Here is a 72,089-nt window from a genome sequence, read left to right on the forward strand (position 1 = left end):
TTCATGGTCGCGGCCCACCCGTAAGAGTGTGGGAAGTGGCCGAAGTATTACCCAGTACTGCACACCCAAGGACACATCTGCGTTACCACACTTTGAAAGTGATTACTATTTTCACAGTCCTGACATTAAATTTTTGATGTACGTATTTCATTTTTGTACCAATGTGTTCGCAATAGAATGTTCTAAAAGAACATTGGTATAAAAGATCAACAAAGCGTAAGTTAGAGCGGCACCAAATATAAAAATACGCTGGTCCATAGCCGTGAGCGTCAAACACCAACGAAATGTTTCTACTGTTGTCATGTTTGTCAAGTCTATACTTGTTGTACACCGTTTTTATTTGTAGGACAGTGATCACAATAAAATTCCCTACACAGACATATGCATATAAAATAAAAATACTGGGGAAGCCCAAAGTCACCCTACTGTAACCCGTTTGGGACACTCGTAGCCACACCCGCAACACCCAAAAAAAAAAATTCATGAAGTTTTTCGTCTACATACGCAAGTTTATGTGATACAGTGTTCATTCTGGTACCAAATTAGTCGCAATAAATTTGACAATAAGACTACAAAATCTTATATAAATTATGCGTACTTTCCAAGGGAAAGATGATTGTAGAACATTAAGTTGAGCATTTTTTATCCACGCCACCTCCTTTAGGTCAACATTCCTGAAGTTGCTCAACAGATGTTTCGTAGGTGGAGTGAAGCTGTTGCGGGCAGTTACTTGTCCACCCAATACACCCTTTTCTGGTTGTATTTGTTCTAGCAAGGTATAACACAGAGTCCAACTTCACATGTCTTGCATCCTATGCTGTCTCCCTCCTTATACCGGATCTGTAGCACACGTGACACCTACGACGTTTTTGGAATTTGATAATTTCATGTGTTAGCTTGTAGTTCAGACGATTTTCTGAATCAATAATACGTCTCTTTCTTTTCGAAGGAAGAGGAAGACTTATGTCTGAGTCATTTCTCACACTCGTCTCGTTTAATGGTTGTGTACCAGACATCTCATGTTCTGATTCAGTTGAGGACGCATGGGCTTGAGGTGTTGAAGTAAACAAAGGCCGCCTCACACCAGATGGCACGGGTGTTGACACGGCGGAAGCATAGGCAGGCCCTGTGTCATCATTTATGTCGGGAGCATGTATCAAGGGTGTACCTGTTGTTGCTGTTTGAGGCCATTCTTCCGTGTTCCACTTTAATAGTGACCAAATTGCCACCTCGTGAACCTGTAGCAATGTTAGCTTCCTGCGATCACTTGTGTTGCTTTTGTTTTCACCCACATACAGAACATACCCAAAAAAGTCTGAAAAACGGTCGGTAAAATTTCTGAAATCAGACATTATCTTCCCCACTCTGCGCTCCTCCCATTATACTATGCATTAATCTATCCCTATTTGCTTAATTTACATATATATATATATATATATATATATATATATATATATATATATATATATATATATATATATATATATATATATATATATATATGTCGTACCTAGTAGCCAGAACGCACTTCTCGGCCTACTATGCAAGGCCCTATTTGCCTAATAAGCCAAATTTTCATGAAATAATTGTTTTTCGACTACCTAACCTACCTAACCTAACCTAACCTAACTTTTTCGGCTACCTAACCAAACCTAACCTATAAAGATAGGTTAGGTAGGGTTGGTTAGGTTCGGTCATATATCTACGTTAATTTTAACTCCAATAAAAAAAAATTGACCTCATACATAATGAAATGGGTAGCTTTATCATTTCATAAGAAAAACATTAGAAAAATATAATTCAGGAAAACTTGGCTTATTAGGCAAATCGGGCCTTGCATAGTAGGCCAAAAAAGTGCGTTCTGGCTACTAGGTACGACATATATATATATATATATATATATATATATATATATATATATATATATATATATATATATATATATATATATATATATATATATATATATATATATATATATATATTTATATATATATGACAATGTCAGACCACGGACGAAGAAGGAATCCTTCTGAAGATGTATTTAATATACGAAAGTACTTAAGGAAATTCCTGTTTCATTTTCCTCCGTGGTCTGACATTGTCACATTCTTAATCACGTGTTTATTTTCGTGATATACACACACACACACACACATATATATATATTATATATATATATATATATATATATATATATATATATATATATATATACATATATATATATATATGCACAGACTACCCTATTCCAGTAGCTGAAGTTTATAACTTTTTAGACACTCATCCCACCAGGGGACTCGAACACTGGCCAACAAGGTGGCAGTTCCATGCTGTATCCACTACACAGCAGTGGATACAGAGTGTAGTGGATACAACATGCAACTGCCACCTTGTTGGCCAGTGTTCGAGTCCCCTGGTGGGATGAGTGTCTAAAAAGTTATAAACTTCAGCTACTGGAATAGGGTAGTCTGTGCATATATATATATATATATATATATATATATATATATATATATATATATATATATATATATATATATATACACGGCGGCAGGTATGTTCATGACATTTTTACACAGGTACCTGATGCCAGATGTCTGCAGCAGCTGATGGAGGCATTTGAGCGGAATTCTGTGTTGAGTTTCACGTATCAGATGGAGAATAAGGGGAAGCAGCCCTTTCTGGATGTAACAGACACGGAAAACAGCGGTGGCTTCCACACTGCAGTCTACACCAAGGAAACAAACATAGGAATGTGCCTCAAATGTCAATAATGACTGCCCAGACAGGTACAAGAGGAGTGTTGTCAACGCTTACATCAACCGTGCTCTCAGGCACAGCTCAGGACAGAGGGAAGTTGATGAAGAACTCTATAGGGTAAGGCAGGTCCTTCTCAACAACGGCTTCTCTAACGGTTTTGTTGATAACATCATAAAAAGAAAAGTGAAACGCCATGCAACCTTTGAAGAGTCAACCAACTATTTTACAGGAACTTCTTTTCGACGACTCATAAAAAGAAGGAAAGGGTCCTGAAAGATATTGTTGATAGGAACGTCATCCCTACAGACAAAAATCAGAAAATACAATTGATAATTGATTATCAAACAAAAAAAATGGCCAATCTTCTCATGAAATACTCCCCAGACACAGAGCAGAACGCTTTGAAGGACACCAACGCCGTCTATTCCTTTAAATGCCAACTTGGGAACTGTAAGCCCCAAAGAACTCAGTATATAGGCAAAACAACAACGTCTCTTTCCAGGCGGCTAACAATGCATGAGCAAAAGGGCGCTATCAAGGAACATATAATCTCTTCTCAAAACCAGACCATCACCAGAGAAATCCTAACAAACAACACTGAAAACATCGATAGGTACAGCGATAGCAGGCGGCTCAACATCAGCGAGGCACTACACATCAAAAGGTCAACACCAGCAATCAACAGCCAATTGATGCAGAACTATATTCTACCCACTTCAAGGCATCGTATGGGCTAATAGGCCCTCTGCAGTTACTTCCATTCTCATGTACCCACCTCACCCAAACCAATATAAAGCTATAAAGCGAGGGGATATGTCATATATATATATATATATATATATATATATATATATATATATATATATATATATATATATATATATATATATATATATATATATATATATATATATATATATATATTTATATATATATATATATATATACATATATATATATACATATACATATATATATACATATATATATACATATACATATATATATACATATATATATATACATATCCCAGAAGTGACTCGAACCCATACTCCCAGAAGCAACACAACTGGTAACTACAGGGCGCCTTAATCCGCTTGACCATCACGGCCGTCAAAAGGAAGTGATAGCCGAGGCTATTTGAGCCACTTCCCCGACGGCAACTCGGATGGTAATCTTGGGCATAGCATTTCACCAAATCACCTCATTCTTTGGGGCACACGTGAGGAACACAAATGCGAACAAGCCTGAATGGTCCCCAGGACTATATGCGAATGAAAACTCACACCCCAGAAGTGACTCGAACCCATACTCCCAGAAGCAACACAACTGGTAACTACAGGGCGCCTTAATCCGCTTGACCATCACGGCCGTTTTCGAGTCACTTCTGGGGTGTGAGTTTTCATTCGCATATAGTCCTGGGGACCATTCAGGCTTGTTCGCATTTGTGTTCCTCACGTGTGCCCCAAAGAATGAGGTGATTTGGTGAAATGCTATGCCCAAGATTACCATCCGAGTTGCCGTCGGGGAAGTGGCTCAAATAGCCTCGGCTATCACTTCCTTTTGACGGCCGTGATGGTCAAGCGGATTAAGGCGCCCTGTAGTTACCAGTTGTGTTGCTTCTGGGAGTATGGGTTCGAGTCACTTCTGGGGTGTGAGTTTTCTTTCGCATATAGTCCTGGGGACCATTCAGGCTTGTTCGCATATATACATATATATATACATATATATATACATATATATATATATATATATATATATATATATATATATACATATATATATACATATATATATATGTATATATATATATATATGTATATATTTATATGTATATATATATGTATGTCGTACCTAGTAGCCAGAACTCACTTCTCAGCCTACTATGCAAGGCCCGATTTGCCTAATAAGCCAAGTTTTCCTGAATTAATATTTTTTCTATAATTATTTTCTTATGAAATGATAAAGCTGCCCTTTTCATTATGTATGAGGTCAATTTTTTTTTATTGGAGTTAAAATTAACGTAGATATATGACCGAACCTAACCAACCCTACCTAACCTAACCTAACCTATCTTTATAGGTAAGGTTAGGTTAGGTAGCCAAAAAAAGCTAGGTTAGGTTAGGTTAGGTTAGGTAGGTTAGGTAGACGAAAAAACATTAATTCATGAAAACTTGGCTTATTAGGCAAATCGGGCCTTGCATAGTTGGCTGAAAAGTGAGTTCTGGCTACTAGGTACGACATGTATATATATATGTATATATATATGTATATATATATGTATATATATATATATATATATATATATATATATATATATATATATATATATATATATATACATATATATATATAAAAAACGAAAAAGTAAGATTAATAATTCTAACACGAATTTTCTCAATCTTTCGTACATTTCTTTTCACTGTTGGTGGTAATTCAAAAATCAATTCTCCAAAATGCATTTTTATTTCTAGTCTGACGCGACACTTGAGCGCGTTTCGTAAAAGTTATTACATTTTCAAAGACTTTATTTTACACATACACAACTGAATAGAACTTACACATCTCCGATTTGTTTATATCTACATTTGAGTGAGGTGGATGGGGTGAGGTGGTATTAATAGGGTATTAAATTCATCAACACAAGACAGAACACGAAACAATGGGTATTGAATGGAAGTGATTGTAGAAAGCCTATTGGTCCATATTTCTTGATGCTTCTATATTGGAAGCTTCTATAAAGCTAAGAAGCGTTCTGCTCTATAAAGCAGAACGCTTTAAAAGAGACCAACGTCGTCTATGCCTTCAAATGCCCTCTTGGGGACTGTAAGCTCCAAAAAAAACAGTATATAGGCAAGACAACAACATCTCTTTCTAGGCGTTTAACGATGCATAAGCAACAGGGCTCCATTAAGGAACATATAATCTCTTCCCACAACCAAACCATCGCCAGAGAAATCCTAGTAAACAACACAGAAATCATCGATAGATACATCGATAGCAGGCGGCTTGACGTTTGAGAGGCACTACACATTAAGAAGTCAACACCAGCAATCAACAGCCAATTAACGCACAACTATATTCTACCCACCTCAAGACTCCGCTCCAATATAGAAGCGAATTAGCCGAAAACGCGTTAAGCATTTTCTATTTTTCACATGTGGTTATTCTGCATATATATATATATATATATATATATATATATATATATATATATATATATATATATATACACACAAGAGTTCTTGTACAGTCACTAGCATGCATAGCATTTGGGGCAAGTCCTTAATCCTAATTTTCCCACACACATACATCCCTAGGAAGCAGTCTGTAGCTGCTAGGGCTAGGCTAGCCTTGGGCTAAGCTAGGATATGCTAGGCTGAGTTAGGCTGGGCTTGGCAGGCTAGGCTAAGCTGGGTTGGGTTGGGCTGGTGGCTTTATATCAAAGATATAAAGATCGACAGGACGGAAAGTTATTCATTATCGACTAACTAAGCAAAAAACATAAGTAACTTTAATTGAAGAACATATCAGAGCATAGTTAGTGAGTTACAGATTAATAATAGTTTGGTATTTATATGGTATAATGAGAGTTAGCCCCTGGAAGCCGTGTATTGAGAACATCCGTAATTCTAAAAAAAATAATGTCCCTTTTCGGCCATACGGAAAACCGGCCGAATCCAGTCATTATTTTTAAGCGGACAGGTTGCCATCCTAGTGGGCTTGCTTGTGGTCTTTTGGGGCTTGTAGTCGGGGTAGAGGGTGTGCAATGGTGTCTAGCTGCTTCGATGAACTTTTGATGAGTTTCCGCTTTCTCTCTCATACGCTCTGGTAGGATCTGCCCTACCAATTCGTTGGCTGCTGTACATGAGGATAAGAATGCTGGAAGTGCTACCTCAGTTGCCTTTCGTATGCCTATCCCCCTAATCTCACTGGTAGTGTTGCTTGGTCCCACTGACTGTCATCTAAATCTAGGTTGAGCGCCCTCCTGAATCTCAGGTTGAGCTCCTGAGGAGCTCATCCTATTGACTTAAAGGTGGGTTGCCAAAAGTGGGAGCACACCCTGAAAAGTATGTTTGCTTTACTTGGGCAAGGTAAACTTTGTGAAGGTTCTCACTTTGTGAGAAGGTAGAGAGTCCAAGTCCCTTATTCTCTCTCTTCCATCCTGTTTAGGTCGTTAATTAAACTTTTCGTCAGGGACTGCAGCAATGACATTGTGGCCCTGAAGAGCTCCAAGTAGTGTGCTGTCGGTGGGTTTAATGGCTGAGGCTAAACCTGAGGTAAAACTGATTTCACTGCTCTAATTATTACCTCACTGGATGCAACAATTTCGTACTTCAAGGGGTTAAGAAGAAGACCCAGGGTCTCGTTATTAACCCTTGTGACTTCACCAGCTGCAGGTCCCAGCTAGCTGGAAGTCTTGTGTCCCTGCCAGAGTGCCATTATCCAGAATCCTAGGTCAGCACACACGCACATCGCACTCGGATTGCTAAAGTCAGCAGTCACATCCCACCCAGGCAGTTAAGCCAAGGTCAGCAGTCACATCCCACCCAGGCAGTTAAGCCAAGGTCAGCACACACGCACATCGCACACAAACTTTAAGGTCAAGGTCAGCAGTACCTCTGGCACTTGACAAGGTCAGCAGTCACATCCCACCCAGGCAGTTAAGCCAAGGTCAGCAGTCACATCCCACCCAGACAGTTAAGCCAAGGTCAGCAGTCACATCCCCCCCAGACAGTTAAGCCAAGGTCAGCAGTCACATCCCACCCAGACAGTTAAGCCAAGGTCAGCAGTCACATCCCACCCAGACAGTTAAGTCAAGGTCAGCAGTCACATCCCACCCAGACAGTTAAGCCAAGGTTAGCAGTCACATCCCACCCAGGCAGTTAAGCCAAGGTTAGCAGTCACATCCCACCCAGACAGTTAAGCCAAGGTCAGCAGTCACATCCCACCCAGGCAGTTAAGCCAAGGTCAGCAGTCAGATCCCACCCAGGCAGTTAAGCCAAGGTCAGCAGTCACATCCCACCCAGACAGTTAAGCCAAGGTCAACAACAAGGCCATCCCACTGGGACTGTCTGGGGCGAAGTTTGACCCGGCCGCCTCAGAGCCTGACTGACAACTAAGACAATCAAGCCACCGAGGAACGGCCAGTTGTTTTAGATTTGGAAGTTATATTTATATTACACATGCTATAAATTTTGTATAATAGCTTTTTCCGTGTTAGCTTTGTTTTTAAATATATATATATATGCAATTGACGATCACAAAATACTGATCAGTTTATGCGGAAAATCCACAGAGAAATATGAAATGAGGTGAACGTTCACCTCACTTCATATTTCTCTGTGGATTTTCCGCATATATATATATATTTATTTATGATCGATGTTCCCTTCGGGAATCTTAATTTTAAGATGAATAGGAAAACCAGGGATATACTGAACATCTTGTATCAGAATCTTTACTTTAAAAAACATAACGTTTCGAATACTTCTCGTATTCATCATCAGATCTAAAAGAAAAAACAGGAATCACAATCAAATAGCTGGTAAACAAAGAACTCATACTGAATATAATTGCCGATCAAAGAAAGGAAAATGCTTAAAAAACAAAACACTTAAGCGCACTTAAAGTGATCAATACTAATAAAACTTATTAACTGTCACATATATTAATACTAATTTAAAATCCATTAAACTACAAGATGAAATTTATAACTACTGAAACAAACCATTCTATTAAACTTACGTGAAGTGATCAGAAGTGAAACTTGATACCTAACACATAGATACTAAACACTATAACAAATATTATATAATGACTACAAATCTACAAAAAATGTATGTAAAATACAAACAGAATAAACGACAATTATAAAGTACTAACCAAAATCTTATAAAAAGCTCAAATATTAAATAAAATTAAATACCAAAAAATGTATTATATATCCTAAACAAAAGATTATATTAATGTACAATGTTAAGACTTGAAATAAGTAAGAAAGGGCAAAGACATGGTAAACTAAACAAAATTAAACTACTAAAATAAACTAAAAATCAAATTACAGGGCCTACAGTAATTTCTCTAATATTTGTTATAGTGTTTAGTATCTATGTGTTAGGTATCAAATTTCACTTCTGATCACTTCACGTAAGTTTAATAGAATGGTTTTTTTTAGTAGTTATAAATTTCATCTTGTAGTTTAATGGATTTTAAATTAGTATTAATATATGTGACTGTTAATAAGTTTTATTTGTATTGATCACTTTAAGTGCGCTTAAGTGTTTTGTTTTTTTAAGCATTTTCCTTTCTTTGATAGGCAATTATATTCAGTATGAGTTCTTTGTTTACCAGCTATTTGATTGTAATTTCTGTTTTTTCTTTTAGATCTGATGATGAATACGAGAAGTATTCGAAACGTTATGTTTTTTAAAGTAAAGATTCTGATACAAGATGTTCAGTATATCCCTGGTTTTCCTATTCATCTTAAAATATATATATATATATATATATATATATATATATATATATATATATATATATATATATATATATATATATATATATATATATATATATATATATATATTAGTATATTTTGGTAGCAGTCTTTCCTGTAGACATATATTATTAAATATGACCGAAAAAGTAAGATTAATAATTCTAACACGAATTTTCTCAATCTTTCGTACATTACGCTTCACTGTTGGAGGTAAATCAAAAATCACTTCTCCAAAATTCATTTTTATTTCTAGTCTGACGCGACACGGGCGCGTTTCGTAAAACTTATTACATTTTCAAAGACTTTACAAATACACAACTGATTAGAACTTACGTCTCTCTGATATTATATCTACATTTGAGTGAGGTGGGAAGGATGATGTGGCATTAACACAAGACAGAACAGGGGATATTAATAGGGTATTAAAAGTATCAACACAAGACAGAACAGAAACAATGGGTATTGAATAGAAGTGTTTGTAGAAAGCCTATTGGTCCATATTTCTTGATGCTTCTATATTGGAGCGGAGTCTTGAGGTGGGTAGAATATAGTTGTGCAATAATTGGCTGTTGATTGCTGGTGTTGACTTCTTGATGTGTAGTGCCTCGCAAACGTCAAGCCGCCTGCTATCGCTGTATCTATCGATGATTTCTGTGTTGTTTACTAGGATTTCTCTGGCGATGGTTTGGTTATGGGAAGAGATTATATGTTGCTTAATGGAGCCCTGTTGCTTATGCATCGTTAAACGCCTAGAAAGAGATGTTGTTGTCTTGCCTATATACTGGGTTTTTTGGAGCTTACAGTCCCCAAGTGGGCATTTGAAGGCATAGACGACGTTAGTCTCTTTTAAAGCGTTCTGTTTTGTGTCTGGAGAGTTTCTCATGAGTAGGCTGGCCGTTTTTCTGGTTTTATAGTAAATCGTCAGTTGTATCCTCTGATTTTTGTCTGTAGGGATAACGTTTCTATTAACAATATCTTTCAGGACCCTTTCCTCCGTTTTATGAGCTGTGGAAAAGAAGTTCCTGTAAAATAGTCTAATAGGGGGTATAGGTGTTGTGTTAGTTGTCTCTTCAGAGGTTGCATGGCTTTTCACTTTCCTTCTTATGATGTCTTCGATGAAACCATTGGAGAAGCCGTTATTGACTAGAACCTGCCTTACCCTACAGAGTTCTTCGTCGACTTGCTTCCATTCTGAGCTGTGGCTGAGAGCACGGTCGACGTATGCGTTAACAACACTCCTCTTGTATCATAAGAAGGAAAGTGAAAAGCCATGCAACCTCTGAAGAGACAACTAACACAACACCTATACCCCCTATTAGACTATTTTACAGGAACTTCTTTTCCACAGCTCATAAAACGGAGGAAAGGGTCCTGAAAGATATTGTTAATAGAAACGTTATCCCTACAGACAAAAATCAGAGGATACAACTGACGATTTACTATAAAACCAGAAAAACGGCCAGCCTACTCATGAGAAACTCTCCAGACACAAAACAGAACGCTTTAAAAGAGACTAACGTCGTCTATGCCTTCAAATGCCCACTTGGGGACTGTAAGCTCCAAAAAAACCAGTATATAGGCAAGACAACAACATCTCTTTCTAGGCGTTTAACGATGCATAAGCAACAGGGCTCCATTAAGGAACATATAATCTCTTCCCATAACCAAACCATCGCCAGAGAAATCCTAGTAAACAACACAGAAATCATCGATAGATACAGCGATAGCAGGCGGCTTGACGTTTGCGAGGCACTACACATCAAGAAGTCAACACCAGCAATCAACAGCCAATTATTGCACAACTATATTCTACCCACCTCAAGACTCCGCTCCAATATAGAAGCATCAAGAAATATGGACCAATAGGCTTTCTACAAACACTTCTATTCAATACCCATTGTTTCTGTTCTGTCTTGTGTTGATACTTTTAATACCCTATTAATATCCCCTGTTCTGTCTTGTGTTAATGCCACATCATCATTCCCACCTCACTCAAATGTAGATATAATATCAGAGAGACGTAAGTTCTAATCAGTTGTGTATTTGTAAAGTTTTTGAAAATGTAATAAGTTTTACGAAACGCGCCCGTGTCGCGTCAGACTACAAATAAAAATGAATTTTGGAGAAGTGATTTTTGATTTACCTCCAACAGTGAAGCGTAATGTACGAAAGATTGAGAAAATTCGTGTTAGAATTATTAATCTTACTTTTTCGGTCATATTTAATAATATATATATATATATATATATATATATATATATATATATATATATATATATATATATATATATATATATATATGTCGTACCTAGTAGCCAGAACGCACTTCTATGCCTGCTATGCAAGGCCCAATTTGCCTAATAAGCCAAGTTTTCATGAATTAGTTGTTTTTCGACTACCTAACCTACCTAACCTAACCTAACCTAACTTTTTCGGCTACCTAACCTAACCTAACCTATAAAGATAGGTTAGGTTAGGTTAGGTAGGGTTGGTTAGGTTCGGTCATATATCTACGTTAATTTTAACTCCAATAAAAAAAAATTGACCTCATACGTAATGAAATGGGTAGCTTTATCATTTGATAAAAAAAAAATTAGAGAAAATATATTAATTCAGGAAATCTTGGCTTATTAGGCAAATTGGGCCTTGAATAGTAGGCTGAGAAGTGCGTTCTGGCTACTAGGTACGACATATATATATATATATATATATATATATATATATATATATATATATATATATGTCGTACCTAATAGCCAGAACGCACTTCTCAGCCTACTATTCAAGGCCCGATTTGCCTAATAAGCCAAGTTTTCATGAATTAATGTTTTTTCGTCTACCTAACCTACCTAACCTAACCTAACCTAGCTTTTTTTGGCTACCTAACCTAACCTTACCTATAAATATAGGTTAGGTTAGGTTAGGTAGGGTTGGTTAGGTTCGGTCATATATCTACGTTAATTTTAACTTCAATAAAAAAAAATTGACCTCATACATAGAGAAAAGGGTTGCTTTATCATTTCATAAGAAAAAAATTATAGTAAATATATTAATTCAGGAAAACTTGGCTTATTAGGCAAATCGGGCCTTGAATAGTAGGCTGAAAAGTGAGTTCTGGCTATTAGGTACGACATATATATATATATATATATATATATATATTTATGTCGTACCTAGTAGCCAGAACGCATATATATTTACATATACATATATATATATATATATATATATATATATATATATATATATATATATATATATATATATATATATATATATATATATATATATATATGTCGTACCTAGTAGCCAGAACTCACTTCTCAGCCTACTATCCAAGGCCCGATTTGCATAATAAGCCAAGTTTTCCTGAATTAATATATTTACTATAATTTTTTTCTTATGAAATGATAAAGCAACCCTTTTCTCTATGTATGAGGTCAATTTTTTTTATTGGAGTTAAAATTAACGTAGATATATGACCGAACCTAACCAACCCTACCTAACCTAACCTAACCTATATTTATAGGTAAGGTTAGGTTAGGTAGCCAAAAGAAGCTAGGTTAGGTTAGGTTAGGTAGGTTAGGTAGACGAAAAAACATTAATTCATGAAAACTTGGCTTATTAGGCAAATCGGGCCTTGAATAGTAGGCTGAGAAGTGCGTTCTGGCTATTAGGTACGACATATATATATATATATATATATATATATATATATATATATATATATATATATATATATATATATATATATATATATATATATTATATATATATATATATATGTCGTACCTAGTAGCCAGAACGCACTTCTCAGCCTACTATGCAAGGCCCGATTTGCCTAATAAGCCAAGTTTTCCTGAATTAATATATTTTCTCAAATTTTTTTCTTATGAAATGATAAAGCTACCCATTTCATTATGCATGAGGTCAATTTTTTTTATTGGAGTTAAAATTAATGTAGATATATGACCGAACCTAACCAACCCTACCTAACCTAACCTAACCTATATTTATAGGTTAGGTTTGGTTAGGTAGCCGAAAAAGTTAGGTTAGGTTAGGTTAGGTAGGTTAGGTAGTCGTAAAAACATTAATTCATGAAAACTTGGCTTATTAGGCAAATCGGGCCTTGCATAGTAGGCTGAGAAGTGCGTTCTGGCTACTAGGTACGACATATATATATGTACATATATATATGTCGTACCTAGTAGCCAGAACTCACTTCTCAGCCTACTATGCAAGGCCCGATTTGCCTAATAAGCCAAGTTTTCATGAATTAATGTTTTTTCGTCTGCCTAACCTACCTAACCTAACCTAACCTAGCTTTTTTTGGCTACCTAACCTAACCTTACCTATATATATAGGTTAGGTTAGGTAGGGTTGGTTAGGTTCGGTCATATATCTACGTTAATTTTAACTCCAATAAAAAAAAATTGACCTCATACATAGTGAAAAGGGTAGCTTTATCATTTCATAAGAAAAAAATTATAGTAAATATATTAATTCAGGAAAACTAGGCTTATTAGGCAAATCGGGCCTTGAATAGTAGGCTGAGAAGTGAGTTCTGGCTACTAGGTACGACATATATATATATATATATATATATATATATATATATATATATATATATATATATATATATATATATATATATATATATATATATATATATATATATATATATATATATATATATATATATATATATTGGTTATACATTCTATTGGTTCTATATATACATTCTATTGGTTGACCCTGTACTGTGAGTTGGATGTTGGGCTTCGCTATTTTTATGGGCATGGCCTTTGACTTTGAGGGGTTGAGTTTGATCCCAATCTGTTTTGCCTCTTTACTGATGCAGTCTAAGCATTTGGGTGCAAGGCGCGCCGCATCCCTTCCTTTTATGATGATGACAAAGTCGTCCGCGTAATTTAGCAGCCTGCAGTGATGTGGGAGTTTCAACCTCATTATTCTTTCCATTAAACAGTTGAAGAGAAGAGGGCTAAGAATACCTCCTTGCGGTGTACCATTTTCATGTCTTTTGTACTCAGAGACTGTGCCATGAAGTTTTACTCTTGCTTCTCTGTTTATGAGACAGTTTTTGGTCCAGGAGAACAGGTTGCCTCTGACCTCTTTGTCAATGAGGCAGCAGAGAATAGCTGGGGCGCTAGCCAGTTCAAAGGCTTTTTCGAGGTCCAGGAATATCAGCATTCCTGGTCTGTCATTCAAGTGGGCTAACAGAGTTGTAATACATTCCACTGTGCCAACCCCTCTTCTATAGGCATACATATCATGGTGCAGTTTAGGCATTTTCCACTCCAGTCTGTTGAGTGCCATTCTGTCAGCCGTCTTGGCTGCACAGCTTTGGAGAGAGATGGGCCTGGGATTAGCTGGATCTTTGGGTTTTGGGATCGGCACTATGTCTGCTCTATTCCAAGCAGAAGGTCTAGTTTGAGAAGTCCAGGCTAAATTAATTAACCTTAGGTATGCAGCGTCTCCCTCTGGGCCGAGGTTTCTAATCATTTTATAGGTTATTTTGTCGGCTCCAGGGGATGTATCCTTGGAGTTTTTCTTTGCCCGATTGAGCTCATCCAGTGTGAAGGGGGCATTAGTGTCAGAGACTTCTTCACATGCTGTAAGGATTCTGTGCCACCTTTCTTCCTCTAGTCCGGTCTGTACTGCTAATACATCTGGTGGAAGTTGATTGCTGGCTGCTCTCTCTGCAAACCTGGTTGCCAGTACTTCGGCTTCCTGTTGAGGATCCTTGGGGTGTGGAGCTTTAGGTGTTTTATTCCCTTTGGCTCGGTGAATTTGCTGCCACATCTCCCCGAGAGAGGTGTGTTCATTTAGGTGTGAACACCATTCTAGCCACTTTGGTTCTTTTATTTGTCTGGTCTCTCGATGTACATGTTCCTTGACCTCACAAAGTAAGATCCTGTTGCGGTCACTTGGCTGCTTTTTGTATAGCTTTCTTGTTCTATTGAGTCTATGGTTGAGTTCTTTGACGCGTTCGCAATAGTACCAATGATCTTTATGGTGTCCGGTGGACTGTTTTTTCAGTGGGATTGAGTGGTTGGCTGCACTTTGAATCGCTTTGACAAATTCTTGTTCTGCCTGATTAATGTCTTCGGGAAGATCATAGTTTCTTTGCCACTCTGAAATGAGGTTTTGAAATCGGTCCCAGTTTGCTAAAGCAAAGTTCCAGGCTTCAGATGGAGTGCAAAGGTATGATGTATGGCGTTTTACTTAACAATTCTGTTCCTAATTGTCCAAGTCGATTTGTTCATGCGTTCAAAAATCTCAAAAAAGATAGTTCATTACATATTACCAAGGCTGATAAGTCAAATGCAGTAGTTATTATGAATAAAGATGACTATGTCCGAAAAATGGAGTTACTCTTGGAAGACAGGGATACTTATCTATTGGTTAACAGAGATCCTACTGAAAAAGTGATTGCACATTTTAACAAAACTCTTAAAACCGTGTGTAAAGGCGATAAAGAGTTGATATCTAGGCTAACAAGTCGATCCCCCTCTCTTCCTTACATGTATGGTCTTATAAAAACTCATAAGCCATATAATCCGGCAAGGCCGATTATTAGTTCAATTGGTTCGGCGGCTTATAAACTCTCTAAGTGGTTAGTCAAAGTTTTGTCCCCTATAGTTGGTACTATTTCCAACTCACACTTGACAAACAATGTGGACTTAGTTAATAAGCTATCCACACTGAATTTAAATTTTGATTTTAAACTTATAAGTTTCGATGTGACCTCTTTATTCACTAAAGTTCCTGTTGATGATCTGTTAGAATTTCTACGTGAGGAACTGCCTAAATATAATTTGAGCTTGCAGACCAATAAAGTATTGGAACTTATTAAATTGTGTATAAAAGACAATTATTTTAGTTTTAATGGAAAATTTTTCAAACAAACATTTGGTATGGCGATGGGCAATCCCCTGTCCCCAGTTTTAAGCAATTTGTATATGGAATTCTTTGAAACAAAAATCTTATCCAGGATTATCCCGGCTAATGTGGTTTGGTATAGGTATGTTGATGATATTTTGTGCTTATGGCCGTGTGACAAAGACCAGATAGTTTTTCTTAATGAACTCAATTCTTTGGTACCTTCAATAAAATTCACTTGTGAGACTGAGGAGAATGGTACTCTTCCGTTTTTGGACATTATGATTCATAGAGTCACTAGAAAGTTCAAATTTAATGTGTATAGGAAACCTACCAACGTGGGGTCGTATGTTCATTTTTATTCGAATCATCATAGTAAAGTTAAACAGGCAGTATTTTCAGGAATGTTTCTACGAGCTTTGAGGGTTTGCAGCCCTAGTTTTTTGATGAAGAGATTGCTAAAATATATGAAATTGGGAAGAGTTTACAATATCCTAAGAGGTTTTTGGATTTCTCGTTTGTACAAGCCAAGCGTACGTTTTATAATCACGTCCCTAAAGCGAAACCAAAAATTATTAACTCATTGGTGGTACCTTATGCGAGTGGACTTGAAAAATTGTCTCTGATTTTTAAGAAACTTAATATAAATTTGGTGTTCACTAATAGTACGATCAAATCCAATTTAATAAAAAACTCCCCTGATACAGCAGGTTGTGTGTATTCGATTCCCTGCAATGATTGTGATTCTGTGTACCTTGGACAAACAGGAAAGTCCTTACAATTGCGGTTGTCACAACATGCTTATAGTATTAGAACTGCCCAAACGTCTAATGCATTATATCTACATACGAGTTTATGCGATCACAATATTAACTGGAATGGGGCAAAAAGCATTACCAATTGTGGGGATTTCGTGGAACGGAATTTGATTGAGTCTGCTCTAATCAGTCAGTGTCCAAATCTTCTTAATGTTAGTACTGGAATGTACAAACTTGATCCATTTTTAAGTTATAATATTGCACAACAGTTTAAGAAACAACTCTGATAGAGAGGCTTACAATGTCTCATTATAATTGTATATTCATATATTGTGTGTTCATGAGGCTTTTCTTTAATCTTTCATCCTTATTCTCTGACCGCTTAATCCTCTTTGACCATTCTAAGCTAAGCTATACCTGTTTTTGGTTAATTACACCTGACCAACCCTTGGGATGGAGTGGTCAGGTGTCGGCCTATATATCTTCCCCCCTTCTCCCTTCTCCTTAGTCAGTCTGGTGTTGACAAAGGCTTTAACAAAGCCGAAACGTTCACCTCATTTCATATTTCTCTGTGGATTTCCGCATAAAATGATCAGTGTTTTGTGATCGTCAATTGCATATATATATATATATATATATATATATATATATATATATATATATATATATATATAAATATATATATATATATATATATATATATATATATATATATATATATATATATATATATATATATATATATATATATATATATATATATATATATATATATATATATATATGTGTATATCACGAAAATAAACACGTGATTAATTATGTGACAATGTCAGACCACGGAGGAAAAATGAAACAGGAATTTCCTTAAGTACATTCGTATATTAAATACATCTTCAGAAGGACCTTCTGAAGATGTATTTAATATACGAAAGTACTTAAGGAAATTCCTGTTTCATTTTTTCTCCGTGGTCTGACATTGTCATATATATATATATATATATATATATATATATATATATATATATATATATATATATATATATATATATATATATATATATATATATATATATATATATATATATATATATATATATATATATATATATATATTGGTGTATACTGGCAGCAGGTTTTCTTTCAAACATGTTTCATTGAATATGACCGCATATTCTGTATTTATTATAAGGAACAACGAGGAACATATTCATCTACAATCTTAACCCTACGACTCAAAGAAGCAGCGAAACAACTAAAAAATCTGAAAGACGTAACAATAAGAAAAGCCGACAAAACAGCAGCATATGTATTGATTCCTACCCATGAATACATGAACAAAATTGGCGACATCCTAAGTGACGACTCCAAATTTCAACGAATCACGAGGAACCCCGTAGAAGACCTTAAGCGGAAAGTAAACAAAACAATTACAGCAATCAACGCAAAGAAAGGTAGTGTGCATTTCAATAAACTTCAAGGCGACTATGGCTTAGGATATGCCTACGGCAATGTTAAGACGCATAAACCAGGTAACCCACTACGCCCTATAATCAGCCAAATACCAACCCCAACTTATCACCTGGCAAAGAAACTCAATGAACTCCTAACTCCATACACTCCAAGTAAGTTTAGTCTACAATCATCAGCAGATTTGCTAGAATTGATCAAATCTACCCAGCCCGATGGAATCATCGCTTCCCTGGACGTTGAATCCCTATTTACCAACGTCCCAGTCGACACAACCATAGGAATGATACTGGACAGAGTATACAGAGACGAGAGCACCCCCAAATTAGACATACCTGAGCCACACTTGAAAAGTCTTCTCGAAGCATGTACAAAGGAAGCCCCTTTCATCAGTCCACAAGGAGACATGTATTTACAAATAGACGGAGTAGCAATGGGCTCCCCCTTAGGAGTTTTATTTGCTAATTTTTATATGGGAACCATCGAAGATAGGGTCTTCAGTAGCAGACAAAAACCAACTGTATACTGCCGTTATGTAGATGACATATTCGTAATAGTAAAAGACTCAGATGAACTAATTGACCTATAAAGACACCTAGAGAGAGAGTCAGTACTCCGATTTACACATGAAAATAGTGAAAATAACAGTCTGCCATTCTTGGATGTACTAATAACAAAAACAGGAACCTCTTTAAGCACCAACGTATATACCAAGCCCACCAACATAGGATTATGCCTGAACGGTAGAAGTGAGTGCCCCCAAAGATACAAAGCCAGTGTTCTCAATGCTTATATTCGTCGAGCGCTTACCCACTGCTCTGAATGGAGCAACGTGAGTAGAGAGTTTGAAAGAGTAACTCAGGTATTGGTGAACAACGGATATAGCAACGCGGAAATAAACGCTGCTATAAGAAGACACTTGGACCGTTGGTATAATTCAGAATCTAAAACAGAAACCACAACACCCCCAATAAAATTATATTACAAATCAACCATGCACAGTGAACATATAAAAGAGGAAAGAATAATGAAAGAAATAATCCGTAAAGGAGTAAAAAGCACTAATCCTAACCAAAACATAAACCTGATAATATTCTACAAAACCAAGAAGACTTCCGAACTCCTTATCAAAAACAGCCCGAAGCCGACGGAGAACCCTCTACAGCAGTCAAGCGTTGTATACATGTACACTTGCCCCCACGAAGGATGTAACCTTCAATGTAAGTACATAGGTATGACGTCGACCAAGCTGACGAGGCGTTTGACATGCCATCTTCAATCTGGTGCCCCTAGGAATCACATGAGACAAGCCCATGACATTACTCTAACATGAGAAATGTTGAACAAGAATACTTGCATAATAGACAAAACCCAAGATTCAAGAAGATTACAAATTCTTGAGGCAATTCACATAAGAATAGAGCGACCTACCATGAACACCCAAATCACGGAACTATTTACTCTACCCACCATGAGAGTAAGGACAAGACAAGAACATATCGATGCCAACACAGAAGACAATGTCCAACATAACAGGCCAATTACACTGGATTAATCTTTGTGTTTAGATAGGAGATGCCTCGTATGGGCCAATAAGCCTTCTACAGCCTCTATGTTTCACCTCACATTTATCCCTTATGTATCCCCCCATGTTTTCACCTTCATTGTATTATCACCTGACCTAATGCGGGTATAAAATCAACTAGTATTGTAAGATCTGTTCACTTGAGAATGAACCATGGAGGTTCGAAACGTCGTGCAAATTATACAAATAAGTGTAATATATATATATATATATATATATATATATATATATATATATATATATATATATATATATATATATATATATATATTGGTACATTACGCTTCACTGTTGGAGGTAAATAAAAAATCACTTCTCCAAAATTCATTTTTATTTCTAGTCTGACGCGACACGGGCGCGTTTCGTAAAACTTATTACATTTTCAAAGACTTCACAAATACACAACTGATTAGAACTTACGTATCTCTGATTTTATATCTACATTTGAGTGAGGTGGGAGGGGTGATGTGGCATTAACACAAGACAGAACAAGAGGGGATATTAATAGGGTATTAAAAGTATCAACACAAGACAGAACAGAAACAATGGGTATTGAATAGAAGTGTTTGTAGAAAGCCTATTGGTCCATATTTCTTGATGCTTCTATATTGGAGCGGAGTCTTGAGGTGGGTAGAATATAGTTGTGCAATAATTGGCTGTTGATTGCTGGTGTTGACTTCTTGATGTGTAGTGCCTCGCAAACGTCAAGCCGCCTGCTATCGCTGTATCTATCGATGATTTCTGTGTTGTTTACTAGGATTTCTCTGGCGATGGTTTGGTTATGGGAAGAGATTATATGTTCCTTAATGGAGCCCTGTTGCTTATGCATCGTTAAACGCCTGGAAAGAGATGTTGTTGTCTTGCCTATATACTGTTTTTTTTTGGAGCTTACAGTCCCCAAGTGGGCATTTGAAGGCATAGACGACGTTAGTCTCTTTTAAAGCGTTCTGTTTTGTGTCTGGAGAGTTTCTCATGAGTAGGCTGGCCGTTTTTCTGGTTTTATAGTAAATCGTCAGTTGTATCCTCTGATTTTTGTCTGTAGGGATAACGTTTCTATTAACAATATCTTTCAGGACCCTTTCCTCCGTTTTATGAGCTGTGGAAAAGAAGTTCCTGTAAAATAGTCTAATAGGGGGTATAGGTGTTGTGTTAGTTGTCTCTTCAGAGGTTGCATGGCTTTTAACTTTCCTTCTTATGATGTCTTCGATGAAACCATTGGAGAAGCCGTTATTGACTAGGACCTGCCTTACCCTACAGAGTTCTTCGTCGACTTGCTTCCATTCTGAGCTGTGGCTGAGAGCACGGTCGACGTATGCGTTAACAACACTCCTCTTGTACCTGTCAGGGCAGTCGCTGTTGGCATTTAGGCACATTCCTATGTTTGTTTCCTTAGTGTAGACTGCAGTGTGGAAACCTCCGCCCTTTTCCATGACTGTTACATCTAGAAAAGGCAGCTTCCCATCCTTTTCCGTCTCGTAAGTGAAACGCAGCACGGAACTCTGCTCAAATGCCTCCTTCAGCTCCTGCAGATGTCTGACATCAGGTACCTGTGTAAAAATGTCGTCAACATACCTGCAGTATATGGCCGGTTTCAAGTTCATGTCGACTAAGACTTTTTGCTCGATGGTACCCATGTAGAAGTTTGCAAACAGGACACCTAGGGGAGAACCCATGGCGACCCCATCTACTTGCTTATACATGTGTCCATCCGGGCTCAAGAAGGGTGCCTCTTTAGTACAAGCTTGGAGTAGTTTCCTCAGAATACTTTCTGGCATGTCAAGAGGAGTACAGGCTGGATCACGATACACTCTGTCGGCTATCATTCCGATTGTCTCGTCCACAGGTACGTTGGTAAACAGCGATTCTACGTCCAACGAGGCTCTTATCCCTGTGGCCCGTGTGCCCCGCAGTAAGTCCACAAATTCCTTTGGAGACTTCAGGCTGAAAGCGCAAGGAACATAAGGAGTCAGCAGGCCGTTGAGTCGCTTCGCAAGTCTGTACGTGGGTGTGGGTATCTGGCTAATGATTGGCCGAAGTGGGTTTCCAGGCTTGTGCGTCTTGACATTTCCATACGCATATCCAGGTTTATATTCCCCAATGATCTTTGGCAGGTGGAGTCCGGATTTCTTGGCGTTCACAGTTTCGATCAATTTGTTGACCTTTGCTTTTAATTCGGCTGTAGTGTCCTTCGTTACCCTTTGGAACTTAGTTTGGTTAGAGAGTATGATGTTCATTTTCGCCAGATATTCGTCTTTTTTAAGAATGACATATATTGGCGACTTGTCACCTCTCCTGACAACTATCTCCTTGTTCTCACGAAGGCTTTTAGCTGCCGCTTTAAGCTCGGGGGACAGTATGGTGCTTCTGTAGTTGCCTCGATTCTTTCCTCCTTCTGCAATAAGTTCTGCTTGTAAGGTATCTTTGGTAGTGACCTTCTTTTGTGTCTCGAGGTCGAATATGTCGTCCAACAGAATTTCCAACTCTACTTTCCGGGCCATTTCACTCGGTGGACATAACATGACAGTTTATGCCCAGATTTAGGAGAGTGACTTGGTCCTCAGTGAGGTTAATTCCTGCAAGGTTCAGGAAGCCATCTCTTGGTTGTGGAATTGCCATAGGTCCTCCATATAATGTTGTTAGTTTCTTGATAATCCTTGTTTCAGTGCTGAGGTGATGTTGGTCTGTGAGGATGTCGAGGTGTTGTTCAATGCGGGTACGGATACTATGGTCGATGTTGCTATTTCTCCACTCGTTTGTAGCATGAAGTAGTTGCGTTTTGTTGTCTTTGATTTCATTCTCTGCCTTGTATATCTGATCACGAATCAGATCCTGGCGATATTTTATCGTGAAGGCTTGATTCCTTGCTGCTGGGTCGTGCACTTTAATATTAGTATATTTTGGTAGCAGTCTTTCCTGTAGACATATATTATTAAATATGACCGAAAAAGTAAGATTAATAATTCTAACACGAATTTTCTCAATCTTTCGTACATTACGCTTCACTGTTGGAGGTAAATCAAAAATCACTTCTCCAAAATTCATTTTTATTTCTAGTCTGACGCGACACGGGCGCGTTTCGTAAAACTTATTACATTTTCAAAGACTTCACAAATACACAACTGATTAGAACTTACGTATCTCTGATTTTATATCTACATTTGAGTGAGGTGGGAGGGGTGATGTGGCATTAATACAAGACAGAGCAAGAGGGGATATTAATAATGCCGAGCTTGCTTGAACGCTGAAGCTTCGGCGACTAATCTGAGTATCTAGTGGGCCATTTTTGGTAAGGAGAACTGGCGCTGTGGCATGAACCAAACGTCGAGTTAAGGGGCCTAAATGAATGCTCATTCAAATATTAGGGGGACTCCCGGTTTGCCTCCTGCCTTCTCATTCGGGGGCAGTGGCGAGCCTAACAACATTATATGGAGGACCTATGGCAATTCCACGACCAAGAGATGGCTTCCTGAACCTTGCAGGAATTAACCTCACTGAGGACCAAGTCACTCTCCTAAATCTGGGCATAAACTGTCATGTTATGTCCAGACCGAGTGAAATGGCCCGGAAAGTAGAGTTGGAAATTCTGTTGGACGACATATTCGACCTCGAGACACAAAAGAAGGTCACTACCAAAGATACCTTACAAGCAGAACTTATTGCAGAAGGAGGAAAGAATCGAGGCAACTACAGAAGCACCATACTGTCCCCCGAGCTTAAAGCGGCAGCTAAAAGCCTTCGTGAGAACAAGGAGATAGTTGTCAGGAGAGGTGACAAGTCGCCAATATATGTCATTCTTAAAAAAGACGAATATCTGGCGAAAATGAACATCATACTCTCTGACCAAACTAAGTTCCAAAGGGTAACGAAGGACACTACAGCCGAATTAAAAGCAAAGGTCAACAAATTGATCGAAACTGTGAACGCCAAGAAATCCGGACTCCACCTGCCAAAGATCATTGGGGAATATAAACCTGGATATGCGTATGGAAATGTCAAGACGCACAAGCCTGGAAACCCACTTCGGCCAATCATTAGCCAGATACCCACACCCACGTACAGACTGGCGAAGCGACTCAACGGCCTGCTGACTCCTTATGTTCCTTGCGCCTTCAGCCTGAAGTCTCCAAAGGAATTTGTGGACTTACTGCGGGGCACACGGGCCACAGGGATAAGAGCCTCGTTGGACGTAGAATCGCTGTTTACCAACGTACCTGTGGACGAGACAATCGGAATGATAGCCGACAGAGTGTATCGTGATCCAGCCTGTACTCCTCTTGACATGCCAGAAAGTATTCTGAGGAAACTACTCCAAGCTTGTACTAAAGAGGCACCCTTCTTGAGCCCGGATGGACACATGTATAAGCAAGTAGATGGGGTCGCCATGGGTTCTCCCCTAGGTGTCCTGTTTGCAAACTTCTACATGGGTACCATCGAGCAAAAAGTCTTAGTCGACATGAACTTGAAACCGGCCATATACTGCAGGTATGTTGACGACATTTTTACACAGGTACCTGATGTCAGACATCTGCAGGAGCTGAAGGAGGCATTTGAGCAGAGTTCCGTGCTGAGTTTCACTTACGAGACGGAAAAGGATGGGAAGCTGCCTTTTCTAGATGTAACAGTCATGGAAAAGGGCGGAGGTTTCCACACTGCAGTCTACACTAAGGAAACAAACATAGGAATGTGCCTAAATGCCAACAGCGACTGCCCTGACAGGTACAAGAGGAGTGTTGTTAACGCATACGTCGACCGTGCTCTCAGCCACAGCTCAGAATGGAAGCAAGTCGACGAAGAACTCTGTAGGGTAAGGCAGGTCCTAGTCAATAACGGCTTCTCCAATGGTTTCATCGAAGACATCATAAGAAGGAAAGTGAAAAGCCATGCAACCTCTGAAGAGACAACTAACACAACACCTATACCCCCTATTAGACTATTTTACAGGAACTTCTTTTCCACATCTCATAAAACGGAGGAAAGGGTCCTGAAAGATATTGTTAATAGAAACGTTATCCCTACAGACAAAAATCAGAGGATACAACTGACGATTTACTATACAACCAGAAAAACGGCCAGCCTACTCATGAGAAACTCTCCAGACACAAAACAGAACGCTTTAAAAGAGACTAACGTCGTCTATGCCTTCAAATGCCCACTTGGGGACTGTAAGCTCCAAAAAAACCAGTATATAGGCAAGACAACAACATCTCTTTCTAGGCGTTTAACGATGCATAAGCAACAGGGCTCCATTAAGGAACATATAATCTCTTCCCATAACCAAACCATCGCCAGAGAAATCCTAGTAAACAACACAGAAATCATCGATAGATACAGCGATAGCAGGCGGCTTGACGTTTGCGAGGCACTACACATCAAGAAGTCAACACCAGCAATCAACAGCCAATAATTGCACAACTATATTCTACCCACCTCAAGACTCCGCTCCAATATAGAAGCATCAAGAAATATGGACCAATAGGCTTTCTACAAACACTTCTATTCAATACCCATTGTTTCTGTTCTGTCTTGTGTTGATACTTTTAATACACTATTAATATCCCCTCTTGTTCTGTCTTGTGTTAATGCCACATCACCCCTCCCACCTCACTCAAATGTAGATATAAAATCAGAGATACGTAAGTTCTAATCAGTTGTGTATTTGTGAAGTCTTTGAAAATGTAATAAGTTTTACGAAACGCGCCCGTTTCGCGTCAGACTAGAAATAAAAATGAATTTTGGAGAAGTGATTTTTGATTTACCTCCAACAGTGAAGCGTAATGTACGAAAGATTGAGAAAATTCGTGTTAGAATTATTAATCTTACTTTTTCGGTCATATTTAATAATATATGTCTACAGGAAAGACTGCTACCAAAATATACTAATATATATTGGTGTATACTGGCAGCAGGTTTTCTTTCAAACATGTTTCATTGAATATGACCGCATATTCTGTATTTATTATTTTCTGGTTTAGGGCTTCTATCCCTCTAACTATTTTCTTAGCATCAGGGCTTAATTGAAATAGGAGTTCTCCAAAACTCATTTTCGTACTTTTAAGGTGAAGAAAAGAAGTGATTTACTATAGAGTGTATTACACTTATTTGTATAATTTGCACGACGTTTCGAACCTCCATGGTTCATTCTCAAGTGAACAGATCTTACAATACTAGTTGATTTTATACCCGCATTAGGTCAGGTGATAATACAATGAAGGTGAAAACATGGGGGGATACATAAGGGATAAACATAGGGGCTGCAGAAGGCTTATTGGCCCATACGAGGCATCTCCTATCTAAACACAAAGATTAATCCAGTGTAATTGGCCTGTTATGTTGGACATTGTCTTCTGTGTTGGCATCGATATGTTCTTGTCTTGTCCTTACTCTCATGGTGGGTAGAGTAAATAGTTCCGTGATTTGGGTGTTCATGGTAGGTCGCTCTATTCTTATGTGAATTGCCTCAAGAATTTGTAATCTTCTTGAATCTTGGGTTTTGTCTATTATGCAAGTATTCTTGTTCAACATTTCTCTTGTTAGAGTAATGTCAGAAAATAATAAATACAGAATATGCGGTCATATTCAATGAAACATATATATATATATATATATATATATATATATATATATATATATATATATATATATATATATATATATATATATATATATATATATATATATATATGTCGTACCTAGTAGCCAGAACGCACTTCTCAGCCTACTATGCAAGGCCCGATTTGCCTAATAAGCCAAGTTTTCATATATTAATGTTATTTCGACAACCTAACCTACCTAACCTAACCTAACCTAACTTTTTCGGCTACCTAACCTAACCTAACCTATAAAGATAGGTTTGGTTAGGTAGGGTTGGTTAGGTTCGGTCATATATCTACGTTAATTTTAACTCCAATAAAGAAAATTGACCTCATACATAATGAAATGGGTAGCTTTATCATTTCATTAGAAAAAAATTAGAGAAAATATATTATTTCAGGAAAACTTGGCTTATTAGGCAAATCTGGCCTTGCATAGTAGGCTGAGAAGTGCGTTCTGGCTACTAGGTACGACATATATATATATATATATATATATATATATATATATATATATATATATATATATATATATATATATATATATATATATATATGTCGTACCTAGTAGCCAGAACTCACTTTTTGGCCTACTATTCAAGGCCCGATTTGCCTAATAAGCCAAGTTTTCCTGAATTAATATATTTTTTCTAATTTTTTTCTTATGAAATGATAAAGCTACCCATTTCATTATGTATGAGGTCAATTTTTTTTTATTGGAGTTAAAATTAACGTAGATATATGACCGAACCTAACCAACCCTACCTAACCTAACCTAACCTATCTTCATAGGTTAGGTTTGGTTAGGTAGCCGAAAAAGTTAGGTTAGGTTAGGTAGGTTAGGTAGTCGAAAAACAAATAATTCATGAAAACGTGGCTTATTAGGCAAATCGGGCCTTGCATACTAGGCTGAGAAGTGCGTTCTGGCTACTAGGTACGACATATATATATATATATATATATATATATATATATATATATATATATATATATATATATATATATATATATTTTAAGATGAATAGGAAAACCAGGGATATACTGAACATCTTGTATCAGAATCTTTACTTTAAAAAACATAACGTTTCAAATACTTCTCGTATTCATCATCAGATCTAAAAGAAAAAACAGAAATCACAGTCAAATAGCTGGTAAACAAAGAACTCATACTGAATATAATTGCCTATCAAAGAAAGGAAAAGCTTAAAAAGCAAAACACTTAAGCGCACTTAAAGTGATCAATACAAATAAAACTTATTAACTGTCACATATATTAAAACTAATTTAAAATCCATTAAACTACAAGATGAAATTAATAACTACTAAAACAAACCATTCTATTAAACTTACGTGAAGTGATCAGAAGTGAAACTTGATACCTAACACATAGATACTAAACACTATAACAAATATTTATATAATGTCTACAAATCTACAAAAAATGTATGTAAAATACAAACAGAATAAACGACAATTATAAAGTACTAACCAAAATCTTATAAAACCTCAAATATTAAATAAAATTAAATACCAAAAAATGTATTATATATCCTACATAGAAGATTATATTAATGTACAATGTTAAGACTTGAAATAAGTAAGAAAGGGCAAGGACATGGTAAACTAAACAAAATTAAACCACCAAAAATAAACTAAAAATCAAATTACAGGGCCTACTGTGCACTATACAGTGTACAATTGGACAGCTGAAAGGTTGCTATTTAACAGAGGCCGCAGTTCCTTTATATATAAGGATTCCATTACTCTCAAATCTGACTGGCCATTCATACAAGTGTCCAGAATTTTAAAATCAGATTCCAGCAGAGAATGATCAAACTCATAACAATGGTTTCTAATCTCCGAAAATGCTGGTTTAGACAATGGTAATCCAGTCCTAAAAGATAATCCCCGGTGCTCAAGTATCCTAATCTTAAAGTTCCGAATGGAACTCCCGACATATCCAGCATTACAGCTGGAACAATTATACATATATACGACATTTGAGCACAAGGGGATAGGCACTTTATCTTTAAATTTAAAATAAGAGCCTATGGTATTTGTGTTGACAAAAATAAATCTAAAGTCTACTTGAGGATAACACTGCTGCAACAGTCTCCTCAAACGACTCCTTACAGAAAAGCTAATACTGCCATAAAATGGTAATTTAATATATTTAAGATCCCTTTCCACTGTAGTAATCCTACACGATGGATGAAACTTCTTATTTAAGAAATTCCTTATAAAAGTATAAACCATATGCACAGGATAACCATTATTTGAAAAAAAATTCACAAGAAAATTAATTTCCTGATCAAAGTTATTCCAATTAGAACATAAAACAAAGGCCCTATTCAGTAGAGTGTAAATAGCATTTTTCTTAAAAATATCAGGAACAAAGGAATTAAAATTTAAACCTAAACCAGTAAAGGTTGGTTTCCTAAAAACATTAGTGTTGAACCCATTGAGGTTATTCACTTTTACATCAAGAAACGACAATGAATTATTAACTTCACACTCTGCAGTAAACCGTATATTACTATGTTGTGCATTAAGATACTCTCTAAATTTCTCAATATGACATTGGTCCCTAAACAACAAAAAAGTGTCATCTACATATCTTCTGAACAAGACTGGTTTAAAGGCCGAAGGACAATTATCAAGCCAATTTATTTCGTGAAAACTCAAAAAAGCATTAGCCAGTGCAGGACCTAAAGGAGACCCCATTGCTACTCCATCAATTTGTTTATAATAAATATTATTAAACATAAAGATGGAGTCTTTAACTGCTATTTCTAACAGCCGTCTGAATATTTTACTACAAAATCCAGACACTAAGTTAGTGTCAGCAAATAATTGACTTACACAGATATCAATGGTTTCTAACAAAGGAATATTAGTAAAAAGTGATTCAACATCGAAACTGGCCATTATAGTTGGGAACTCAAAATTTAAAGAGGAAAGTTCTTTTACAAAATCCTGCGAATTTCTCACAGTAAATTCATTATGCGTTAATGGTTCTAATAGTGGAACCAGAAACTTAGCCAGTTTATAATTAAAGGTGCCAATCGCTGATAAAATAGGACGAATCGGTATACCTGCTTTATGAACTTTAGGTAACCCATATAAGATGCCAGGCTTAGAGCCAGTTGCAAGTAACTTAGTATAATCGAAAAGAGAGTCTTTCAAACTTCTTAAAACTCTATTTAGTTTATCCTCACATTTCAAAATATACGAGAATGGGTCTATATCAACCAACGTAAATTTAGAGGGGTCTTCTAACAACCTATCCACCTTATTAACATACTCTAACTTGTCCAAAACTACTACACCCCTACCCTTATCTGGCCTGGTAATGCAAATACTACTATCATTCTTCAAGCTATTAATACACTCCAATTTCCTTTTGTCAAAAGGAGGGAATGTAGATCTATATTTACCAAAGTCGTTAAAGACTTCATGTGCTAAAGAGGAAACAGTACTGATGATATATTTGTTATAGTGTTTAGTATCTATGTGTTAGGTATCAAGTTTCACTTCTGATCACTTCACGTAAGTTTAATAGAATGGTTTGTTTTAGTAGTTATAAATTTCATCTTGTAGTTTAATGGATTTTAAATTAGTTTTAATATATGTGACAGTTAATAAGTTTTATTTGTATTGATCACTTTAAGTGCGCTTAAGTGTTTTGCTTTTTAAGCTTTTCCTTTCTTTGATAGGCAATTATATTCAGTATGAGTTCTTTGTTTACCAGCTATTTGACTGTGATTTCTGTTTTTTCTTTTAGATCTGATGATGAATACGAGAAGTATTCGAAACGTTATGTTTTTTAAAGTAAAGATTCTGATACAAGATGTTCAGTATATCCCTGGTTTTCCTATTCATCTTAAAATTAAGATTCCCGAAGGGAACATCGATTATAAATATATATATATATATATATATATATATATATATATATATATATATATATATATATTATTAAATATGACCGAAAAAGTAAGATTAATAATTCTAACACGAATTTTCTCAATCTTTCGTACATTACGCTTCACTGTTGGAGGTAAATCAAAAATCACTTCTCCAAAATTCATTTTTATTTCTAGTCTGACGCGACACGGGCGCGTTTCGTAAAACTTATTACATTTTCAAAGCCTTCACAAATACACAACTGATTAGAACTTGCGTTTCCCTGATTTTATATCTACATTTGAGTGCGGTGGGAAGGGTGATATGGCATTAACACAAGACAGAACACTAGGAGATATTAATAGGGTATTAAAAGTATCAACACAAGACAGAACAGAAACAATGGGTATTGAATAGAAGTGTTTGTAGAAAGCCTATTGGTCCATATTTCTTGATGCTTCTATATTGGAGCGGAGTCTTGAGGTGGGTAGAATATAGTTGTGCAATAATTGGCTGTTGATTGCTGGTGTTGACTTCTTGATGTGTAGTGCCTCGCAAACGTCAAGCCGCCTGCTATCGCTGTATCTATCGATGATTTCTGTGTTGTTTACTAGGATTTCTCTGGCGATGGTTTGGTTATGGGAAGAGATTATATGTTCCTTAATGGAGCCCTGTTGCTTATGCATCGTTAAACGCCTAGAAAGAGATGTTGTTGTCTTGCCTATATACTGGGTTTTTTGGAGCTTACAGTCCCCAAGTGGGCATTTGAAGGCATAGACGACGTTAGTCTCTTTTAAAGCGTTCTGTTTTGTGTCTGGAGAGTTTCTCATGAGTAGGCTGGCCGTTTTTCTGGTTTTATAGTAAATCGTCAGTTGTATCCTCTGATTTTTGTCTGTAGGGATAACGTTTCTATTAACAATATCTTTCAGGACCCTTTCCTCCGTTTTATGAGCTGTGGAAAAGAAGTTCCTGTAAAATAGTCTAATAGGGGGTATAGGTGTTGTGTTAGTTGTCTCTTCGGAGGTTGCATGGCTTTTCACTTTCCTTCTTATGATGTCTTCGATGAAACCATTGGAGAAGCCGTTATTGACTAGGACCTGCCTTACCCTACAGAGTTCTTCGTCGACTTGCTTCCATTCTGAGCTGTGGCTGAGAGCACGGTCGACGTATGCGTTAACAACACTCCTCTTGTACCTGTCAGGGCAGTCGCTGTTGGCATTTAGGCACATTCCTATGTTTGTTTCCTTTGTGTAGACTGCAGTGTGGAAACCTCCGCCCTTTTCCATGACTGTTACATCTAGAAAAGGCAGCTTCCCATCCTTTTCCGTCTCGTAAGTGAAACGCAGCACGGAACTCTGCTCAAATGCCTCCTTCAGCTCCTGCAGATGTCTGACATCAGGTACCTGTGTAAAAATGTCGTCAACATACCTGCAGTATATGGCCGGTTTCAAGTTCATGTCGACTAAGACTTTTTGCTCGATGGTACCCATGTAGAAGTTTGCAAACAGGACACCTAGGGGAGAACCCATGGCGACCCCATCTACTTGCTTATACATGTGCCCATCCGGGCTCAAGAAGGGTGCCTCTTTAGTACAAGCTTGGAGTAGTTTCCTCAGAATACTTTCTGGCATGTCAAGAGGAGTACAGGCTGGATCACGATACACTCTGTCGGCTATCATTCCGATTGTCTGGTCCACAGGTACGTTGGTAAACAGCGATTCTACATCCAACGAGGCTCTTATCCCTGTGGCCCGTGCGCCCCGCAGTAAGTCCACAAATTCCTTTGGAGACTTCAGGCTGAAGGCGGAAGGAACATAAGGAGTCAGCAGGCCGTTGAGTCGCTTCGCCAGTCTGTTCGTGGGTGTGGGTATCTGGCTAATGATTGGCCGAAGTGGGTTTCCAGGCTTGTGCGTCTTGACATTTCCATACGCATATCCAGGTTTATATTCCCCAATGATCTTTGGCAGGTGGAGTCCGGATTTCTTGGCGTTCACAGTTTCGATCAGTTTGTTGACCTTTGCTTTTAATTCGGCTGTAGTGTCCTTCGTTACCCTTTGGAACTTAGTTTGGTCAGAGAGTATGATGTTCATTTTCGCCAGATATTCGTCTTTTTTAAGAATGACATATATTGGCGACTTGTCACCTCTCCTGACAACTATCTCCTTGTTCTCACGAAGGCTTTTAGCTGCCGCTTTACGCTCGGGGGACAGTATGGTGCTTCTGTAGTTGCCTCGATTCTTTCCTCCTTCTGCAATAAGTTCTGCTTGTAAGGTATCTTTGGTAGTGACCTTCTTTTGTGTCTCGAGGTCGAATATGTCGTCCAACAGAATTTCCAACTCTACTTTCCGGGCCATTTCACTCGGTCTGGACATAACATGACAGTTTATGCCCAGATTTAGGAGAGTGACTTGGTCCTCAGTGAGGTTAATTCCTGCAAGGTTCAGGAAGCCATCTCTTGGTCGTGGAATTGCCATAGGTCCTCCCTTTCTTGGAAGAATGCCACATATGATCGGGCAATTCCACGACCAAGAGATGGCTTCCCTTTCTTGGAAGAATGCCACATATGATCGGGCAATTCCACGACCAAGAGATGGCTTCCTGAACCTTGCAGGAATTAACCTCACTGAGGACCAAGTCACTCTCCTAAATCTGGGCATAAACTGTCATGTTATGTCCAGAAACATGGACATGTTTCTTATCTATCGATGGACATGTTATGTCCATCGATAGATAAGAGACTAACGTCGTCTATGCCTTCAAATGCCCACTTGGGGACTGTAAGCTCCAAAAAACCCAGTATATAGGCAAGACAACAACATCTCTTTCTAGGCGTTTAACGATGCATAAGCAACAGGGCTCCATTAAGGAACATATAATCTCTTCCCATAACCAAACCATCGCCAGAGAAATCCTAGTAAACAACACAGAAATCATCGATAGATACAGCGATAGCAGGCGGCTTGACGTTTGCGAGGCACTACACATCAAGAAGTCAACACCAGCAATCAACAGCCAATTATTGCACAACTATATTCTACCCACCTCAAGACTCCGCTCCAATATAGAAGCATCAAGAAATATGGACCAATAGGCTTTCTACAAACACTTCTATTCAATACCCATTGTTTCTGTTCTGTCTTGTGTTGATACTTTTAATATCTCCTAGTGTTCTGTCTTGTGTTAATGCCACATCACCCTTCCCACCTCACTCAAATGTAGATATAAAATCAGGGAAACGCAAGTTCTAATCAGTTGTGTATTTGTGAAGTCTTTGAAAATGTAATAAGTTTTACGAAACGCGCCCGTGTCGCGTCAGACTAGAAATAAAAATGAATTTTGGAGAAGTGATTTTTGATTTACCTCCAACAGTGAAGCGTAATGTACGAAAGATTGAGAAAATTCGTGTTAGAATTATTAATCTTACTTTTTCGGTCATATTTAATAATATATGTCTACAGGAAAGACTGCTACCAAAATATACTAATATATATATATATATATATATATATATATATATATATATATATATATATTGGTGTATACTGGCAGCAGGTTTTCTTTCAAACATGTTTCATTGAATATGACCGCATATTCTGTATTTATTATTTTCTGGTTTAGGGCTTCTATCCCTCTAACTATTTTCTTAGCATCAGGGCTTAATTGAAATAGGAGTTCTCCAAAACTCATTTTCGTACTTTTAAGGTGAAGAAAAGAAGTGATTTACTATAGAGTGTATTACACTTATTTGTATAATTTGCACGACGTTTCGAACCTCCATGGTTCATTCTCAAGTGAACAGATCTTACAATACTAGTTGATTTTATACCCGCAATAGGTCAGGTGATAATACAATGAAGGTGAAAACATGGGGGGATACATAAGGGATAAACATAGGGGCTGCAGAAGGCTTATTGGCCCATACGAGGCATCTCCTATCCAAACACAAAGATTAATCCAGTGTAATTGGCCTGTTATGTTGGACATTGTCTTCTGTGTTGGCATCGATATGTTCTTGTCTTGTCTTTACTCTACCCACCATGAGAGTAAGGACAAGACAAGAACATATCGATGCCAACACAGAAGACAATGTCCAACATAACAGGCCAATTACACTGGATTAATCTTTGTGTTTGGATAGGAGATGCCTCGTATGGGCCAATAAGCCTTCTGCAGCCCCTATGTTTATCCCTTATGTATCCCCCCATGTTTTCACCTTCATTGTATTATCACCTGACCTAATGCGGGTATAAAATCAACTAGTATTGTAAGATCTGTTCACTTGAGAATGAACCATGGAGGTTCGAAACGTCGTGCAAATTATACAAATAAGTGTAATACACTCTATAGTAAATCACTTCTTTTCTTCACCTTAAAAGTACGAAAATGAGTTTTGGAGAACTCCTATTTCAATTAAGCCCTGATGCTAAGAAAATAGTTAGAGGGATAGAAGCCCTAAACAAGAAAATAATAAATACAGAATATGCGGTCATATTCAATGAAATATATATATATATATTTCTATATATATATATATATATATATATATATATTATATATATATATAATATATATATATATATTATATATATATATAATATATATATATATTATATATATATATTATATAACAACTATATATATATATATATATTATATATATATATATATATATATATATATATATATATATATATATATATATATATATATATATATATATATATATATAGTTGTGCAATAATTGGCTGTTGATTGCTGGTGTTGACTTCTTGATGTGTAGTGCCTCGCAAACGTCAAGCCGCCTGCTATCGCTGTATCTATCGATGATTTCTGTGTTGTTTACTAGGATTTCTCTGGCGATGGTTTGGTTGTGGGAAGAGATTATATGTTCCTTAATGGAGCCCTGTTGCTTATGCATCGTTAAACGCCTAGAAAGAGATGTTGTTGTCTTGCCTATATACTGGGTTTTTTGGAGCTTACAGTCCCCAAGTGGGCATTTGAAGGCATAGACGACGTTAGTCTCTTTTAAAGCATTCTGTTTTGTGTCTGGAGAGTTTCTAATGAGTAGGCTGGCCGTTTTTCTGGTTTTATAGTAAATCGTCAGTTGTATCCTCTGATTTTTGTCTGTAGGGATAACGTTTCTATTAACAATATCTTTCAGGACCCTTTCCTCCGTTTTATGAGCTGTGGAAAAGAAGTTCCTGTAAAATAGTCTAATAGGGGGTATAGGTGTTGTGTTAGTTGTCTCTTCAGAGGTTGCATGGCTTTTCACTTTCCTTCTTATGATGTCTTCGACGAAACCATTGGAGAAGCCGTTATTGACTAGGACCTGCCTTACCCTACAGAGTTCTTCGTCGACTTGCTTCCATTCTGAGCTGTGGCTGAGAGCACGGTCGACATATGCGTTAACAACACTCCTCTTGTACCTGTCTGGGCAGTCGCTGTTGGCATTTAGGCACATTCCTATGTTTGTTTCCTTAGTGTAGACTGCAGTGTGGAAACCTCCGCCCTTTTCCATGACTTAAGCAGGCGGCTTGACGTTTGCGAGGCACTACACATCAAGAAGTCAACACCAGCAATCAACAGCCAATTATTGCACAACTATATTCTACCCACCTCAAGACTCTGCTCCAATATAGAAGCATCAAGAAATATATATATATATATATATATATATATATATATATATATATATATATATATATATATATATATATATATATATATATATATATATATATATATATATATACAACCAAGTCAACCTGACAACCAACTCCAACTCCTGGCCTGCACGGGTGGCTTAGTCTAAGTCCGGCGGAACTGCTTTTACCGACAGGAGAAGGGGCGAGGGCGTGCCTCTGGCGCCTTAAAACCAGCTGCTCCGGGTAGATGGGACTCGATAGCCTGGGAAGGCAGCCCATCTAGGGGAAGGAAAACCCTGATTTTAAACCTCCGCTGCCTTGTGGCCATACCCTTGTTTTTGGGAAGGCTTCAGGAGTCAACCTCGAGGAAAAATCCGGAGTTGGAGCCCCTAAGGCAGTTCGTTGTTGACGTCGACCTCGTTCTGGCAGCTCCTGCGACGTTGCTGGAACCATGCGTATTGGCATTTGCCTCTCTATTGGATAATTTCAGCAACGTGGAGAGGGGGGACCTGCTGCATGGGTAACAGCTTCTCCTCCATATCTACCTACCCAGGCTTTGCGCCCTGGAGAGGACACTCCAGCTTCGCCTCACAGCGTCGAACCAACACGGGAAGCGACAGTCTACCGGTTTTAAGTCTACTGCTCGATTGGCGAAGAGTGTGACGCCAGGGGTTGCTTCCGACGGTGGGAGGGGTCATCGCTCCCCACTGGGCAGCTACCGCCCGCCTCAAGCTGGGCAAACCCCAGCCAATAAGGTGTTGCCTCGCCACGGTCCGTTAACCTCACTGGGTGCGTGGGGTTTAGGGTGAAAACCGACAAGCGGCCCGACAACTTTGCACCAAGCAATACCAAACCAAAGAAGAAAATATCAACTGCCCTAAAGCTGGGCACATGGAACGTCAGGACACTGACACCAGGTTTCTCTGACGACCTGCAAGAAATCAATGACGCCCGAAAAACAGCAATCATCGATAGGGAGCTGAGCAAGCTGCAGATGGATATTGTTGCTCTCCAAGAGACCAGGCTCCCGGGATCAGGATCTGTGAGAGAGAGGACCTTCTCTTTCTTCTGGCAAGGAAAACCTCCAGATGAGACCAGAGAACATGGTGTGGGATTTGCCGTCAGGAATGCACTGTTGGGACACATTATGCCACCGATGGGGGAAACCGAACGAATTCTGTCTCTGCAACTGTACTCCCAAACAGGACCAGTCAATGTAATTAGTGCATATGCACCAACCCTGACTTCTCCAGCAGAGGCAAAGGAAAAATTCTACGATGACCTCAACAGAGTCATAGCGAGAATCCCTGTAAAGGAGCCACTGTTCATCCTCGGCGACTTCAACGCCAGAGTGGGTGCCGAGCACAACATTTGGCCCACTTGCCTGGGTCAATTCGGCATAGGAAGGATGAATGAGAACGGGCAACGTCTGCTAGAACTCTGCTGCCTTCATGGTCTTTGTGTCACCAAAACGTTCTTCGGCACAAAGCCTCAACACCGAGTATCTTGGAGACACCCCAGATCCAAGCACTGGCACCAGCTTGACCTGATTCTTACCAGGCGTGCAAGTCTACCTGGCGTCAAGATTACGCGTAGCTACCAGAGTGCTGTCTGTGACACCGACCACTCCCTGGTATGTAGCAGGGTCAAGATGCAACCAAAGAAGATTCATCACTCGAAAAAGGCGGGCAGACCTCGCATCGACACCACCAAGACCCGCAACCAGGACAAGGTGGAAGATTTTGCACACGTGCTCGAGGAAGCTCTCCCTGGCCCAGCTGGGGTCACTGCCTGTAAAAGATTGGAGCACTTCAGAGACGCTGTGTTCAACGCTGCCATTTCCACCTTTGGCAAGAAGACCAGCAGGTCGGCAGACTGGTTCGAGGCTCACCTCGAACCAGTGAGGAAGAGATGACACCTGTAATCGAAGAGAAGAGAAACGCCTTGGCAGCCTACAAAGCCTGCCCAAGTCAGCGCAACTTACAGATCCTTCGGGCCGTCCGCTGCAAAGTGCAGCAGAGCGCCAGGCGATGTGCCAACAACTATTGGCTCCAGCTCTGCTCCCAGATACAGACTGCAGCAGATACAGGCAATGTAAGGGGAATGTATGACGGCATCAAGCAGGCCCTCGGCCCAATCCAGAGGAAGACCGCTCCTCTGAAATCTGCCACTTGCGAGGTGATTCAGGACCAGACACTGCAGCTGAAGCGCTGGGTCGAGCACTACTCTGAGCTATACGCCAGGGACAATGTGGTCACCGAAGATGCCCTGAGCGCCATTGAGTGTCTGCCTGTGTTAATGGAGCTCGACAGTGAACCGACCCTGGAAGAACTCAGCGATGCCCTGGACTCCCTTGCTTCTGGTAAAGCTCCTGGCAAAGATGGCATTCCTGCTGAGACCTTGAAGTGCTGCAGAGGTAGCCTGCTCATGGAGCTGCACGAAATTCTCTGCCTCTGCTGGGAAGAAGGAGAGGTGCCACAGGACTTGAGGGATGCCAACATCGTCACACTGTATAAGAATAAAGGTGACAGGGGCGACTGCAACAACTACCGTCGAATCTCCCTCCTCAGTATTGTTGGAAAGCTGTTTGCTCGAGTCGCATTGAAGAGGCTCCAAGTACTTGCAGAGAGAGTTTATCCAGAATCACAATGTGGATTCAGAGCTGGCAGGTCCACCATCGACATGGTTTTTTCCCTCAGACAACTGCAGGAGAAATGCAGGGAACAGAAGCAGCCACTCTTTGTAGCCTTCATAGATCTGACGAAGGCCTTCGACCTCGTCAGCAGGGATGGCCTGTTCAAGATCCTCCCCAAGATCGGATGCCCACCCAGGCTCCTCAGCATCATCAGATCTTTCCATGAGAACATGAGGGGCACCGTGGTCTTTGATGGCCTAACATCAGACGCCTTTGGCATCCGAAGTGGAGTAAAGCAGGGCTGCGTACTGGCTCCTACCCTATTCGGGATTTTCTTCGCAGTTATGCTGCGGCACGCCTTCGGATCTGTCACGGAAGGCATTTACCTCCGGACCAGGTCGGATGGAAAGCTCTTTAACCTCGCCAGGCTGAGAGCCAAGACAAAGGTTCGGCTGAGGTGTCTGCGCGACTTCCTCTTTGCCGACAACGCAGCAGTCACTGCCCACTCAGCTGAAGACCTCCAACGGCTCATAACCCGCTTCAGCGAGGCCTCTCAGGCTTTCGGACTCACCATCAGTCTGAAGAAAACACAAGTCATGGGACAAGGAGTGGACTCCCCACCTGACATCGGCATCTCTGATTCCAAACTGGAAGTTGTTCACGACTTCGTGTACCTGGGCTCCACAATCTCTGACTCCCTCTCTCTTGATACGGAGCTAAACAAACGCATCGGTAAGGCATCTACTACCATGTCCAAACTGACAAAGAGAGTGTGGGCCAACAATAGGCTAACTGAGTATACTAAGATTCAGGTTTACAGATCCTCTGTCCTGAGCACTCTCCTTTATGGCAGTGAGTCTTGGACACTCCGCGCCCGTCAGGAAAGACGGCTGAGTGCCTACCACATGCGCTGCCTTAGACACATCTTGGACATCACCTGGCAGGACAAGGTGACAAACAACAACGTCTTGGGGAGAGCAAGAATCACCAGCATGTACACAATGCTGAAACAGAGACGAATGCGCTGGCTCGGGCACGTTGTGCGAATGGGCGACGGCAGGATCCCCAAGGATCTCCTGTATGGAGAGCTGAGGCAGGGAAAGCGTCCAGTAGGCAAGCCCCAGCTACGGTACAAAGACGTATGCAAAAGGGACCTGAAAGCCATGGACGTCGATCTTACTATATGGGAGACACTGGCTGCAGACCGTTCAGCCTGGAGGCAGTCTGTTCAACGAGGTCTCTCCAAGTTCGAGGAGTCACTTGCCAAGGAATCGGAGGCAAAGAGACAGAGAAGGAAAGCCGGTAACCAGGAAGACAGACCAGAATCGGACTTCGTTTGTGCTCGGTGTGGGAAGGACTGCCACTCTCGGATTGGCCTCATCAGTCACACCAGACGCTGCACCAGCATTGACAACTAGGGCGCAACTCCATAGTCTCCCGAGACTGAAGGATGCCTACTACCTAGTAGCCAGAACGCACTTCTCAGCCTACTATGCAAGGCCCGATTTGCCTAATAAGCCAAGTTTTCATGAATTAATTGTTTTTCGACTACCTAACCTACCTAACCTAACCTAACCTAACTTTTTCGGCTACCTAACCTAACCTATAAAGATAGGTTAGGTTAGGTTAGGTAGGGTTGGTTAGGTTCGGTCATATATCTACGTTTATTTTAACTCCAATAAAAAAAAATTGACCTCATACATAATGAAATGGGTAGCTTTATCATTTCATAAGAAAAAAATTAGAGAAAATATATTAATTCAGGAAAACTTGGCTTATTAGGCAAATCGGGCCTTGCATAGTAGGCTGAGAAGTGCGTTCTGGCTACTAGGTACGACATATATATATATATATATATATATATATATATATATATATATATATATATATATATATATATATATATATATATTAAAATTATAGAAGGGAGTACCACCTCTAGCTGGAAGAAGGGGGGACCCATAGCCTCGGAGGAAACCACGCATAATGCATTAGAGGGAATGTTTAGATCCCCTCCAATACAGTTTCTGTGTGCTTTTCTCCTACCACCCCCTTCCTTTTTTATATTTTGTGCTTTATTATGCATTTGATGGTTACAAGATATACATGGGTTGATACAAAAATAATAATGCAAAAAGGTGCTTAAAGGTTATGGATCTCTTGAAAAACACAACAATGGGAAACATTGATGAATGTCACAGACGGGTTCGATCATTGTTGCAGGTCAAACACTTCTTCGAATTCCTCTGAAGTTGGACTAGTGCCCAAGACGCAGCAGGCATTTCCCCTCTGAATCGCAACACTGAGGCGCTGGAACAAGAAACTTTTTGCTCTCTGGTCTTTTGTAGCGCTGATCAATTTGTCCCCCAATTCCTTCAGGAACTTCAATGCACATTTTCCCCACGAACCGAGGGTCTCCGAGCCGATCGGAACAAAGCTGTAGCAGTGTGCTAGACCTCTGTATTTAATAATTTTCTGCGATTCCCTGAAAGAAGCAGCACCACCGCTTTCACGTGAGCTGTAATGGAGGAAGGTACTGGCCAGTGTGGCAGCGCACGATATATATATATATATGACTGAAAACTCACACCCCAGAAGTGACTCGAACCCATACTCCCAGGAGCATCGAAACTGGTAACTACAGGGCGCCTTAATCCGCTTGACCATCACGGCCGGACAAAAGGAAGTGATAGCCGAAGCTATTTGAACCACTTCCCCGCCGGCAACTCGGATGGTAATCTTGGGCATAGCATTTCACCAAATCACCTCATTCTTTGGGGCAACACGTGAGGAACACAAATTTGTGTTCCTCAAAAAATATATATAAAATATATCATTTTTATATGGATAGCTACACACACATACACATACATACATACATACATTCATATATATATATATATATATATATATATATATATATATATATATATATATATGATAATATACTAATATATAATATATTAGTATATTTTGGTAGCAGTCTTTCCTGTAGACATATATTATTAAATATGACCGAAAAAGTAAGATTAATAATTCTAACACGAATTTTCTCGATCTTTCTTATGTTTCTTTTCACTGTTGATGGTAATTGAAAATCAATTCTCCAAAATTCATTTTTATTTCTAGTCTGACGCGACACTTGAACGCGTTTCGTAATAACTTAATACATTTTCAAAGACTTTTAGTACACACACACACAACTATTACCTGCAAACACTAAACAGAGTTCTTACTATGCTATGATTTAAACAGCTTTCATTTTTCCTTTTATACCCGCATTTTGGGTGAGGTGATATGTTACAACAGTTTTGGATGAAGAGAACAAAACTTTCAACACAGGATAGAACACGGAACAATGGGTATTGAAGGTAAGAATGGAAGTAATTGCAGAGGGCCTATTGGCCCATATTTCGTGATGCTTCTATATTGGAGCGGAGTCTTGAAGTGGGTAGAATATAGTTGTGCATTAATTGGCTGTTGATTGCTGGTGTTGACTTCTTGATGTGTAGTGCCTCGCAGATGTCAAGCCGCCTGCTATCGCTGTATCTATCGAAGATTTCTGTGCTGTTTGCTAAGATTTCTCTGGTGAAGGTTTGGTTGTGGGAAGAGATTATATGTTCCTTAATGGAGCCCTGTTGCTTATGCATCGTTAATCACTTGGAAAGAGATGTTGTTGTCTTGCCTATATACTGAGTTTTTTGAGGCTTACAGTCCCCAAGAGGGCATTTGAAGGCATAGACGACGCAGGTCTCTTTTAAAGCGTTCTGCTTTGTGTCTGGAGAGTTTCTCATGAGTAGGCTGGCCGTTTTCTTGGTTTTATAGTAAATCGTCAGTTGTATCTACTGATTTTTGTCTGTAGGGATAACGTTTCTATTAACAATATCTTTCAGGACCCTTTCCTCCGTTTTATGTGCTGTGGAAAAGAAGTTCCTGTAAAATAGTCTAATAAGGGGTATAGGTGTTGTGTTAGTTGTTTCTTCAGAGGTTGCATGGCGTTTCACTTTCCTTCTTATGATGTCTTCAACGAAACCATTGGAGAAGCCGTTGTTGACTAGGACCTGCCTTACCCTACAGAGTTCTTCGTCGACTTGCTTCCATCCATAGCTGTGGCTGAGACCACGGTCGACATAAGCGTTAACAACACTCCTCTTGTACCTGTCTGGGCAGTCACTGTTGGCATTTAGGCACATTCCTATGTTTGTTTCCTTAGTGTAGACTGCAGTGTGGAAACCTCTGCTCCTTTTCATGACTGTTACATCTAGAAAGGGCAGCTTCCCATCCTTCTGCATCTCGTAAGTGAAACACAACACAGAATTCTGCTCAAATGCCTCTTTCACCTCCTGCAGATGTCTGACATCAGGTACCTGTGTAAAATAAGAAAAAAATAGAGAAAATATATTAATTCAGGAAAACTTGGCTTATTAGGCAAATCGGGCCTTGCATAATAGACCGAGAAGTGCATTCTGGCTACTAGGTACGACATATATATATATATATATATATATATATATATATATATATATATATATATATATATATATATATATATATATATATATATATATATATATATATATATGTCGTACCTAGTAGCCAGAACGCACTTGTCTGCCTACTATACGAGGCCCGATTTGCCTAATAAGCCAAGTTTTTATGAATTAATTGTTTTTCGACTACCTAACCTACCTAACCTAACCTAACCTAACTTTTTCGGCTACCTAACCTAACCTAACCTATAAAGATAGGTTAGGTTAGGTTAGGTAGGGTCGGTTAGGTTCGGTCATATATCTACGTTAATTTTAACTCCAATAAAAAAAAATTGACGTCATACATAATGAAATGGGTAGCTTTATCATTTCATAAGAAAAAATTAGAGAAAACATATTATTTCATGAAAACTTGGCTTATTAGGCAAATCGGGCCTTGCATAGTAGGCTGAGAAGTGTGTTCTGGCTACTAGGTACGACATATATATATATATATATATATATATATATATATATATATATATATATATATATATATATATATATATATATATATATATATATATATATATATATATATATGTCGTACCTAGTAGCCAGAACTCACTTCTGAGCCTACTATGCAAGGCCCGATTTGCCTAATAAGCCAAGTTTTCATGAATTAATTGCTTTTCGACTACCTAACCTACCTAACCTAACCTAACCTAACTTTTTCGGCTACCAAACCTAACCTAACCTATAAAGATAGGTTAGGTTAGGTTAGGTAGGGTTGGTTAGGTTCAGTCATATATCTACGTTAATTTTAACTCCAATAAAAAAAAATTGACCTCTTACATAATGAAATGGGTTGCTTTATCATTTCATAAGAAAAAAATTAGAGAAAATATATTAATTCAGGAAAACTTGGCTTATTAGGCAAATCGGGCCTTGCATTGTAGGCTGAAAAGTGAGTTCTGGCTACTAGGTACGACATATATATATATATATATATATATATATATATATATATATATATATATATATATATATATATATATATATATATATATATATATATATATATATATATATATATATATATATATGGCCCATTTGTGGGTTTTTCTTGCAAACTCATAATACTTGACCATTTGATCGAAATGATCAACACCTTTCATGAACGGATTATAATCACATATGGCCTTCAGTTTGTTCACTGTCGCCAGTTCGAGTCCAGTAGTTCTGTCACGTTTACAAATGCGTTTCCTACGCTGTATCTCAGTAGTGTCTGCATTGTGCAGATTGGTGATGAGTGAGACGATGCGCTTATCCTTCCATACTATAACAAATGTATTATCCTTGCGCCTGTGTAGGGTGGTATCACTTGCAAGTTTACCCTTTGCCTGTTGTTGCAGATCCTTGCGTGCGCCACGTTGCAGTCTAAGTGTGCCACATGTGTAAACACCAACTTCACGTAACTTCTCTGTCAGGGTAACGGAGTTGTAGTAGTTATCCATGTAGAGATGATAACCCTTGTTTACTAGGGGCTCAATCAACCCCATGACGGTTTCCACTGTGGTTTTTCCAATGCCAGAATATACGTCAAAATCATATATGTAGCCAGATGTACCTTCGGCCAACATATACAATTTTATACCATATATGTCTGGTTTGTTTGGATTGTAGACCTTGAAAGAGAGGCGGCCACGCCATGGCATCGTCCCTTCATCCAGACTCAATTCTTTCTTTGGAACCTCTGCAAATTTCTTGGTAAAATATGCCATCAATGGTCGCACTTTTATCAACCGGTTACTATTGTTCTCGGGAACTGCTTTGTTGTTATACGCGTGAAAGAACTTGGCAATACGTTGGAACTGCCTAGACGACATAAACACGTTGAAGAATCGAGCATGCCACAGCTTATTTGTTTGCCAGTACATCCTCATTGTAGGGAGCTTGATTATCCCCATTAGTTGGCAGAGGCCCAAATATCTGGCCATTTCTTTTACAGACACTGGTTTCCACTGATTCCTTGAGGTTTCAGAAACCAGATGTATGATGTGTGAGGCATACAAATTAGTTTCAAAGGTAAGATATTCTACCAACGCTCTCGTAAAAAATATTTGTACGAATTGTAATGCAGTCGTTGGTTTGGGGATTGTTAGGCCTGGGTTTGCAGTAAAATCATCAACGATGGGAGGAGTGTTGCTACGACTCAAGGCATCACCTACCTTAGGCCCTCTTGGTACTGGACGTGTTCGCTTTCCGCGTGGCGGGGCTGGTGCTTCTACCTCACTCTCATCCTCACTCTCCGTAAAACTATCCTGCTCACTTGAGGAAAGGTCACATAGAATATCACATTCAGGTTCATCACCCTCAATATCAGCATCTTCTGCGTCCGATAATACCTCAACAAGGCCAGGAATCTTGGAGAGGGTGAGCTTGACCCCACGATACTTCTTATAAATCAAAGTTATTGGGTCTTCTTTGTCAGATTTCTTGGCTCCTTTTTGCGTACCACTGCTTGTGCCTTGTCCAGGATCCATGGTAAACGTATTGAATGGGTTAGAAACACACGAGAACAGAAATAAATGCGTAAAAGGGGTCAAGTTTGGCACGCGAGGGGAGACCGGTGCGGGCACTTCTCGTGACAACAAAACAATAGGCCGACCACGTGACCGCGTAGGCTGAGGTGCCATGTGGCCTATTTGGGAGAACGGGAATTTCTTGGCTCGCATTTTAAAAGTATCCCTAAGTAGATCGGATAGAAAATGGAATTTATACAAATATTTTTTCTCGAGACTTGGGACCGCGTCCCTTACGCAGACACGAGAGAAAAATTGGTGACGATGTCTGGCGCCACCGCTGTGCGAAAGTGTTAAAAAAAAAATTGTGAGCCACATTCCTGGGTGTGAGGTCCTCAGTACTTAGTGAACCATCAAGGCTGGCGCATGTAGCGTGGGCTCACAGCGCTGCTGTTCCGCTTGTGACAGGGGCCTCGTTGCCTGGTGGATAGCACGCAGGACTCGTAATTCTGTGGCGCGGGTTCGATTCCCGCACGAGGCAGAAACAAATGGGCAAAGTTTCTTTCACCCTGAATGCCCCTGTTACGTAGCAGTAAATAGGTACCTGGGTGTTAGTCAGCTGTCACGGGCTGCTTCCTGGGGGTGGAGGCCTGGTCGAGGACCGGGCCGCGGGGACACTAAAGCCCCGTAATCATCTCAAGGTAACCTCAAGATATATATATATATATATATATATATATATATATATATATATATATATATATATATATATATATATATATATATATATATATATATATATATATATATATATATATATATATATATAAAATCAAGCCTTCACGATAAAATATAGCCAGGATCTGATTCGTGATCAGATATACAAGGCAGAGAATGAAATCAAAGACAACAAAACGCAACTACTTCATGCTACAAACGAGTGGAGAAATAGCAACATCGACCATAGTATCCGTACCCGAATTGAACAACACCTCGACATCCTCACAGACCAACATCACCTCAGCACTGAAACAAGGATGCATAAGCAACAGGGCTCCATTAAGGAACATATAATCTCTTCCCACAACCAAACCATCGCCAGAGAAATCCTAGTAAACGACACAGAAATCATCGATAGATACAGCGATAGCAGGCGGCTTGACGTTTGCGAGGCACTACACATCAAGAAGTCAACACCAGCAATCAACAGCCAATTATTGCACAACTATATTCTACCCACCTCAAGACTCCGCTCCAATATAGAAGCATCAAGAAATATGGACCAATAGGCTTTCTACAAACACTTCTATTCAATACTGTTATGATCTCAGCCTACAGGAGAAACGAGTCTCCCTCCTTGAGAGTTATTCATCAAGCCTGACCTGACTAGAAGGTCTAGCAAATATTGAGGTGATAACCCATATGTAAAATAGTTGCTTGGATATGTATAACAGTTTGAGATTATGGGCAATGAAGGAGAAAACAGATAAATGACTGGCTAGGAGATGTGGACATTTTGCTGGAGGCGTGAGGCTCGCTTCTGGAAGGGCTTTGACCTCACTTGAGTGCCAGACATCGCAGGGGAAAGCTGCGCTCCGTGAGCTCCCGTCAGAAGGGAACCCCTAGTGATATATCTCGAAGAGAAGAGAAGTGTGTAGACGTGCCAGCTGTGGAACCGAGCTGGGAACGTTGTGGTATCAAGTCCTGGTCGACGAGCAGAGTTTAATAAGCTACTCAGAGGCATTTTCGTGGGCTGTGTGGAGCGCCCTGACCAGACGCCGTCAGAGGGAAAGCGCCCTCGATCAGTTAATCTGTGGTAAGCACGATATACGCCAGTTCATAGTGATTGCTTGTAGTTGGTCGTGTGCCCAGCGACAGTAGCAATGTTTATTTATAAGTTAGACATGTTTTAATAAGGCAGAAGGCCTGAAATAGGAGAGTGAAGAGGGAGGAACACGGAGCGACGTCCGTCCTCTCTGAGCTCTGACGGACGACTGAGGGAGGAAGACCCTCCCAGCGAGTGAGGACCGCCGCCAGGCGAGGTGGAGTATGGACCCGCCCAAAACGGGGGAGTCCACTCTCACTGTATGTAGAGAACAGATAGAGGTTGGAGGCAAACATATTGTGTGATTATTTTTGTTTATGTGTCAAAGGGGAAACAATTTTATTGGAGTGTCGATGGGTTGCAGGTTTGTCTTTGGGGAAGAAGTTGCTGAGAACTTCGAAGCCAGCAGATGAAGTAGCTGATGAGACTCCAAGGTAGTGGAGCAGAGGACCTCGAGCTGTGAGAAGCAGCAGTGAAGAGGAGTGTCACGTGCTTCTGTAGAGGTGGAGAAGCACCATAGTTGCTCGGGGAAACTTCATGGTGTAGCAGCCAAGAGAGCTGTGGAGGAACCTAGCAGAAGGGTGGAGCACCGTAGTTACTCAAGGAAACTTCATGATAGCAGACTGGAGAAGCTGCAGAGGATCCAGGTAGTGAAGCCCGGAAGAACCTAAGGATATTAGGGTAGTGAACTTCCAGAGGTGGAAGGGAAGTACTGGTGGATTACTTGTAGGGAGTTGATAGTGTTTGGTTGTCATTAACGTGCAAGACGCAGTGAGAGGTGAGTGGCTGTTTGCATTCTTATGTCAAGGAGTGTTTTGTACTGAAGTTTAGAGTTACAGTCGTAGGCTGGATTACCTACAGATGTATGCGTTCCAGGACTGACAGTGATCGATTGATCATTGTTGTGTATCAATGAACATTTATACTGATATATGTTATTGCATTCAAATGCTGATATTCTATATATATATTATCTTGCTGATGGTGCAACAGTGTATGTAGACTTGATCAACTTGAGGAGGTTGATAGTATCAGGTGGTGAACCAGGAGATAGGATACCACTTGATAAGCTGGTGATAGAGTTCTGATGGTGTTGGAGTGCAACCTGATTGTAATATTATAGAGTATAGGATTCATTATTATTATATGTGTGTATGTATCGTGTATGTGCTTTGTCCAGTAAATGTATCCCAATTTGCTGGTGTTTGCCCTTGTCCTAGTGAGGCTTCCCAGGAAGTAGTAAAGAAAGAGAGAGAGAGAGAAAGAACCAAGAACCACTGCTGTGGATAGGGTAGGAGGTAATACTAGTAAGTCATAGGGGAGTGAGGAGATCATATCTCATAAGGAGAGAGTGGGGAGTCACAGCGGCTCGAGTGGGTGTGTGCACGTGACAACGAGGCTAAGTGTTGGAGCCGCATCCCCTAAACGTGTGACGTTGAGCCCCTCTCCAAGAGCCAGAAGCGCCAAGGGTGATCTCCTAGTATCAGCACTCTACCGAGTTGTGGGTTGGGTTGTCCATAGAGAAGGATCAACGACGACAACACCAACCAACCCACAGTCTATAATAAATTGGGGGCCTGTGTCCGGGAGAGTGAACTGACACACCCACACCCTGTCCAAGAGTGGATTTGTACACCCTTGCTGAAATAGATAAACTGTGTGACCGCAGGTGTATATTCTCTCTCTTGGGAAGACTCACAGGACAAAGATGGATAAGGTGCAAGCATTTGTGGAGTCAGGCAAGCCTGAGGACTTGGAAGGTTGCACGAGGGATCAATTGAAACAGATAGCAGAAAAATGTGGCATTAGGTTGAAAGCATCTAAAGTAGCTGGGATGAAGGATGAGATCCTGAGGCAGTTAAGAGCCAAAAGTGAAGCGGCAGAGCAAGGAGCCCAAAAAGGAGCTGAAAGTGGAAAGGAGGATGATGGGCAGGATGAAGTGAGATCCCAGGGATCGAGTAGGAGCAGCAAGAGTAGCCGCAGTAGCAGGAGTAGCCGGAATAGGAGCTTGGAGAGATTCCAGTTAGAGCTCCAGATGCAGCAACAACGAGAGGACAAGGAGAGACAGTTCCAGCTGGAAAAGATGAAGTTAGAACTCCAGATGAAAAGGGAAGTAGAAAAAGAGAAAACCAGAGTAAGAGAACTGGAGTTGGAACAGGAGAAAGAAAAAGAGAAAGCAAGACTAGAGGTCGAAAAAGAAAAAGCCCAGGTCGAAAAAGAAAAAGCCCAGGTCGAAAAAGAAAAAGCCCAGGTCGAAAAAGAAAAAGAGAGAACAAAACAAATGCAGATAGAAGCGAATAGAACCTTGGCTGAGCAAAGGATTGAACATGGGTTGCCAGAGAGCACCACCCAGATATCACACCCACCAGATGTTAGGGTTAGGGAGAAGGACATTCCCTTGTTTGTTCCCGAAGAGGCAGAGAGCTTTTTCGAGCACTTTGAAAAAGTAGCCAGCATCAAGGAGTGGCCACAGGAGGAATGGGCCCAGCTGGTCCAGTTAAGATTGACCGGTGCAGCCAGGGAGGCATACACCCAATTGTCACTGGAAGAGTGCCAGGATTACGCCACAGTAAAGAGCAGCATATTGCGCTCGTTTCAGTTAACCCCAGAAGCTTATAGGAAGCGCTTCAGAGAGATGATCAAAGTTGGAGCATGTACGTTTGCTGAGACAGCAAGGGATCTGGAAAGACGATTCCAGAAGTGGATTGAGGCTGCTGGAGTTGGATCTTACGCTGACCTGAAGCAACTGATGGTCATGGAGAAGTTCTTGGAGATGATGCATCCCGAAACAAAGTTCAAGATCCAAGAAGCAGGGATAAAGGAGGTGAAAGATGCCGCAGATAGGGCGGATATGATTACTGAAGCGTACAAGAGCTTAAGGGAGAACAGAGTGAGAAGCGAGGCGAGACGCAGCAATAGCAGACCCAGTGGAGTCTGGGGAGGAAGAAGTTTTGGGGGGCAGACAAGCAGACCAGCTAGTTTTAAGCCCCAGGAAGGAAAGTTGCCGAGTCCGCCTGCTGGAGGTAAGCAGGAAAATAAAAATGTGCAGAGGAGACAAGAGTCCAATGAAGCTCCACAGAGTATGAGTAGTACATCTGGCCCGAGGAACTCCAATACGAGTGGGCAGAGTCAGAGCCACTCGGGGGCGTATAGGAGAGATTTCTCCCAAATGAGATGCTACAAGTGCAACAGATCAGGTCACATGATGCGAGATTGTCGGCAGGGCAAGAGAGTCGTGACCCTGACGACATGTGATCCCCGGAAGAAGTACGTTGATGTACAACAAGACAAACCACAGAAGGTAGATTTGATGAACGAGCGGTATAGGCCGTTCATTAGTAAAGGTTGGGTCGGCATAGAAGGTCAACCCGAGGTGGAGGTTAGTATCCTCAGGGATACTGGAGCCAATCAGAGCTTGATTCTGAGAGGCCTAATAAGAAATGATCGACTGTTAGCTGGCAGTAGGAGGATAAAGGTTCATGGGTTGTTGTCTAAGAGTGACATGCCCGTGTGTGCTGTCCAGTTGAAGTCAGATTATTTGTCGGCGGAGGTGATGATGGGAGTGTGACCCAACATACCTGTTCCAGGAGTCCAAGTGATCCTGGGGAACGACTTGTGTGGGTCCAAGGTGCTGCCAGAGCTGATAGTAAAAGCTGTGCCGGAGGTGAAGGTGAACCAGAAGGACCGCGATACAAGTGGAACGCCGGACAAGGTAGATCTAGCCAGCATCCTTGAAGATGAGGCAGAGGACAGTCAAGTCATCGTATACCCGGCCTGTGTAGTGACAGAGTCGGACGTAGCCGCCGAGGAAGACATTGGAGATGATATGGCAGTGTCGACTCCACCAAGGGAGGAGGTCAACATGGACATGTCTGGGCTGTTCGATGAAGATCGAGCTCAGAAGAATGAGGATTCGAGGAGACAGGAAGTGAAAATGACCCTACCTGAAAAGTTCAGCGTGAACCGAGTGGACCTGATTTGGGCTCAGAAAGAGGAGTTTATGGATCTAATCAGGGAGGCAAAAGGGGGAAATTCATGTCCGGAGTCCCCCGTGTATTACTACTTGGATGATGATGTACTAATGAGGAAATGGCGACCGGACAAAGCCGGCGCAGATAAGGTATGGTTGGAGAAGCACCAAGTGTTAGTGCCGAAGGAGTTTAGGGCGGCTGTGTTAGAACTAGCCCACTCCGTAGATATGGCAGGGCATTTAGGGGTGAAGAAGACCTTAAATTAGGTGCAGGAGCACTTCTACTGGCCGAACGTGTGGAAGGAGGTAAAGAAATATTGTAGGACATGTTTGGCGTGCCAACGTGCAGGTAAGCCGGCTCCGGCTATACCAAAGGCACCCTTAAAGCCCATACCGGCATTTGGCGAGCCTTTTGAGAGAGTCTTGATAGACTGTGTAGGTCCGTTGCCGAGGACCAGAAAAGGCCACGAGTACTTACTGACCATAATGTGCACGGCCACCCGTTTCCCTGAAGCAATCCCCCTGAGAAGAGTGACGTCGAGAGCCGTTCTGGATAGACTACAGAACTACATTGCGTGGGTAGGAATGCCCAAGGTTATCCAGACGGACCAGGGGAGTGTCTTCCAGTCGAAGTTGTTTAGGGAAACTGTGAAAGGATGGAGGGTAGAGCAAGTGCGCTCGTCACCATATCACCCTCAGTCGCAGGGAGCGTTGGAGCGTTTCCATGGAACGTTGAAGAGCTTGTTGAGGATATACTGCGCAGAGGAAGGGAGTAGTTGGGACGAGGCATTACCATCTGTGTTGTTCGCCATCAGGGATGCGGTAGTAGAATCACGCGGATTCACCCCATTTCAACTGGTGTACGGACACTTCGTGAGGAGCCCAGTGGGCGCGCTGAAGGAGCAGCTCACCGTGGGAAAGGTGGACGTGGGAAAAGGTGGACGTGGGAAAATATGTGAAGACTTTTAGAGAGCGACTCTCTAGGGCCAGAGATTTGGCCAAGGAAAATTTGAGGACATCCCAGGCAGAGATGGTAAGGTACCACGACAGGAAGGCGAAGGGCAGGAAATTTCAAGAAGGAGATCAGGTGTTAGTCCTGCTACCGGTAAAAGGAAGTATATACGAGTCGAGATTTTGTGGACCATATACCATCCAGAAGGCATTAGGGGATGTGAATTATGTAATCCACATGCCAGATCGTCCGAGGAAGTCACAGGTTTGCCACGTGAACATGATAAAGAGGTACTATGACAGAGATAAGCCTCTAGGCGATGAAGAACCGATGGAAACCCCATTGCAGGCGACTGTGCTGTGTGGAGGAGACGGCAAAGGGATAGAAGAGGAGAACTGTAAGTTAGAGAGGGCCGATGGCGCGAAGATATCAAATACAGAAAGCCTGGCCAAGATAGGTGAATGCCTGGGTCATTTGGAAGATGACCAACGCCAGGAGCTAGTGGAGATCCTACGGAGGAATAAGTCGTTATTCACGGACGTGCCCAGAAGACACCGCGGAACGGTGCACGAAGTGAATGTAGGGAGTGCTGAGCCCATCAAGCAGCACCCTTACAGAGTTAACCCGGAGAAAGCGGCGGCAATGAGAGCAGAAGTGAAGTATCTGCTAGATAACGACTTGGCAGAGGTTAGCGACAGTGACTGGAGTTCGCCGTGCCTCCTCGTGAAGAAGAGTGATGGCACGTACCGGTTCTGCACCGACTATAGGAAAGTGAATGCAGTCACAGTCGCTGACTCGTTTCCGATACCGCGCATTGACGATTGCATAGATCGGATTGGGAGTGCACGGTATGTCTCGAAGATAGACCTGTTGAAGGGATACTACCAGATTCCCCTGTCTGAGGGGGCCAAGAGGATCTCAGCGTTCGTGACACCCGACGGCTTGTACCAATATAAAGTGGTGCCGTTCGGAATGAAGAATAGTGGTAGTGGTTTTCAACGAGTAATGAATCAGGTATTACAAGGCGCGACTGGATGTGCAGTGTACATCGATGATATTGTGGTGTTCGCTGATTCCTGGAAGGATCATGTGGATCGACTTTTAGATTTGTTCGATCGGTTGGAGAAGGCCAACATGACGATCAACTTAGCGAAAAGCGAGTTCGGGAGAGCCCGCCTGGAGTACCTTGGATATATAGTAGGGCAAGGCGAGGTTGCTCCAGTAAGAACAAAGGTGGAGGCCATTGACAACTTCCCGGTGCCCAGGAGTAAGAAAGAATTGTTGAGATACCTCGGTATGATTGGGTATTACCGGAAGTTCTGTGAAAATTTCTCCACCATAGCCGCTCCTATGACGAGTTTGCTATCAAAGAGCAAGAAGTGGGAGTGGAATGGAACAGCACAAGAAGCGTTTGAGAAGACCAAAAGACTGTTGACTGAGGCACCTGTACTAGTGTCGCCAGATTTTAAAGCGCCGTTTACGTTATTTGTAGATGCCAGTGATATAGGGGCCGGAGCTGTACTGACGCAGCAGAATGATGGAATTTACCGCCCCGTGTCCTTCTTCTCGAAGAAGTTCGTTAAGCACCAGAGGTCGTACAGTACAGTCGAGAAAGAGACTTTGGCCCTGGTGATGGCATTGAAACATTTTGAAGTGTATGTGAGTGGGGGAGGACACCCAGTGACGGTGTATACAGACCATAATCCCCTAGTTTTCCTGAAGAAAATGAAGCATGCAAACCAGAGATTAACCAGATGGTTTTTATCGCTCCAAGAGTATGACCTGGTGATAACGCACATAAGAGGGCGAGACAATGTAGTGGCTGATGCGTTATCTCGAGCCTAGCCACTAGAATAACTCTCAAAATAAGGGGAGGGGAGTGTTATGATCTCAGCCTACAGGAGAAACGAGTCTCCCTCCTTGAGAGTTATTCATCAAGCCTGACCTGACTAGAAGGTCTAGCAAATATTGAGGTGATAACCCATATGTAAAATAGTTGCTTGGATATGTATAACAGTTTGAGATTATGGGCAATGAAGGAGAAAACAGATAAATGACTGGCTAGGAGATGTGGACATTTTGCTGGAGGCGTGAGGCTCGCTTCTGGAAGGGCTTTGACCTCACTTGAGTGCCAGACATCGCAGGGGAAAGCTGCGCTCCGTGAGCTCCCGTCAGAAGGGAACCCCTAGTGATATATCTCGAAGAGAAGAGAAGTGTGTAGACGTGCCAGCTGTGGAACCGAGCTGGGAACGTTGTGGTATCAAGTCCTGGTCGACGAGCAGAGTTTAATAAGCTACTCAGAGGCATTTTCGTGGGCTGTGTGGAGCGCCCTGACCAGACGCCGTCAGAGGGAAAGCGCCCTCGATCAGTTAATCTGTGGTAAGCACGATATACGCCAGTTCATAGTGATTGCTTGTAGTTGGTCGTGTGCCCAGCGACAGTAGCAATGTTTATTTATAAGTTAGACATGTTTTAATAAGGCAGAAGGCCTGAAATAGGAGAGTGAAGAGGGAGGAACACGGAGCGACGTCCGTCCTCTCTGAGCTCTGACGGACGACTGAGGGAGGAAGACCCTCCCAGCGAGTGAGGACCGCCGCCAGGCGAGGTGGAGTATGGACCCGCCCAAAACGGGGGAGTCCACTCTCACTGTATGTAGAGAACAGATAGAGGTTGGAGGCAAACATATTGTGTGATTATTTTTGTTTATGTGTCAAAGGGGAAACAATTTTATTGGAGTGTCGATGGGTTGCAGGTTTGTCTTTGGGGAAGAAGTTGCTGAGAACTTCGAAGCCAGCAGATGAAGTAGCTGATGAGACTCCAAGGTAGTGGAGCAGAGGACCTCGAGCTGTGAGAAGCAGCAGTGAAGAGGAGTGTCACGTGCTTCTGTAGAGGTGGAGAAGCACCATAGTTGCTCGGGGAAACTTCATGGTGTAGCAGCCAAGAGAGCTGTGGAGGAACCTAGCAGAAGGGTGGAGCACCGTAGTTACTCAAGGAAACTTCATGATAGCAGACTGGAGAAGCTGCAGAGGATCCAGGTAGTGAAGCCCGGAAGAACCTAGGGATATTAGGGTAGTGAACTTCCAGAGGTGGAAGGGAAGTACTGGTGGATTACTTGTAGGGAGTTGATAGTGTTTGGTTGTCATTAGCGTGCAAGACGCAGTGAGAGGTGAGTGGCTGTTTGCATTCTTATGTCAAGGAGTGTTTTGTACTGAAGTTTAGAGTTACAGTCGTAGGCTGGATTACCTACAGATGTATGCGTTCCAGGACTGACAGTGATCGATTGATCATTGTTGTGTATCAATGAACATTTATACTGATATATGTTATTGCATTCAAATGCTGATATTCTATATATATATATATTATCTTGCTGATGGTGCAACAGTGTATGTAGACTTGATCAACTTGAGGAGGTTGATAGTATCAGGTGGTGAACCAGGAGATAGGATACCACTTGATAAGCTGGTGATAGAGTTCTGATGGTGTTGGAGTGCAACCTGATTGTAATATTATAGAGTATAGGATTCATTATTATTATATGTGTGTATGTATCGTGTATGTGCTTTGTCCAGTAAATGTATCCCAATTTGCTGGTGTTTGCCCTTGTCCTAGTGAGGCTTCCCAGGAAGTAGTAAAGAAAGAGAGAGAGAGAGAAAGAACCAACAACCACTGCTGTGGACAGGGTAGGAGGTAATACTAGTAAGTCATAGGGGAGTGAGGAGATCATATCTCATAAGGAGAGAGTGGGGAGTCACAGCGGCTCGAGTGGGTGTGTGCACGTGACAACGAGGCTAAGTGTTGGAGCCGCATCCCCTAAACGTGTGACGTTGAGCCCCTCTCCAAGAGCCAGAAGCGCCAAGGGTGATCTCCTAGTATAAGCACTCTACCGAGTTGTGGGTTGGGTTGTCCATAGAGAAGGATCAACGACGACAACACCAACCAACCCACAGTCTATAATATACCCATTGTTTGTGTTCTGTCTTGTGTTGATACTTTTAATACCCTATTAATATCCTCTCTTGTTCTGTCTTGTGTTAATGCCACATCACCCCTCCCACCTCACTCAAATGTAGATATAAAATCGGAGATACGTAAGTTCTATTCAGTTGTGTATTTGTGAACTAAAGTCTTTGAAAATGTAATAAGTTTTACGAAACGCGCCCGTGTCGCATCAGACTAGAAATAAAAATGAATTTTGGAGAATTAATTTTTGATTTACCTCCAACAGTGAAGCGTAATGTGCGAAAGATTGAGAAAATTCGTGTTAGAATTATTAATCTTACTTTTTCGATCATATTTAATAATATATGTCTACAGGAAAGACTGCTACCAAAATATACTAATATATATATATATATATATATATATATATATATATATATATATATATATATATATATATATAAATATATATATATATATATATATATATATATATATATATATATATATATATATATATATATATATATATATATATATATATATGTCGTACCTAGTAGCCAGAACGCACTTCTCAGCCTACTATGCAAGGCCCGATTTGCCTAATATGCCAAGTTTTCCTGAATTAATATTTTTTCTCTAATTTTTTTCTTATGAAATGATAAAGCTACCCATTTCATTATGTTTGAGGTCAATTTTTTTTTATTGGAAGGGTTTTATTGTGACCCTTCTATCACTTACTGTCATCTGGACAATGTAGGCCAGTAGCGTCAGTGAGGAGGGAGTGGTCAGCCATTGTTATTGCTAGACCACAGAGGCGCACGGGAGCAAATGTTAATTTAATTAACATTTGTTAATTTGGCTCCTGTTAATTTCTCTTGGACGAAATGTTATGGAAACCAAAGGTGTACCATTATCAACACGCTGTCAACAAATACAAGCTAAGTGTTCTGCCGAAACCCATTTATCTAATCATTTTTGGCCATTAATGTCAGTAGATAGTGTCGGAAAATCCGACACCATTTAATATATCATACAGACAGATAATTATTGCTGTGTGGTATAAACAAGTTAACCCATAGAAAACGTAACTTGTAGTGGAATTACCATCTATAGAAAATGGAATATCATTACCACATACTATTATAAATTCACCACCTATTATGGTGGGAATTATTCTTAAATACATTAGTCTTTGGACTTTACCATCATAAAAACATCTCATATAAATTAACTTAATTATCAGAATTAAAGTAGAGTAAATGTGACCCTTCTATCACTTACTGTCATCTGGACAATGTAGGCCAGTAGCGTCGGTGGTGAGGGAGGGGCAGCCATTGTTTGGACTGAGACCAGAGGCTCATGGGAACAAATACGGCTCCTGTTAATTTTACTTGGACGAAGTGTTATGGAAACCAAAGGTGTACCATCATCAACACGCTGTCAACAAATTCAAGTTAAGTGTTCTACCGAAACCCATTTATCTATCATTAGTGGCCATTAATGTCATTAGGTAGGGTGAACCGGTTAGAGCACGAGATAGCCTCATACTAAGGGTAATTAAGCCAGGTCTATATGGTTCCTTGTACAGTGTTTTCTCTGATATACCTGTCATATACTAGGATTCTGGCTTCACAGCTAGCGCCCTTTTGACAGGTCAAGACGAGGAAGCATGCTTTGTGCATCAGTTACCTGGGTGATGGAAGCTACCTCAAAGAGGGAAAATGTGGTGTCTACATCCTGGTTATACCTGGTGGACTGAGGCCTGCTGTACAAATAAGATAAGGAACCTCTTCAATGTATGTAGTCTAATACTGTAGTTTGATTGGCTGCATATATATAAATTAAATTAATATAAACCCCCCTAATGTGTAGAGGATCGATTTGTGAGATTATGAGATTATTGCAGAAATACAGTCCACTTATCATCAAACAAATTGCTATTGAAGTATATAAATTAACGTAAATATAAATTCATATAAATTAAATATATATAAATCTCACAGGTCGGTTCCCACATTATTTGGTCCTTCGAACCGGATGACGGATTATTTGATCCTATGAACCCACATTTGGTCATCTTAGTACCGGATGAACCAGTTAACCAGTGGATTCATTAAATATACTAGTGCAGTGTGATTTAAACAAAGCCAGCAGTCAAAGACGGCGGCGTTGACCTTGTGGGAGTTCACGAGCCCGCTCAGTTCAGATCAGCCTCATCAGCGGTTTCATGCACACCCACAGATTTGGTGGCGTGTTATTCTGTGAAATGACAGCGCTAATATTGAAGCCAGCCAAAGTAGTGGCTGTGGTTTCGCGAGATTGTTCACGGATTTCGTGGTGATAAATTTCGCGAGAGATTATCCACGAATTTTGTGGACTTTATTTCGCGAGGTCACTAATAATATTTAATACTTCTAAATAATATTAGAAGTTTCATAGAGGCTAATTAAGAGGCTATTATCAATAATTGTGTATATTATTTCTCCAAAATAGAGAATTATTTAATATATATTGCACAAGTGATCACAGTATAATAGTTACTAATTGCCAACCCACAACAGGGTAGGATATTACCATTGACTAGTTGAACTATTATCGTTCATCCTAGTCCCATTATTACCATAGTCAGTTGTACTATATTCAACAACCTAACACCATTAATGAATGGTCCAGACCCTATTTTGGGTGTAATTGTTATCAACTCGAGTTGAGTTGCGTATATATAATAATTTACTTATGATCATTACACCTTTGAGTGATTAATTAGTGTCTATACCATCCTAGGGTGATATAGAAGAGCTAACCTAAAGGTACTTCCAGTGACACTGGTTTATCACTCAAATCTTTAGTGTGGATGATTGTATATATATATAATGTGTATTAATTTTAAGTGCTAACCTCTAGTAGAGGTAGGATTATTGCCTAGTGAGTGCAGAATTTTACCCTAGGCTACCATTAGTACTTGCTCACAATTTATGAGCCAGTGGTGCCCAATTAACAAGTCACCATGACTAATCCACAGAAAGCAAAGCGTGCTTTAGTAGCAAGTAAACGCCAACTGACAAGAGATCTCGACCAATATGAACAGTTGTTATATGAGCCTGTAACAATTATTGTCGGTTGAAAATACCACTGTTACAGATTCAAACCCAATAGCATATATTGAAAGCAAATAGGAAATCTTACCAAAATCAAGTCCACGACGACGTAGTAGTTGAAGATGTGGAACCATTCCTGTCTGACCTAGCACAATATGAAGAAGAAACTCAAGGCAGGTTGGAACATTTACACAGGATAATTGAATCAGAACAATTAGCCAGTACATCAAATAAAGTAAATACTGTTATGGATGATCTGGATCTTTTTGAGAATAAATGTAAAGCCAGATTAGATCCTTTAATCAACAAGGATAAAGCTTCACCCACTACAGCTTCACCTAATATTATACCACCAGAAATTAAGCAGTTCTCAGACAATTTATCCACAGTCTCTGTGGTTTCTGAAAACCCAATACCTGAGGCTACTAAGTTAACATGCCTCCAAGCTAGAGGTGAAGCTGAACCAGTAGTAGAAAATGTAAATGAAAATAGCGACAGCACTAATTTCCCAGTCCAGCTTCCTAGGGATAATGCTGGCAATGAGAAAACTGTCATACATCTTGCACTACAATTGCTGGACTTACCTCAACCTGATCAGACTGCTGACTCATTACAAGCCTTCAGCATGGAGTTTGAGTCACTACTAAGAACATTCAGTCTTAAGGTTGACATAACTACTAGTGAATGGATGACCAAAGTAGTCCTTCAACGAAAATTGTCCAGCGATATACTAGATGAATTATATGCACATCAACATAACACCATCCTGATAGTACAGGACATCACTGAAGGTTTGCATTCCATCATAAACAAACGACGAGCAAATGAGGAAGTTAAAGCCTCATGCAAGCCTTCAGTAATAAAAAAAAATCAATTAAAGGGTAAAACAACTACCCTATATAAACATCAGCCAAGTACTCTAACATCAAGTTGCAGAAAATCTGACAATGCAGCAGCAGCATCCAAGCCTACTGTTACTAGTTCACCCAAACCGGTAACTTCCAAACGTGCAGTAGGCTGGGGGACATGTATGTTCTGCAAAAAGAAACATTCAACATACTGTTGTGCTAATTATCCAACCAGAGACACTCGTATTGAGCGACTCCAGGAATTAGGGAGATGTTCAAGGTGTCTCAAGTCACACAACATAGACTATTGTGATACCCAATTCAACACCTGCAACAGGTGTAGAAGAGGTAGGCACCATGCAGCACTGTGCAAATATACGAAATTAACGTATTCAAGACCCAAGGTGGAAGATAGCATTCCCACCACAGTACAGTACTGCAAGGTGCAACAAACAAAGAGTGTCCAATCGGCAAAGTCTAAAGGTAATACGACTTTGCCTACTGCCCAAATTACCATCCTGAATAAGAGGGCCAAGGTCCATACCCGTGGGTTGTTTGACCAAGGGTCCCAGAGAACATATGTCACTAAAAGGTTGGCAGATGAACTACAATTAAGGCCTGTAGCCCAGATGTCATTCAACATCTCAGGGTTTGTAACAGATGCAGGACCTCAAGTCTACCAGGTGGTACAACCATCAGTACGTTTAGGCAGGTACGTCTGTCGAGTACAAGCCATTGTGGTGGACAAAATACCAGTAGACCTACAAGTTCAAGGTCTGAGAGTAACAGCCAGATTCCTGAGAAAGAGAGGAATAAAATTGGCAGATAATATTAAGTCTGATCACCTCACCGACTTCGGTCTCCTTGTAGGGACAGACTATTGCCATCGATTCATCGGTAGCCCTAGTAAATATCAGGGCATAACCATGTTAAACTCTGCAGGAGGTAAATTACTCTCAGGCCCAGTATCAAGCCTGAGGAGACCTATGCCTGCAGATAAACAATACCAATAGAAATCTAAATTTGTCAGCTGATTATATTTCTCCAGTAGCATTATACTAAGGAGATTACAGCTGACTATACCAACAGAGGTTGATGTTAGTATCATCATTTAAAGCTGAAGATGAGTTCATGAGGCCTCAGTGGCAAATCAGTGAACAGTAGCCTAAAACAGCTACAAGTCACTGCGACCAATGTCACTGAACCCACTGCAGTCTCAGAAACATACTTTACTTTAATGATGAGCTATTCAATCTTCTGAATCAATTAACTAAATTAAACCCCAATAAATCTGATGACTGATTTGATACATTTATTATTTAATCAAGATGTATTCCATGGACCTCAGTGTTTATATATCAGTGACCAGTTACCTGAACAAACTTCAAGTTATATCTAATGTCACTGATCTCACTGCAGTCCCTGAATCATACTTGACTGTAGTACTTGATCACATTCAGTCTTCTGGGTTAAATAATATGTAATTAGGCTTGAATATTAGCCTTTCAAGAGTTGACAGGGAAATGAATTCGCATTAGACTTCTAACCCTTGCAACTCTAGTACGGGACATCCGTCCTGTACGAACAGACGCACAAATGTGTGATTACTAACTACTAACATCAAATTAATCTAATAATTCAAAGGAGGAGTATCGGTGTTTGTCTGTTCTAAATAGGACTTCGACCCGTGAGCAGCCCCTGGGGAATTATGTCGGAAAATCCGACACCATTTAATATATCATACAGACAGATAATTATTGCTGTGTTGTATAAACAAGTTAACCCATAGAAAACGTAACTTGCAGTGGAATTACTGTCTATAGAAAACGGAATATCATTACCACATACTATTATAAATTCACCACCTATAATGGTGGGAATTATTCTTAAATACATTAGTCTTTGGACTTTACCATCATAAAAACATCTCATATAAATTAACTTAATTATCAGAATAAAAGTAGAGTAAATGTGACCCTTCTATCACTTACTGTCATCTGGACAATGTAGGCCAGTAGCATCGGTTGTGAGGGAGGGACAGCCATTGTTTGGACTGAGACCAGAGGCTCACGGGAGCAAATACGGCTCCTGTTAATTTTACTTGGACGAAGTGTTATGGAAACCAAAGGTGTACCATCATCAACACGCTGTCAACAAATTCAAGTTAAGTGTTCTACCGAAACCCATTTATCTATCATTAGTGGCCATTAATGTCATTAGGTAGGGTGAATCGGTTAGAGCACGAGATAGCCTCATACTAAGGGTAATTAAGCCAGGTCTATATGGTTCCTTGTACAGTGTTTTCTCTGATATACCTGTCATATACTAGGATTCTGGCTTCACAGCTAGCGCCCTTTTGACAGGTCAAGACGAGGAAGCATGCTTTGTGCATCAGTTACCTGGGTGATGGAAGCTACCTCAAAGATGGAAAATGTGGTGTCTACATCCTGGTTATACCTGGTGGACTGAGGCCTGCTGTACAAATAAGATAAGGAACCTCTTCAATGTATGTAGTCTAATACTGTAGTTTGATTGGCTGCATATATATAAATTAAATTAATATAAACCCCCCTAATGTGTAGAGGATCGAATTGTGAGATTATGAGATTATTGCAGAAATACAGTCCACTTATCATCAAACAAATTGCTATCAAAGTATATAAATTAACGTAAATATAAATTCATATAAATTAAATAAATATAAATCTCACAGGTCGGTTCCCACATTATTTGGTCCTTCGAACCGGATGACGGATTATTTGATCCTATGAACCCACATTTGGTCATCTTAGTACCGGATGAACCAGTTAACCAGTGGATTCATTAAATATACTAGTGCAGTGTGATTTAAACAAAGCCAGCAGTCAAAGACGGCGGCGTTGACCTTGTGGGAGTTCACGAGCCCGCTCAGTTCAGATCAGCCTCATCAGCGGTTTCATGCACACCCACAGATTTGGTGGCGTGTTATTCTGTGAAATGACAGCGCTAATATTGAAGCCAGCCAAAGTAGTGGCTGTGGTTTCGCGAGATTGTTCACGGATTTTGTGGTGTTAAATTTCGCGAGAGATTATCCACGAATTTTGTGGACTTTATTTCGCGAGGTCACTAATAATATTTAATACTTCTAAATAATATTAGAAGTTTCATAGAGGCTAATTAAGAGGCTTTTATCAATAATTGTGTATATTATTTCTCCAAAATAGAGAATTATTTAATATATATTGCACTAGTGATCACAGTATAATAGTTACTAATTGCCAACCCACAACAGGGTAGGATATTACCATTGACTAGTTGAACTATTATCGTTCATCCTAGTCCCATTATTACCATAGTCAGTTGTACTATATTCAACAACCTAACACCATTAATGAATGGTCCAGACCCTATTTTGGGTGTAATTGTTATCAACTCGAGTTGAGTTGCGTATATATAATAATTTACTTATGATCATTACACCTTTGAGTGATTAATTAGTGTCTATACCATCCTAGGGTGATATAGAAGAGCTAACCTAAAGGTACTTCCAGTGACACTGGTTTATCACTCAAATCTTTAGTGTGGATGATTGTATATATATATAATGTGTATTAATTTTAAGTGCTAACCTCTAGTAGAGGTAGGATTATTGCCTAGTGAGTGCAGAATTTTACCCTAGGCTACCATTAGTACTTGCTCACAATTTATGAGCCAGTGGTGCCCAATTAACAAGTCACCATGACTAATCCACAGAAAGCAAAGCGTGCTTTAGTAGCAAGTAAACGCCAACTGACAAGAGATCTCGACCAATATGAACAGTTGTTATATGAGCCTGTAACAATTATTGTCGGTTGAAAATACCACTGTTACAGATTCAAACCCAATAGCATATATTGAAAGCAAATAGGAAATCTTACCAAAATCAAGTCCACGACGACGTAGTAGTTGAAGATGTGGAACCATTCCTGTCTGACCTAGCACAATATGAAGAAGAAACTCAAGGCAGGTTGGAACATTTACACAGGATAATTGAATCAGAACAATTAGCCAGTACATCAAATAAAGTAAATACTGTTATGGATGATCTGGATCTTTTTGAGAATAAATGTAAAGCCAGATTAGATCCTTTAATCAACAAGGATAAAGCTTCACCCACTACAGCTTCACCTAATATTATACCACCAGAAATTAAGCAGTTCTCAGACAATTTATCCACAGTCTCTGTGGTTTCTGAAAACCCAATACCTGAGGCTACTAAGTTAACATGCCTCCAAGCTAGAGGTGAAGCTGAACCAGTAGTAGAAAATGTAAATGAAAATAGCGACAGCACTAATTTCCCAGTCCAGCTTCCTAGGGATAATGCTGGCAATGAGAAAACTGTCATACATCTTGCACTACAATTGCTGGACTTACCTCAACCTGATCAGACTGCTGACTCATTACAAGCCTTCAGCATGGAGTTTGAGTCACTACTAAGAACATTCAGTCTTAAGGTTGACATAACTACTAGTGAATGGATGACCAAAGTAGTCCTTCAACGAAAATTGTCCAGCGATATACTAGATGAATTATATGCACATCAACATAACACCATCCTGATAGTACAGGACATCACTGAAGGTTTGCATTCCATCATAAACAAACGACGAGCAAATGAGGAAGTTAAAGCCTCATGCAAGCCTTCAGTAATAAAAAAAAATCAATTAAAGGGTAAAACAACTACCCTATATAAACATCAGCCAAGTACTCTAACATCAAGTTGCAGAAAATCTGACAATGCAGCAGCAGCATCCAAGCCTACTGTTACTAGTTCACCCAAACCGGTAACTTCCAAACGTGCAGTAGGCTGGGGGACATGTATGTTCTGCAAAAAGAAACATTCAACATACTGTTGTGCTAATTATCCAACCAGAGACACTCGTATTGAGCGACTCCAGGAATTAGGGAGATGTTCAAGGTGTCTCAAGTCACACAACATAGACTATTGTGATACCCAATTCAACACCTGCAACAGGTGTAGAAGAGGTAGGCACCATGCAGCACTGTGCAAATATACGAAATTAACGTATTCAAGACCCAAGGTGGAAGATAGCATTCCCACCACAGTACAGTACTGCAAGGTGCAACAAACAAAGAGTGTCCAATCGGCAAAGTCTAAAGGTAATACGACTTTGCCTACTGCCCAAATTACCATCCTGAATAAGAGGGCCAAGGTCCATACCCGTGGGTTGTTTGACCAAGGGTCCCAGAGAACATATGTCACTAAAAGGTTGGCAGATGAACTACAATTAAGGCCTGTAGCCCAGATGTCATTCAACATCTCAGGGTTTGTAACAGATGCAGGACCTCAAGTCTACCAGGTGGTACAACCATCAGTACGTTTAGGCAGGTACGTCTGTCGAGTACAAGCCATTGTGGTGGACAAAATACCAGTAGACCTACAAGTTCAAGGTCTGAGAGTAACAGCCAGATTCCTGAGAAAGAGAGGAATAAAATTGGCAGATAATATTAAGTCTGATCACCTCACCGACTTCGGTCTCCTTGTAGGGACAGACTATTGCCATCGATTCATCGGTAGCCCTAGTAAATATCAGGGCATAACCATGTTAAACTCTGCAGGAGGTAAATTACTCTCAGGCCCAGTATCAAGCCTGAGGAGACCTATGCCTGCAGATAAACAATACCAATAGAAATCTAAATTTGTCAGCTGATTATATTTCTCCAGTAGCATTATACTAAGGAGATTACAGCTGACTATACCAACAGAGGTTGATGTTAGTATCATCATTTAAAGCTGAAGATGAGTTCATGAGGCCTCAGTGGCAAATCAGTGAACAGTAGCCTAAAACAGCTACAAGTCACTGCGACCAATGTCACTGAACCCACTGCAGTCTCAGAAACATACTTTACTTTAATGATGAGCTATTCAATCTTCTGAATCAATTAACTAAATTAAACCCCAATAAATCTGATGACTGATTTGATACATTTATTATTTAATCAAGATGTATTCCATGGACCTCAGTGTTTATATATCAGTGACCAGTTACCTGAACAAACTTCAAGTTATATCTAATGTCACTGATCTCACTGCAGTCCCTGAATCATACTTGACTGTAGTACTTGATCACATTCAGTCTTCTGGGTTAAATAATATGTAATTAGGCTTGAATATTAGCCTTTCAAGAGTTGACAGGGAAATGAATTCGCATTAGACTTCTAACCCTTGCAACTCTAGTACGGGACATCCGTCCTGTACGAACAGACGCACAAATGTGTGATTACTAACTACTAACATCAAATTAATCTAATAATTCAAAGGAGGAGTATCGGTGTTTGTCTGTTCTAAATAGGACTTCGACCCGTGAGCAGCCCCTGGGGAATTATGTCGGAAAATCCGACACCATTTAATATATCATACAGACAGATAATTATTGCTGTGTTGTATAAACAAGTTAACCCATAGAAAACGTAACTTGCAGTGGAATTACCGTCTATAGAAAACGGAATATCATTACCACATACTATTATAAATTCACCACCTATAATGGTGGGAATTATTCTTAAATACATTAGTCTTTGGACTTTACCATCATAAAAACATCTCATATAAATTAACTTAATTATCAGAATTAAAGTAGAGTAAATGTGACCCTTCTATCACTTACTGTCATCTGGACAATGTAGGCCAGTAGCATCGGTTGTGAGGGAGGGACAGCCATTGTTTGGACTGAGACCAGAGGCTCACGGGAGCAAATACGGCTCCTGTTAATTTTACTTGGACGAAGTGTTATGGAAACCAAAGGTGTACCATCATCAACACGCTGTCAACAAATTCAAGTTAAGTGTTCTACCGAAACCCATTTATCTATCATTAGTGGCCATTAATGTCATTAGGTAGGGTGAATCGGTTAGAGCACGAGATAGCCTCATACTAAGGGTAATTAAGCCAGGTCTATATGGTTCCTTGTACAGTGTTTTCTCTGATATACCTGTCATATACTAGGATTCTGGCTTCACAGCTAGCGCCCTTTTGACAGGTCAAGACGAGGAAGCATGCTTTGTGCATCAGTTACCTGGGTGATGGAAGCTACCTCAAAGAGGGAAAATGTGGTGTCTACATCCTGGTTATACCTGGTGGACTAAGGCCTGCTGTACAAATAAGATAAGGAACCTCTTCAATGTATGTAGTCTAATACTGTAGTTTGATTGGCTGCATATATATAAATTAAATTAATATAAACCCCCCTAATGTGTAGAGGATCGATTTGTGAGATTATGAGATTATTGCAGAAATACAGTCCACTTATCATCAAACAAATTGCTATCGAAGTATATAAATTAACGTAAATATAAATTCATATAAATTAAATAAATATAAATCTCACAGGTCGGTTCCCACAGATAGGGTGACCCGGTTAGAATATCTGAAAACGCCTCATACTAAAGGTAATTAAGCCTAGGTCTTTATGGTTCAATGTACAGTGTTTTCTCTGATATAGCTGTCATATATTAGGATTCTGGCTTCATAGCTAGCGCCCTTTTGACAGGTCAAGACGAGGAAGCATGCTCTGTGTACCAGTTACAGGGTGATGGAAGCTACCTCAAAGAGGATTATTTGGTGTCTACATCCTGGTTATACCTGGTGGACTAAGGCCTGCTGTACAATAAGATAAGGAACCTCTTCAATGTACACTAATGTGTAGTTAATACTGTAGTTTGATTTGCTGCATATATATAAATTTAATATAAACCCCCCCTAATGTGTAGAGGATCGATTTGTGAGATTATTGCAGAAATACAGTCCACTTATCATCATACCAATTGCTATCGAAGTATACAAATTAACGTAAATATAAATTCTATATAAATTCATATATATTAAATATATATAAATCTCACAGGTCGGTTCCCACAAGATTAGGTAGGTTAGGTAGTTGAAAGACAATTAATTCATGAAAACGTGGCTTATTAGGCAAATTGGGCCTTGCATAGTAGGCTGAGAAGTGCATTCTGGCTACTAGGTACGACATATATATATATATATATATATATATATATATATATATATATATATATATATATATATATATATATATATATATATATATATATATATATATATATATATATGTCGTACCTAGTAGCCAGAACTCACTTCTCAGCCTACTATTCAAGGCCCGATTTGCCTAATAAGCCAAGTTTTCACGAATTAATATATTTACTATAATTTTTTTCTTATGAAATGATAAAGCTACCCTTTTCACTATGTATGAGGTCAATTTTTTTTATTGGAGTTAAAATTAACGTAGATATATGACCGAACCTAACCAACCCTGTCAACCCAGGGGCCTCGTAGCCTGGTGGATAGCGCGCAGGACTCGTAATTCTGTGGCGCGGGTTCGATTCCCGCACGAGGCAGAAACAAATGGGCAAAGTTTCTTTCACCCTGAATGCCCCTGTTACCTAGCAGTAAATAGGTACCTGGGAGTTAGTCAGCTGTCACGGGCTGCTTCCTGGGGGTGGAGGCCTGGTCAAGGACCGGGCCGCGGGGACACTAAAGCCCCGAAATCAACTTAAGATAACCTTAAGATAACCCTACCTAACCTAACCTAACCTATATATCTAGGTAAGGTTAGGTTAGGTAGCCAAAAAAAGCTAGGTTAGGTTAGGTTAGGTAGGTTAGGTAGACGAAAAAGCATTAATTCATGAAAACTTGGCCAATTAGGCAAATTGGGCCTTGCATAGTAGGCTGAGAAGTGAGTTCTGGCTACTAGGTACGACATATATATATATATATATATATATATATATATATATATATATATGTCGTACCTAATAGCCAGAACGCACTTCTCAGCCTACTATTCAAGGCCCGATTTGCCTAATAAGCCAAGTTTTCATGAATTAATGTTTTTTCGTCTACCTAACCTACCTAACCTAACCTAACCTAGCTTTTTTTGGCTACCTAACCTAACCTTACCTATAAATATAGGTTAGGTTAGGTTAGGTAGGGTTGGTTAGGTTCGGTCATATATCTACGTTAATTTTAGCTCCAATAAAAAAAAATTGACCTCATACATAGAGAAAAGGGTTGCTTTATCATTTCATAAAAAAAAAATTATAGTAAATATATTAATTCAGGAAAACTTGGCTTATTAGGCAAATCGGGCCTTGAATAGTAGGCTGAGAAGTGAGTTCTGGCTACTAGGTACGACATATATATATATATATATATATATATATATATATGTCGTACCTAGTAGCCAGAACGCACTTTTTGGCCTACTATTCATGGCCCGATTTGCCTAATAAGCCAAGTTTTCCTAAATTAATATATTTTCTCTAATTTTTTTCTTATGAAATGATAAATCTACCCTTTTCATTATGTATGAGGTCAATTTTTCTTTATTGGAGTTAAAATTAACGTAGATATATGACCGAACCTAACCAACCCTACCTAACCTAACCTAGCCTATCTTTATAGGTTAGGTTAGGTTAGGTAGCCGAAAAAGTTAGGTTAGGTTAGGTTAGGTAGGTTAGGTAGTCGAAAAACAATTAATTCATGAAAACTTGGCTTATTAGGCAAATCGGGCCTTGCATAGTAGGCAGAGAAGTGCGTTCTGGCTACTAGGTACGACATATATATATATATATATATATATATATATATATATATATATATATATATATATATATATATATATATATATATATATATATATATATATATATATATATATATATGTCGTACCTAATAGCCAGAACGCACTTCTCAGCCTACTATTCAAGGCCCGATTTGCCTAATAAGCCAAGTTTTCATGAATTAATGTTTTTTCGTCTACCTAACCTACCTAACCTAACCTAACCTAGCTTTTTTTGGCTACCTAACCTAACCTTACCTATAAATATAGGTTAGGTTAGGTTAGGTAGGGTTGGTTAGGTTCGGTCATATATCTACGTTAATTTTAACTCCAATAAAAAAAAATTGACCTCATACATAGAGAAAAGGGTTGCTTTATCATTTCATAAGAAAAAAATTATAGTAAATATATTAATTCAGGAAAACTTGGCTTATTAGGCAAATCGGGCCTTGAATAGTAGGCTGAGAAGTGAGTTCTGGCTACTAGGTACGACATATATATATATATATATATATATATATATATATATATATATATATATATATATATATATATATATATATATATATAATGGTGTATACTGGCAGCAGGTTTTCTTTCAAACATGTTTTCATTGAATATGACCGCATATTCTGTATTTATTATTTTCTGCTTTAGGGCTTCTATCCCTCTAACTATTTTCTCATTTTCGTACTTTTAAGGTGAAGAAAAGAAGTGATTTACTATAGAATGTATTACACTTATTTATACAATTTGCACAACGTTTCGAACCTCCATGGTTCATTCTCAAGTGAAGAGATTTTACAGGGCTGGTTGATTTTATACCCGCACTGGGTCAGGTGATAAGACAATAAAGGTGAAAACATGGGGTAATACATAAGGGATAAATGTGGGGTGAAACATAAGAACATAAGAATAGAGGTAACTGCAGAAGGCTTATTGGCCCATACGAGGCAGCTTCTATCTACATACAAAGATTAATCAAGTGTAATTGGCCTGTTATGTTGAACATTGTCTTCTGTGTTGGCATCGTTATGTTCTGGTCTTGTTATATATATATATATATATATATATATATATATATATATATATATATATATATATATATATATATATATATATGCGAACAAGCCTGAATGGTCCCCTGGACAATATGCAACTGAAAACTCACACCCCAGAAGAGTATGGGTTCGAGTCACTTCTGGGGTGTGAGTTTTCAGTTATATATACGTGGAAACGTGTCTGCCTGTAAGTTTTTCTCTCTGCTTGTGTATCTTAATGCCTGTATGTCTTTGCGGATAGATTCCCGCAATTTCAATGGTAACTCTAATTTGGATTGGGTTGGCTAGCTCCAGGTATATTTGGATTGGGTTGGAAAGCTCCAGGTATATTTGGATTGGGTTGGCTAGCTCCAGGTATATTTGGATTGGGTTGGAAAGCTCCAGGTATATTTGGGTTGGGTGGGATAGCTACATGTACATTTGGATTGGGTTGGATAGCTCCATATGTATTAGGATTGGGATGGATAGCTCCATATGTATTAGCATGGGGTTGGATAGCTCCATAAGTATTAGCCTGGGGTTGGATAGCTCCATATGTATTAGCATGTGGTTGGATAGCTCCATATGTATTAGCCTGGGGTTGGATAGCTCCATATGTATTAGGACTCTGTTGGAATGCTCCACTCAGAGCCCTGGCAGCCCCAGAAAAGATACTTTTGAGAAAACCCCAGCCTCTCTTCTGATGTCGTCTGCAATAAACAAAAAATATTTATTATTGTAAAGTGTCTGATCAGTTTTGTTTCTATGGAGAGTAATGTAATGCGTATTAAAGGTACATGTTCTAGCAGCCAAATATTATTGCAATATATTGTATCTGTGTTGACCTAGTTAGGCAGTTCTGAGTATCATGCAAGTGTTGAAGGTAGTCAGTGACACACTTTAAATAATCTAATGACGAGTGACAAAGTTGACAATTATGGGCTTCGTTCTTCTGATGTGTCAAGTGCAGGAGAGGTTCAAGGTGTGCATAGGGGAACACTGTATTAGGTGTGCATGGGGGAACACTGTGTAAGGTGTGC

The 72,089-nt window shown here is 39.7% G+C and overlaps 2 protein-coding genes across 2 annotated transcripts in view; both read right to left on the minus strand.

The window, feature by feature from the left end:
* Positions 1–2,981: 2,981 nt before the first annotated feature.
* On the minus strand, positions 2,982–45,769 carry LOC138356760 (piggyBac transposable element-derived protein 4-like). Its single transcript, XM_069313083.1, has 2 exons — positions 44,367–45,769; positions 2,982–3,063 (listed from the first exon to the last, which is right to left on the minus strand). The coding sequence occupies exons 1-2, from the start codon at positions 45,767–45,769 to the stop codon at positions 2,982–2,984; spliced, it is 1,485 nt and encodes a 494-aa protein (XP_069169184.1).
* Positions 45,770–70,727: 24,958 nt separating this feature from the next.
* The window catches only part of LOC123767435 (uncharacterized), a 63,463-nt gene continuing 62,101 nt past the window's right edge, over positions 70,728–72,089 (minus strand). The window contains exon 7 of the mRNA XM_045757124.2: positions 70,728–71,759. Within this exon, the coding sequence (XP_045613080.1) occupies positions 71,336–71,759 (424 nt within the window). The 3' untranslated portion in view covers positions 70,728–71,335. The remainder of the gene's footprint in view (positions 71,760–72,089) is intronic.

This window comes from Procambarus clarkii, chromosome 74 (assembly GCF_040958095.1).
Source record: "Procambarus clarkii isolate CNS0578487 chromosome 74, FALCON_Pclarkii_2.0, whole genome shotgun sequence".
NCBI lineage: Eukaryota > Metazoa > Arthropoda > Malacostraca > Decapoda > Cambaridae > Procambarus > Procambarus clarkii.

Coding starts and splice junctions, on each gene's coding strand:
- LOC138356760 (XM_069313083.1), bottom strand. CDS start 45,769: ATGGATCCTGGACAAGGCACAAGCAGTGGTACGCAAAAAGGAGCCAAG. Junction 3,064..44,366: donor CATTTCGATCAAATGGTCAA/GTATTATGAGTT, acceptor TTTTGTCTGTAG/GGATGACGTTCCTATCAACA.